This window comes from Phascolarctos cinereus, unplaced genomic scaffold (genome assembly GCF_003287225.1).
Source record: "Phascolarctos cinereus isolate Bilbo 61053 unplaced genomic scaffold, phaCin_HiC Scaffold_46;HRSCAF=570, whole genome shotgun sequence".
Lineage (NCBI taxonomy): Eukaryota > Metazoa > Chordata > Mammalia > Diprotodontia > Phascolarctidae > Phascolarctos > Phascolarctos cinereus.
This window is the reverse complement of record NW_027555813.1, coordinates 8002-69484: the sequence shown is the minus strand read 5'-3', so window position 1 is coordinate 69484 and position 61483 is coordinate 8002. Positions and strand designations below refer to the sequence as shown.

The window sequence follows — 61483 nt, the reverse complement described above, 5'->3', positions numbered from 1 at the left end:
ATTTCTTCATTATTTCAGCCTTTCTATGTTTTATCTAAAATCTATCCGCTTATCATTTCTTATGGCACAGTAGTATTCTATCATAATCATATATCACAGCTTGTTTGGCCATTCCCTAATTGATGAGCATCCACTCAATTTCCAGTTCTTTGAGAGCTGCTATAATTATTTTAGAACACATAGATTCTTTTCCTTTTTACCTTGAATCAGCTTCAGAAACAGATCGAAGAGTAGCATTCCTGGGACAAAGGTTATAAACACTTTTGTAACTCTTTGGGCATAATTTCAGGTTGCTGTATAAAATGGTTGGATCAGCTCACAGTTCCCCCAACAGTGAATGTATTCCAATTTTTCCACATTCCCTCCAACATTTGTTGCTTTCCCTTCCTATCATTTTACCAAATCTCATAAGCTTAAGGTGATATCTTAGAATTCCTTTAATTTGCATTTCTGTAATCAATGGTGATTTAGAGCATTTTTCCTATGACTATAGTTTTGATTTCTTCATCGAAAAACTACCTGTTCCTATCCTTTGACAATTTATCTATTGGGAGATGACTCATTTTCTCATAAATTGGACAAAGTTTTTACGTAGCGTATATGAAACATTTATCTGAGAAAGCATCTTTAAAAATTTTCCCCCAACTTTTTGTTTTCCTTCTGATCTTGGCCACATTGGTTTTATTTATACAAAACCTTTTTAATTTAATGTAAGTGACATTCATTTTACACCACACAATACTCTCTATTTCTTGTTTATTCATATGTTGCCCTCCACCCCGTCAGTCTGATAGGTAAAATTGGCCACATTCTTCTAATTTTGCTATGATATCAACCTATCCATGTACGTCACGCATACATTTTGAACTTATCTTATGTCAAAATTTAGATCCCCAGAGAAGATCACCATCAGTATGTCAATTTCATGACTGTATGCTTGCCAAGTTCTAGATAATGCATGATGGTCTTGTGCTTTCCCACTCACCAATGGAGTGAAAAAAGGCTATATGCTTGCTCCCATGCTTTTTAGCATGATTTTTTAAGCCATGCTCTCAAACACCTTCAATGAGGACAAACAGCATCAAAATCAGCTCCAGCACTGATGGTAAATTGTTCAACTTGAAAAGGCTACAAGTCAAGATTAAAGTGGAGGAAGTGTCAGTGCATGCTTTTCTGTTTGGAATGATTGTGCACTCAATGCAGCCTCTGAAGCTCAGGTGCTACAAAGAATGAATGTATTCTCTGCTATTTGTGCTCATTTTGGTCTAACCACACCAAAAAAACACAAATGTTCCAGCAATCAGCACCATGCCACCCATACATGGAACCTTGCTCACAGAAAAAGGAGAACTTTTGCATGAGGTGGATAAGTTCACTTACCTTGGCAATATACTTTGCAGGTTTGTACACATTGATAATGAGGTTGATGTATGCATTGTCCAAGCTAAATCAGTATTTGGGAGCCTTTAAAGGAAAGAGTGGGAGAGAAGAGATATTAGACTTCCTACCAAACAGAAGGTCTACAGAGCTGTTGCGCTGACCTCATTGTTGTATGCCTGAAACCTAGACAGCATAACAGCAGCATGCCAGGAAAATGAATTCCTTCCATTTGAACTGTCTTAGAAGATTCTGAAGATCACCTGGTGAGATAAGATACCACACACTCAGGTGCTTTTTTGACCTCAACTGTCAAGCATTCAAACTCTACTGCAGAAAGCACAGCTTAATGGATTGGCCCATTGTTCAAATGCCAAAGCTATACTTGCCAAAACGACTGTCTTCTGGGGAACTCACACAGGGCAAGTGCACATGGGGGTCAGAAAAAATGATGAAGATCTCTCTTAAGAATTTTGGAAATGGGGCAGTTAGGTGCCACAGAGGATAGAGCACCAGCCCTGGAGTCAGGAGCACCTGAGTTCAAAATCCGGCCTCAGAACAAACATGACATTTACCAGCTGTATGACCCTGGGTAACTCACTTACTTCCAACTGCCTGAAAATAAAAAAAAATGTTGGAATTGCACAGTACAGTTGCATGTCTCATCAGAGAAGGTGCTGTGCTCTAGGGGCAAAGCAAAATTGAAGAAGCTCAAAAGAAATGCAAGATATGCAAACTTAGAGAATCCACCCCATTTGTTCACATGTGGAGTATTTCTGCCCAACTTGGGAACAGATTCTTCAGCTTGTATTGGTCTGATCAACCACAATCAGATGCATAGAGATTTCATTTTTGTCCTCTTTGGAAACAAAGGACAACCACCAATGAATCTTGGCAAATTGGTCTTATTAAATTGGCCCAGTTTGTATCAGACTGCTCTTCAGTTTTCCCAATAATTTTGACCTATACGAAATTCTTCTCCCAAAACATTAAATTTTCCCATTTATCAAATACAGGTTTACTACAATCATTTGCTGCTGTATGCTGCATGTCTACTCTGTTCCACTGATCAGTTCATGTAATACACACTATGCTTTTCTGAGAGCATCCGGCTCAATATTTCTTATAGTACAATAGTATTCCATCACAAGCATACAGCATGACTGCTTCAGTTTTCCTCAATTGACTGACATTCCCAATTACCAGTTCGTTGCACACAAAGACAGCTGCTATAAATATTTTAGAACATCTAGGTTATTTTCCTTTTTCCCTAATCATCTTTGGAAATAGACCTAGTAGTGGTGTTGCTGGGTCAATTGGTATAAGCAGTTTAGTAACTCATTGAGCATAATTTGTGATTTCTCACCAAAATGATTCGATTAGTTCACAATTCCATCAACAATGGATATGTATCCCAAGAATTGTAAGAACACATTCACTTTCTAACTTCCTATTTTCACTGCTAAGTGTTTATTGTTATGCATAGTGCCACTGGAAGTAAACATTCAGAAAACTCATTCATCCACAAAATGCATAGAATTGCATCCAACCTTAGTACTTACAGAAAACTAGTTTTTTAAAAATCTTTTTTTAAGAGAGATTAAAAGGGTACCATCATTTCTGGTAACAGTTATTAAAGTTGTGACTCCAATTTGACAGTATTGCATTGCTATTCATAAAAGGAAAATTGGGACCACTAGGCAGTCTCTGATGAATCCTGAAATATCTATCTACTACAGAAAATTTGCAAGGAATATTAGTGGCTTTCCCATAAAGAGAAATGATTGGAGCCCAGTTCTTCAGGTTTCAGGAGCTGAGGCCCTGTATTTAATGACTTCATTTCCACTCACCAAATTTATTTGTAATTCACATTAAATAAAAAATTTCTTAAATTTTCTCTGAATGATCATGTGAGGAGTCACTCGCAATTAGTTGACCAGAAAATGAGCTTTTTACTTCTTGACTTCTGTCCAGTTTTCAACTTTAGTACTATAAATGCACAAATGAGGAACTTTAGTCAAAACTAGCAACTATAATGAACCATATGCAACACTTTTCTAGATGCTACATTATCTAGAACCAGTCCTGTGCTGTCAATGTTGCATAGAGAAAGCTGTGGTTGTCCTACTGGAGTTAAATGTCTAGTTTCCCCTTGATGTTGTTGAAGGAATTTGCTCCAATGGAATCAGCTGGCCTTGCTCCCACCACTACTGTGTTCATCCAAGGATAACAATGGTTGGGATGGAGGGCTGAGGTCTCCAATGGTCATATGTGAGATTGCATCTGGGACTTTCTCTGTGAAGGTATCTTTGCCAACACCAAAATGTTTGTGTTGAAGATATCCCAACACATGGTGAGGAATTGTGAGTCATGGTGGGGTCATGAATGTCATTCCTGAAACTTTTCATTTGGGGGTTAAAGTATAATTTCATGACTTGATTCATCTCAGGAGATGCATGAATTCTGCCTTTGCCCATAGTGCCTTAATTGCTGGATGTTAGAAGTATATGCTAATCCTGCTTAGGTTATAAAAAAATGCCAGGTGCTTTCTGATATTTCTTCTTGCCCAAAAGCTAAGGAAGATGTTCACCAAACCCTGATATTCACCACCAAAGCTGCACTGTTTAGAAGCCATGCCTAACATCTGATTGTATGTTTCAGTGGAAGAAAAGCAAACAAAGACTCTGGAAATGAAACAGTCAGACCAATCTGACTCTGGTGCTGCCAATAGCTTCTCTCTCTCTCTCTCTCAAAAAGCTCATCACCATTTGCCAGTACCAGAGTATCTGCCTCCATGAGCACACGTCATGAATTCTGTATTAGTGACCAGAAGTAGAGATTGTGTCTTTTCTGTAAGATTAGAGGAGCTGGATAGTCACTGTCCAAGGTGGTGATCATGATGACTACATTGAAAATCTTTTCTAAACTTTCCTGTTATGGACCTGAGGAGGCAGTCTCTGCTCACTGTTGAGTGCAAGAACCCAAGGTATTGCAATGAAGGGGCACCTGAGAGGAACATCTAGATCTTCCTTACTTTTAAAAAAGAATTTAAATCCTTTTTTAATAAATTAGTCTATCACCATTTACCCATTTGCCTTAATAACTTTTTGGCTATATTGGTCAGTCAGTCACTAGAAGTTCCTCATGTAATGTCAGTTTCATTCATGATTTAAGGTCCTAAAATCTCCCCAGGTTGATTAATGAAATTTCTTACATCACCTAATGGAGCAAAGTATAAACATTTCTTCACATTTCCTCACAAGTTATGAATGGGACACTCTTTAGTCTCTATATAAAGTCATGTTTATGCATTTGAGAGAAATAATTATTTCTCTCTTACATGTAATAAACATTTCTTTAAATAGAACCAAGGTTTTACCCTTGTACTTCCTCATTCACAAGTCACTCCCTGTGGCTTACTCAAGCACTCTTTGAAAGGCTGATACTGAGAGGAAAAACTCAGATCCATTCAAAAAGTAAAGTTAGCTGAATTGATGGATTGAAGCCTATTGTGTTTACTCAGACAAGTCTGGGAAAATGTGCATTCTCCCTTTTATCAGATGAGAATGTGGATCTAAAACACTCTCTTTGACCAAAACCACGTAATTAGAATCATATACCCACACCCTCAGTAGCATAGGTCCATGTCTCAGTACAATATTCATTCTCTCACTGCTAATCAATCAGAGTTGATTCCAACTCTGAAGAACACACATTTTTCCATGGTCATTGAATGGGTTTCATGAGGGATTTTTTTTTCAAAGAGAGATGGCCAAATGGACACCCTTTTATTAATAACATGCTAGCATTATTAATAAAATGATTAATTATTGAGAAATGATGCCTCTCAAAGTTTTTATACATTACACATAATGTATGTGAGAATTCTGTATGCATATAATACTGAGAAAATTAAAATTGAAAAGGACCTGTTGAGGTTTACAAGTGTAGGAGAGCTGGGACCCAAAATCACAACAGCCGGGTTCCTCAAATGAATTCAGCCCACGCCTTCTGTCAGCCAAAGACAATGTTTATTAAAACATTGGGGTGAGTGAGATTTAAAGAATCTGCCAGATTGGACAAACTCTTAAGGAATTTAAACACATGTATTGCTAATGCAACTGGGCCACATGTTAAGAATCTGTATCCCTTAAGGATGACAGATGGACCTTTTATACAGAGAGACTGTGGAGGGATTTAGGAGTGGCAAGTAGTCTGGGGGGACTGGAGGAGGAGTCTAAGGAGGATTTGATGGGAACAGCCAGTAGGCTGGGGTTTCTGTGAGGTAACAGAATGTCAGGGACCTGGACCATGTGACCAAGGGAGAATGGATTCCCAAAAGGATTAAGGGTGGGAAGAGGCTGGGGGTAGTGGGGACTGGCATAGGGAGGTAAGGCAATAGAGTGGAGGCTAGGTTAAAGGTAACAGAGAATTGGGAGATAATGAAAGACCACTTGTTAGAATTATAACCCTCAGAAGAATCAGACATTTGACTATGTGGGCAAGTCCAGGACTTTTCCTTTCTAGAATCCACATCCCAAAGACATGACCTTTATGTTTTAGTGGTTCAGATCCCACCCCATCAGATTTTGTATCGTTTTCTTATTGGTCTTATTTACAGCCTATTGATTTTGTTCTATAACTGACTTCTTGTTCTCTGTCTCTAAACGTAGTTTAGAATTCTAGTAACTTGTAATAAGTTAAGTTTAGAAATCCCGTTCTCCTGCTAACTACTGTTCTGTTCCTGCCTCAAGGAATTCTGCTAACCTTGGAAGATATGGTCTACCATAAGGGAGTTGGCCCTAATATATTTACAACCTTCAATCTTTCACTGATGTCTGGTTGCTATCCAAATAACTCTGGGCCATTATCTTGGGCCTTACAACTGGACTCAATCAGTAACCACTTCTTAGTCACCAAAAGGACTGGATGAGGGTTATTGCTAGCCTCCCAATTTCCAACCAGTTATGGCGTCACCCACACTTCAGATATATAACCAATTATGTTGAACTTAAGCACATGATGTCACCTATCCTGTTATGTCCTTTGTTGTGTAATTGCCAAAAATCTCTAAAAGGGGAGCTGTCCTTTTCTTTGGTGTTTTTGACTGGAGACTGAGACAGCCATTGAACCGTGTTATTCTCAGGTTGTTATTCTTCATAATACGATGTTATCTTGCTTAGAGAAATGTTCCTTAGGGCGGGGAGCGCCTGCGTCCCCAGCTGTGGTCTGATGCCAGGAGAGTGTGAAGAGAGAAAGAATCACGGGCCAGGTGAGAGCAGTGAAGAACAAACCCTATTTATTGATCTGAGGGCTCAGGCTTATATAGTACTCTATCAAGCAATAGTAACATTATTATTCATGAAAAGTACAAATCTAATTAAGTGATTTCCTTGCTTCCTTGTACCTTGTCTATTACATTCTTTCCTGCGTCCTGTCCTGTACCCCATCTGTTTCCTCCCTTCCTGCATCCTGTTCTCAAGAGACGGAGAGGGTGGGTGGTGAGCCGACATCCTGAGTTTCACAGCTGTCAGGCTTAGTACAATCTGCAGGTAAGACCCGGGCTGGCCTAAGCCCTCCAACTCCCCAAAGCCAGCCCTCTACACCTTAGTTTACCTTTTTTGTTAAATTTAACTCTCAAAAATATTTAATAATTATGACTTTTTTCTTAATGTTTAAAATGTCAGAGAAAATTACTCGTTATCTACATTACATGGAAATCATGGACTGAACACATCTCAGCAATATTGGAGACTTTCATTCATGAAGAAACAGAAGGTCAAATCAGCAACAAGCATTTATTAAGCACTTACTATGTACCAGGAATGGTGAAAAGAAGTTGAAGGTATTAGAACAGGCAAAGAAGAAACAAAGCTATCACTCTTTGCAGATAACATGATGATATACTTAGAGAATCCTGGAGAATCAGGCAAAAAACTACTCGAAATAATAAACAACTTTAGCAAAGTTGCTGGCTATAAAATAAACCCAAACAAATAATCAGCATTTCTATAGATTACCAACAAAGCCCAACAGCAGGAGATAGAAAGAGAAATTCCATTTAAACTTACCATAGACATTATAAAATGTTTAGGAGTCTACCTACCGAAGAAAACCCAGGAACTCTATGAACACAATTACAAAACACTTTTCACACAAATAAAATCAGATCTAAAAAACTGGAAAAATATTAGTTGCTCATGGGTAGGCAGAGCTAATATAATAAAAATGACGATCCTACATAAGCTAATTTACTTCTTCAGTGTCATACCAAACTAACAAAAAGTTATTTTATAGAGTTAGAAAAAATAATAACAAAATTCATTTGGAAGAACAAAAAGTCCAGAATATGAAGAGAACTAATGAAAAGAAATGTAGGGGAAGGTGGCCTAGCAATTCCAGATCTAAATTGTATTATAAAGCAGCAATCATCAAAACTACTTGCTCCTGACTAAGAAATAGAGTGCTGTATCAGTGGAATAGGTTAAATATACAAGACACAGTAGTCAATGGTATAGTAATCTGTTATTTGATAAACCCAAAGACCCCAGCTTCTGGGATAAGAACCCACTCTTTGAAAAAAACTGCTGAGAAAACTTGAAAAGAGTATGGCAGAAACTAGGCATAGACCAAAATCTCACACCATATACCAAAAAAAAGTCAAAATGGGCTCATGACTTAGATATAAAGGCTGACACTATAAGTAAACTGGGAGAACAAGGAATAGTTTACCTATCAGATGTATGGAGAACAAAAGAATTCATGACCAAACAGGAGATAAAGAACATTATGAAAAGCAAAATGGATACTTCTGGTTACACTAAATTGAAAAGTTTTTACACAAACAAAGCCAATGCAACTAAGATTAGAAGGAAGGTAGAAAATTGGGAAAGAATTTTTACAACCAGTCTCTGATAAGGGCCTCATTTCTAAAAAACATAGAGAATTAAGACAAATTTGTAATACAAGCCATTCCCCAACTCATAAATGGTCAAAGGATATGAACAGACAGTTCTCAGATGACAAAATTAAAGCCATCTATAGTCAAATGAAAAAAAGCTCTAAATAATTATGGATTGGAGAAATGCAAACGAAAACAGCTCTGAGGCACCACATCACACCTATCACATTGGCCAATATGAGAAAACAGGAAAATAATAAATGTTGGAGAATATGTGGGAAAATTGGAACACTAATACATTGTTAATGGAGTTCTGAAATGATCCAACCATTTTGGAGAAATTTGGAACTATGCCCAAAGGATAAAATTGTGCATACCCTTCGATAAAGCAATAGCAAGTCTGGCCTATATCCCAAAGAGATCTACATGTGGGAAAAGACCCACATGTACAAAAATATTCATGCACTCTTTTCATGGTGGCAAAGAATTGGAAGTTGAGAGATGCCCACCAATCGGGGAATGGTTGAGCAAGTTGTGGTATATGAATGTAATGGAATACTATTGTGCTATAAGAAATGATGAACAGGCTGACTTCAGAAAAACCTGGAAAGACTTGTATGGTCTCATGCTGAGTGAAGTGAGCAGAACCAAGAGAACTTTGTACACCATAAAAGCCACATTGTGCTGTGACTAATGTGATGAATTAACCCTTCTCAACATTACAAGGATCTAAGACATCTCCAGAGGCCTTGTGATGGAAAATGCTATCCACATCCAAAGAAAGAACACTATCATTTTTTTTTCTCTTCTGTTGAGTTTTGTTTCCTCTTTCTGATGGTCCTTCCCATTGGTTTTAATTTTTACTTGCAACTTCACTAATGTGAAAATATGTTTAATAGGAATGTAAAAAAAATGTGTATATCTTCTGGAGTATCTGAGACAGGTATAAGCTGAGCTGCAGACTGCAGAGACCTCCCTCACAGAGGAACCAAGTCTGCTGCCATCTACTGTACACAGTGAACTCAGCTGAGACATTTTTCTGTCTTATGTCCATTTTACATTAATTCTTCAACCATTGGGAAAAGGTAGTTCTCATCAGGGACTTTAGAATGCTGGCAAAAATACTAATTATTCTCCTGCCCTTGGGACTGTGGAATTTTGTATATTGGAAAGCCTGAACTGCTTCCATTTCTCTCTCTGTTTTTCTTCCCTGGTAGAGGCTTATATTTGCATTGTCCTGTCAAAGCAGATTAGGTTGCACAGTTAAATTTCTGTTCTTACCAGATGTATTTTTCGCCTCCCAAACCTAAAAACTTCACTGACCCTATATTATCTTCAATTTCTCTATCTTTCTATATCATTTCCCTTTCAATAACTCCAAGGAAAAGTGTATATACCTGATACCTTCCTTTAGGCATTTCTTAGCCCTTTGTAATTTGTTTTGTTGTTGTTGTTGTTGTTGTGTTGTTGTTGTTTTGTTTTTTTGTTTTGCTTAGGCAATCAGGCTAAGTGACATACTCAAGGTCACACAGCTAGTAAGTTTCAGTTGTCTGAGGCCAGATTTGAAGTCAGTCCCCTGACTCCAAGGCCAGAGTCACCTAGCTGCCCTTAATTTGTTTTCTGGCCTTTCACTCAGGTCATCTACCTCAGATCTCACTCTCTCCTGTTTTTCTGTCCATATGATTGCCAAAGTTTTCTGTCAAGACACAACCAAGGCATTTTTTTACTTCTATTTTGCCTGCTCATTCTGAGCAATTTTCTGGAAATATGAAATCTAATTCCTGTTTCAGTCAAAGAACAAGTAGTCTGATAATTCCTAAATTTTGTATCCTCAATCTGTTTTCCAGGTCAGATTTTTTAAAACATTATTTAATTTTCAAAATTTTACAATAAATTTATTGTTGTCTCATGGAACCACTGGCTTCTACATGTTCCATACTAATTTTAAAAGTGTTTAATGATTGTGCTAGGTTTTCTATCTCTTTCTCCAAACTGTTGATTCTCTTTCTAATTCTTTATCCATACTTTTCATCTCTTTTCCATGTTTCCATGTTTCCATTGGCTGTGCAATTTAAAAAAAAAACATGAAAAGAATGAACTAAAAATCCCCAATTAAATACTAAATTGGAAATCCTGAAAACTAAAGGTGAGATTAACGAAGTTGAGGGTAAAAAAAATCACTGAATTAATAAATGAAACAGGGGGTCAATTTTATGAAAAAAAATTAAAGTAGATAAACATTGGTTAATTTGCTTTGAAAGAGAGAGAGAAGAAAAAAACATTAGTATTAAAAACATTTTTGAGGACTTGTGTTCTACACTTAATTTTTGCCCTTCTTTTTCCAAGGTATTGAGTCTGTCTTGCATACCTCTGAATTCTTTTCCCAATTTTTCTTCTACCTCTCATACTTGACTTTTAAAATCCTTCTTGAGGAAGGTGTTTGGGGCTTGAGACCAGTTCATATTCCCCTTTGAGGTTTCAGATGTAGGTATAGTGACAATGCTGTCCTCTTCTGAATTTGTGCCTTGATCTTCTCTTTCCCAAAATAAGAATCTATGGTCATTTTCCATTTCTGCCTATTTCCTGGTTCAGGGTGTCTGCCTATTTCCCCACTTCAAAAAAAATGTTGAGTTCTCCTGCTGCAGTGAAGGGGGCACTTACACAAGCTTCTTTCCCTGCTCACCCAAGCCTTCCAGTTGATGTTTGGCTCCTGCTGGCCCAAGCCCTGCATAGGGATGTTTTGATGCTGATAGTGTCTGTCAGCCCGGTGCTTTGCCTTCTGGAATTGTGCTTCCCAAAGTTGTGTTGAGTTCCTGGTTGATTTTTCTGCTGGAGAACTCCATTGCCCATGATGGTTTTCCAAGCTTGTGTCTACTAGTCCCCCTGCCTGTATTGAGGCTGTCAGGGTGTCCTGATATTGGTTCTTCCCTGCTCCACCAACTTCTGTCTTAGGGTCTCCCCCTGGTATTTGAGATGGGGCTTGCCACTGGCTTGCTGGAAAGCCTCCAGACCTGTGCAGTCCACCTCCCCAGAGCAAAAAGGGCCTTTCTGATTAATCCCCAAGCTTCCTGGGGCAAGACTGATGTGCCTGTGTTTTTGCTGGCTCTGAGTTTTTCCTGTTTCAATATTTTCTAGGCTTTCACAGGTCACTAAAGGAGGATGAGAGACACTTACTTCTTATTCCATCATTTTGACTCCCAGAAGCAGAACTGGAACTCAAAACTTTAAAAAAGAAAAAAGTCAAAAATTGCTTTCACATTGTATTGAAGGAAAATAATTTTAAGATAAGATATGCTTGCATGATTTATATTTCAAAGATAAATATGATATTATTGAGCAAAAAACTAAAAAAAAAATCTGGGAAACCATTACCTTAAAAATCTTTTTACCCCTGCTTCTATTTTACCTTTATTTTAGCTGTGACAAAGTGATTTTTCTTAGTAATCAATACCTTGGAAACTCAGAGTTTCCTGTGCCCCTTTCTTTCAAAGGCCAGTCCTTTTTCAGAAGGACATTAAGATGTAATCTAAATGGGTCTATGTCTGTTCATTATGTTGCCTAGACAGGTCTGGGAGAATATTGATTTTTTCCCATTGTCAAGACAGGTGATGTGGAAATTGATGTCTCTTTGACTAGGATTAAGTGATCTGTGTCACATACTGAAAGACCCTCATTTTAATATGGCCCACCTCCTGAGTGAATTGGCATCCCTTGAGAACACCTACTCTTCAGTGGTCACATAAGGCTGTACCTCAAAAATCCAATTCAAGCCAGTAAAAGACTGGAGTAGAATATATTATGCTTCAGCTAAATTTAAAAAGCAAGGGTAGCAATTCTGATCTCAGACAAAGCAAAAGCAAAAATAGATCTTCATTTGTCTCTTTATTAGAGGTGATTCTGTTCCAAATTGGGGTTCATTTTGGGGGTGGCTGTTTACTCAAATTTTGGACTGGTATTTGAAGTTCAACAGCAATGGGTCTGAGCACCCAAGGGACTTTTCTCCTGAAGTCCCAGCCCTGAAGAGTGTGTGAGTCTTATCTCCCAAATCCCTGCTACTTATCTATTGGACTCTCTGTTTTTAGGTTGCAGTCCATTTTCTCTCTAAGCTAACTCTGGAGGTTAAGGCCACATGTGAAGGTCTTCTCTGAAGGTTATCCTCTGTAATTGGCTAGTCAAGGCAGAGTAAGTTGGCACATCATAACTAAGATTTTTGACATGTAAATTGTATTATGATCTGAATTGGTTGAAGGACCTTTAAAACAAACTAATCCAAAAAAACAAGTAAGACTATTACATTCATGTACACTTTGTCTCCTCAAGCTGTTTCTGTCTCTGTGTGTGTTTGTAAAATGTTTCATGATTGTAGGTAAAGATTTAAAATGCACCCAGAAAAAACTTCTAAGGACCTTCTAAGGTCTGCAATTACAGAAAGAACATTGGGAAAGAACTCCCACCTTAGGCTTTCACTGGGAGATGAAGACTCTTTTTTGAGGAGTCCCAATGCTGGCCAGATGGTACTAGAATAAAGTTAGATAATCAAAAAGCCTGGAGCGATTCTCCCAAAAGTTATTGGAAGAAAGTACCAGTTAATAGGTAGCTTTTATACTGATGAAATGTGATATCTCTGCAATTGTTTAGAACTGCAAAACTAAGGGTTTTTCTGTCTTTTAAGCATTAACTTTATAAAGCTGTTTTGAAGGGTGTGGAAGAAATACAACTCTCTTGAATTGTAAATTGTTAGGCATTAACTTCCTCCAGATTCTAACAGGGGGAAGAGAAGCAAGACAAAAAGTGGTATGCATATGTATTTTTTAATTTGGACTTAGTGTGAGCAATGGGTTTGAAACATTAGGAAAGGGGCAGAGCCCTGATGGTGGAGTGAAAGCAGTGACTTGCTTGAGCTCTCCTCCAAACCCCTCCAAATACTCATAAAAAATGACTCTAAACAAATTCTGAATCAGCAGAACCCACAAAAACACAGAGTGAAAAAATTTCCAGCCCAAGACAACCTGGATGATTGATCAGAAAGGTGTGTCATGCCTGGCTGGGAGCACAGCACAGGTCGGCCTGGGCTTGCAGGCCCCACCGAACCTGGAGCAGGCCTTGGAGGACTAAATCACAGGCAGCTGTGGAGGTTTCCAGACTCCTCAATCCACCAATGCCAAAGACAACTTAGAAGGTCAGTGGGAAAAGTCTGTTTCTGTTGGTGCTGAGAAAGGAAGGCGGGGTTTCAGCTCAGTTCCCCAAGAGCATAGCCCAGGGGGAGGGGTGGCACCTGCTTCCGGAGCTTCCAGCCCACAGACTGAGGGGGAATCCAGTGGCTGATCAGAGAGGGATTGCAGGGATTCTTTGCCAGTGCTGAGGCAGGAATCTCTTGCTTTGCCCGTGTTTGGATCTGGGCCACAGTTCTGGGTGGCAGTGCTGGCTTGGTGGAGCTTGAGTGGTTGTGGAGAGGTACCCCTCCTCACAGTTACAGGACAGAAAGGAGTACTTGTAGTCGCAGGCCAGGAAAGGAGTAAACACCTTGCCCCTTATCATACCACCTTGGAAGAACTGAAAATTTAAGGGCCCTACAAGTATTCTGAAAACAGCTGTACAAACCCAGAAGCTTGGGACAGTACATTCTCCACATTGGAAGCAGACTCTTACTTTAACAAAGCATTTAAAAATCAAGTAATTGCCCAGGATCATGAGCAAGCAGCCCAAAAAGAGTCAGACTATATTACCTTACTTTGGTGAAAAAGAAGATGAAAATATACAACTACAAGAAGACAACAATGTCAAAGCTCCTACATCCAAAGCCTACGAGAAAAATATGAATCAGTCCCAGGCCTTCGAAAAGATCAAAAGGGATCTTGAGAAGCAAGTAAGGGAAGTAGAGAAAAACTGAGAGTAATGCAAAAAATCATGAAAAACAAGTTCAATACTTGCTAAAGGAGACCCAAAAAAATACTGAAGAAAATAACACCTTAAAAAATAGCCTAACCCAAATGGCAAAAGGTCCAAAAAGCCAATGAGGAGAAAAATGCCCTAAAAAGAAAAATTGGCCAAATGGAAAAGGAAGTCCAAAAGCTCACTGAAGAAAATTCTTCCTTTAAAATTAGAATAGAGCAATTGGAACATAGTGACTTTATGAGAAATCAAGACACAGTAGAACAAATCCGAAAGAATGAAAAATTAGAAAACAATGTGAAATATCTCATTGGAAAAACAACTGACTTGGAAAATAGATCCAGGAGAGAGAATTTAAAAATTATTGGACTATCTGAAAGCCATGATCAAAAAAAGAGCCTAGACATCATCTTTCAAGAAATTATCAAGGAAAACTGCCCTGATATTGTAGAACCAGATGGCAAAATAGAAATTGAAAGAATCCACAGATCTCCTCCTGAAAGAGATCCCCAAAGGAAAACTCCTAGGAATATTATAGCCAAATTCCAGAGTTCCCAGGTCAAGAAGAAAATATTACCAGCTGCCAGAAGGAAACAGTTCAAGTACTGTGGAAACACAATCAGGATAACACAAGATTTAGCAGCTTCTACATTAAAGGACTGCAAGGCATGGAATTTCATATTCCAGAGGGCAAAGGAGATAGGATTACAACCAAGAATCACCTACCCAGCAAAACTGAATATAATGCTTCAGGGGAAAAAATGGCTATTGAGTGAAATAGACTACTTTCAAGCATTCTTGATGAAAAGACCACAGCTGAATAGAAAATTTGACTTTCAAATACAGGACTCAAGTGGAACATGAAGAGGTAAACAGGAAAGAGAAATCAAAAGAGACTTATTAAGTTTGAACTGTTTACATTCCTGCATGGAAAGATAATATTTATAATTCATGTGACCTTTGTCAGTATCAGGGTAGTTGGAGGAAAAAAAATTATATGTATGTATATGTAGAGAGATAGAGGGCACAGGGTGAGCTGAAGATTAAGGGGTCATATCTGGAGAATAAAATTAAGGGATGAGAGAGGGTTATACTTGAGAAGAAGAAGAGAGAAGTAGAATGGGGTAAATTATCTCACAAAAAAAAGAACAGAAAAGTCTCTTCCAGTGGAAGGGGAAACGGGGGAAGGTGACAGAGTGAGTGAATCTTATGCTCATAGGATTTGGCTTAAGGAGAGAATAACATACACATTCAATTGGGTATGGAAATGTGTCTTTCCCTACAGGAAAATAAGGGGAGAAGGGGACAAGAGAGCAGGGGATGACAGAGAGAGGGCAGATTGGGAAAGGGGTAATCTGAAGTAAATACTTCTGAGGAGGACAGGGTCAAAAGAAAGAATAGAATAAATGGGAGGCCAGGATAGGATTAAGGGAAATAGAGTTAGTTTTTCATAACATGTCTACTATGGAAATGTTTGGCATAACTGCACATGTACAACCTAGGCTGAGTTGCTTGCCTTTTCAATGAGGGTGGGTGGGGAGGGAGGAATACATAAAATTTGAAACCTAAACTTTTAAAAACATATGTTTAAAAGAAATGTTTTCACATGCTACTGGGAAATAAGAAATATAGGAAATGGGGTCCAGAAAGTCTATCTGCCCTACAGGAATATAGAAGGGAAAGGGATAAGAGAAGGGGAGAGAGATAGAAGACAGGACACACTAGGGAATGGATATTCAGAATGCATGACAAGTTGGACTAAAGGAGGGGGAGATGGTGAAAATTTGGAACTCAAAAACTTGTGGAAGTCAATGTTGAAAACTAAAAATAAATAAATTTGTATTAAAAGAAAAGAAAGATTAGGAAAGAGTAGAAAGATTAGGACAGGTAGGGAAAAAAATGGTTTAGGAACAAAGAGGGGTGGGGTTGTCCATAGAAAGTATATGTTCCTTAAGCTACTCCATCCTTGGATAGTTGTTCTGGTGCCTTTGTGCCAGCTTCTTATGGTTTAATCATGTTGAAGGGGGATAGGAATTTGATTTATTTTAAGTTAAAGGATAGAAAATGAAAATTTTTAGGTTGATTGGAAAACCAAGAGAGAAAGTTATAGAGGATTAGAAGGAATTATGTCTTTCTACCTTTCAGGATACACCTGTAGGAAGGCCTTATTAAATCTGACCTTACATAAATATTGACTGTGGTAAAGATATTAGTTATTGTGATTTATAGTAACTACATAAAATCTTAAGATGTTTCCCTGTACTGTTCTGCATGGGAAAACTGATTGCACCATGGCAGCATAGATTCAAATTCCTCAGATCTTTTTGCCTGGGACAAACCCTTTAGGATTAAGGGAAATATAGCATGACTACTATGGAAGTGTTTTGCATGACACAAGTATAAACTGTATCAAGTTGTTTGCCTTCTCATGATGAGGGTGGCGAGGAGGAAGGGAGAAAATTTGGAACCAAAGTTTTAAAAACAATTGTTAAAAAATTGTTTTCACATGCCACTGGGAAATATGCAGACAATGGTGTATAGAAATTTATCCTGCCCTAAGGAAAACAGAAGAGGAAAGAGATAAGAGAAGCAAGCTGGGAGAGATAGAAGGGAGGGCAGATTAGGGGAAGGGGTATTCAGAATGCACACTCTCTTGGGGTTGAGGGAGGGATGAGATGGGACGAAAATTTGGAACTCAAAATCTTGTGGAAGTGAATGTTGAAAACTAGAAATAAATAAATTAATGAACCTTTAAAAAAAAAAGGATGTAATCTAAATGAGTCTCTTCCTGGTCATTGTTGCCTAGAAAGATCTGGGAGGACGCTGACTCCTCCTTATTGTCTAAACAGGAGATATAGAAATTGATGTCTCTGACCAGAGTTAAGTGATCTTTCTCACATACTGAAAGACCCTCATCTTAATATGGCCCACCTCTCAGAGTTGATTTGCATAATTTGGGAATACCTACTCTGCAAAAGACATTTAAGGCTGTACACCAAAACTCCAATTCAAGCCAGTTCTCAACTTGCTCCTTTAGGGGGGCCCAATTTTGGACTGAACTCCCGTGCAATGCATGTTAAGCCGGCTTGAGAGACATTAAACTGTGGAGACATGTAAGCCAATTTTGTTTGTCTCTTTTTTAGAACTGATTTTCCATCAAATTGGGTTCTTTTAGGGGGGGTTCACACACCCTTGTCCAAATGTTCCACTTCAACCCTCCTCTTTTGTTTGCTTCATTTCCCCATGTCAGTTTACCTTAACCTGCGCAATTGATAATGAGGGTATATAGAAAAGTATGTCATAATCTCTGACCATATGCCAGGCTTTATAATAAACATGCTGACTCCCCTTGAATCCCTTTTACTAACCTGTCACATTAGAATAAAGAATAACCTTTGAGCATTATATCCAGCTCAAACATCTCAATCCCACGTTGCAGTAATACCTAAGAGGTCCATTTTTCATCTTGGAATTCATATCTTTAGCTGGGACAGTTGGAGAATAACCTGATATTTAGCACATAGCAAAAAATAAGAAAAAAATTTCCAGAGTAGTTGAGAGGCAAAGAAACATCTTGGACATCACCAAGAGCTCAGTGATTCACTAGGAAATACCTGAAAAAGATATCTTTGAAGACCTTGCTTTTGCAGGGTCTTGAGGACGTGCCTAAAGGGTTTTATCCATAAACTAGTGCTACAGAGAGAGTAAAGCTATTCTGACTTCACAGATAAGGGATCTGAGGCACACAAAGATATATCCAGTCAAGTCAAGAGGATCATTTATCAGTAAGAGGAAATATAATTTTGATATTATGAGAGGTCTGATTGAAAACAAACTTCAGATTCCCTCCAATTACATTGTCATGATACTCTGATATGTTTATTCATACACATGGGATGTATATGTATACATACAGATCTGCATACATAAACATTAGGAGGATCATATGTATAATGTGGACATATAAATATATATACATATATATTAAATGTAACTGCACATAAGTATGTTTTCCACATGCACAGTGCATACAAACTGCTTTGGAATGTAGACTAAATGTTCGATAATTCCTGATCTGCCTCATGTTTGAAAGCTACAGAGCAATTAGTCACCATAGGCAAAACACGTAAACCATTAAAAGAATACATCTTCTCTCTATACTCACAGGCAACAGAAACAGGAAAAAATGTCAGGGACACAAAGGACATCAGATGGATAGATAGATAGATAGATAGATAGATAGATAGATAGATAGATAGATGGATGGATGGATGGATGGGAGAGATGGTCACTGTGAATTGGAAAGAAACCAAAGACCTTGAAAATTTTTCAGCTTCATGCTTCAGCTGTTATTCTAAGTGGTCTTGATGTGGTTCTTGGGTGCTTATGCTTGGGTGCTTGTGTTTGGGTGCTTGTACTTGGACCCCAATTTCTCCCTAGCCTCAGAAACACTGTCCCTGACAGTTTCTCCCCAGCCCAAGGACTCTGTGCTTAGCAATTACTCATGAGTGGGCCCCAGCAAGACCTTTATCTCTCTTACTGGTGCTGTTTCAAACAGCACCTGAAGCATTTATTAGTTTAAACTGGCTTTGAACTGTGTCATACAGACATTCTTACCCACTACTATACTATCCTACTGCACTACCACGTTATCTACATCCTGGGCTCCATAAATGAGATGATAAAAGAAACCATTGACAAGTGTTATCACAGAAGAGAGGTGAATGATATCGTGGAAGTGAGGCTAACAATGTCATGGCATAGAACAAGTCATTTCAGGAGGGAGCAGAGGGGAAGTTTTTCCAAACTATGTCATTTAATGTGGAAGGCTAAATTTGAATACGTAAGAATTTGAATAATACCATTCTCCCTAACAGTGAGAAGAGAGAGAAGAGACAAGGGCACACTCCCTTGGAGTAGTACAGAGTGAGAAGAAAGAAGAAATTAAAGAGAGAAGAGACAGTATTAGGACACAGACCCTTGGGGTAATACAGAGTAAGAAGGCAGAAGGAATTAAAGGTTGATTTGGGGACAGTTGGAACACTCTAGGTGCATTTTTAAAAGATATGGTTAGTTCTTCTGCTTCCAGGAGCCAAGATGGCGGAGTAAAAAGGTAGTTGCTCTCACCCTCCCCATCAACCTCTGAAAACCCAGAAAATGTCACCCCCCAAAAAAAACCTGGAAGAACTGAACCAAGAGACAGACAGGGATCAGCAGAGCCAGAATCAGTCAAACAGGAACAAAAAAAAATTAAAAAGTAGATGAAAATGTAAAATACTTCCTGGGTGAAACAACTAACCTGGAAAATTGATCCAGGAGAGACAACTCAAAAATTATTGGACGACCTGAAAATCATGATGAAAAAAAGAGCCTGGACAGCATCTTTCAGGAAATCGTAAAGGAAAAGTGCCCTGAAGTCTTGGAACAAGAACGTAAAATACCCATAGAAAGAATCTACCGCTCACCGCCTGAAAGAGATCCCAAATTGAAAATGCCAAGAAATATAATAGCTAAATTCCAAAATTACCAGGTGAAAGAGAAAATACTGCCAGCAACCAGAAAAAAAGCAATTTAAATATCATGGAACCACAATCAGGATTACATAGGACCTTGCAGCTTCTACATTAAAAGACCATAGGACGTGGAACACGATATTCCATAAGGCAAAGGAGATTGAATTGTAGCCAAGGATCAACTACTCAGCAAAAATGAGAATGGTATTGAAGAACAGTGGTGATAATGGACATCCTTGTTTCACCCCTGATCTTATTGGAAATGCTTCTAGTTTGTCCTCATTACATATTATGCTTGCTGAAGGTTTTAGATAGATGCTATTTATTAGGAAGACTTCATTTATACCTATGCTTTCTATTGTTTTTAATAGGAATGGGTGTTGTATTTTGTCAAAAGCTTTTTCTGCATCTATGGAGATGATCATGTGGTTTCTGTTGGTTTTGGTGTTGATATTGCTCAATTATGCTGATAGTTTTCCTAATATTGAACCAGCCTATCTATACCCTATTATAGTAACACCAAACTTCTAAAGATAGAGCTATAAAATAATGATCTTTATTCCATATAATTAAGAAAGGCTAGAAATTCTTAGCTATTCTCTTTTGAGCATAGATAAGAAAGGTAGCAAATAGTTGTGCAGATATTATAGTAGTGAGCAGTTTGGTTTAACTGTAACAGGAAAGCTGACTACTCTGTCTTAGATGATCCCACCACATTTTTTTCATTTCCTGCCTTCAGCAGTCCAGGGTCTGACTTTCCAGAGGTTCCCTATGGCCTGGATGTGCCCCTGGTATATGCAGTGCAAAATTTAAATATAGGAAGGAGATTCCCCATTAAGGAAAGTTGTGCCAGATCTCTACTTACACTAACTCTACTCCCCTTAACACCACTAATTAATTCATTTTTACCCCAGTGAATTCATGATGGTCTAAATTTCTGTGGTCTAATTTTTTTCCTATATTTTCAGAGAGTTATTGTACTATTTATCAGTAAAAGGATTCTGCTTCGTGTCAAACCAGCCATCTCTTAGAAACTAACCCACCCAATTACTCTTCCACACCATTTAGAAGATTCTACTATATTCTCTTTGTAGTTTATCACAACCTCCCTCCCAACCTCCTTGTGCAAATTAAATAAATTTAGACCAATGCTCTTTGGGATTAACCATAAGTTTGCCGTATTGTTGTGCCACAATCCAGACCAATTGACCTAGTTGCCTGGAGTCAGATGACTTGGTTTCAAATTCTACCTTTGACGCTTTGACACTGTGATCTACAAAGAATCATTTAAATTCCCTTCCCTTCAGTTTTCTCTATGTGAGGGATTGGACTAGGTGCCCCCAGAGGTCTTTTTCATATCTAGAACTGGACCAGCCATTTAATGCTATTACCTCACGGCTTGTAGCAAGCATGTGAGCATCAGTGGACAACAGAAATTTTAAAGAAACAGAAATAAACTTTGGAATAGATTGCTCTAGGCAAAGGGGGAGAGGAGAGAGACAGTACAGGAAGTAATTATTCTCAGAAAACAAGGATGACTACAACATGATCACCAGGGAAGATTTTTTTGTGTGTAATTACTTTTACATGATGATTTTACATGATTTACAGGATAATGTTATTCTATATTTGGGGGGAATAGTGTGTTGTACATGGTAGATTTGCAGTTTTATGTGCAATCATCTTTTTTATTGTGCTGTTATGGAAATGCTGGTGATTTTCTGTGAATTGATGTGAAATATATTTTTAAAAAACAATCAATTCAGCTCAAATCCCAGTGTGGAGGCTCTACAGGGTCAGTCATCAGGAAAAAAAAAAATCACACAAGACTGAAGTTGCTCTCCTAGAGCTAGAGGATTTGTGTTGGTTTTCACATCAAGGGAGAAAGGAGTTGGCTTGTCCTCCTCCCTTCATTCTTGCTGTTTGTCCTTCATTCTCAAGGAGGACCATGGCATCAGAAGGTGATGTCATGACTTGCAAGTGAATTGGATTACAGTGGTGGAGGGCTGTCCAAAGTCACCAGTGACTCACTTTCTTCTCCAGAGCCACCTGAGTCCAGCAAGAAATAAATCAGGATGAGTAAAGATATCCCCCACATCCCTTCAATACAAGGAAAAACAGCTGCCACCTCCTTGGGGTTAGTCCTCTCCCTGATCTGCAAAGAGAAGGTCCTCCAGAACTGGTTCTAAAACCCTGGAGAGCATTTTATGACACTAAGAATATGCAACATTGATGATGCAAAAGACAGGGTCTGTCCTTTCCCATCACTCCAAGTATTCTTATTGCCAAGAAAATGCTTATTAGGCTTTTTTCTGTTACTGATATTTTTTGAGGCAGTCCACTCCAATTTCTGATTAAGGAAGAACTCTATGTCTCTTTTGTCCTAGATTTTGAATTGAATCTGCTCATTGGTACTTTTCCCCTCTCTATCTCTGCCCCTGTCTGTTGGCTCTTGTGTTTCCTTCTGGTGCCTTTGCTCGTTTTTAAAATTGGAATCCACCTGTTATTTACGTCTCCTGCCAATCATGTTCTGTCATGTCTATCTTCCACCTAGAGTAACTGAAGCATGAAATGGACAAGAGATGCAAAGAAAGGTTCCATTGTATCTCTAGGCATATACTGTTTCTAATATAGGCCCATAATGTACTGTGGGACAGTGACATAGGCACCCCAAGAAACCAACCCCACATTTCTTCTTCTACAGCATTTAGAAAGAGAGTTTTTACTATATTCTCTCTGCAGTTTATAATAACCTCCCCCTCAAATTACTTTGAACACATTATGCCCTTCTGGGGCATGAGTTTGTCTTCTACATTGTCATAGCATTTTGAACTGAACTTCCAAATGAAGACACCACTCTCCTTACTCAGAGGTCCCAAGTCTCCCATCACTATGTCCTCAGGAAATAGAGTATCTTTTCCCTGCTCTTATTTAATTTATCTTTCTTTTATACTGAGTAGGGAAAGGGGTGGGTCAGTGCTCTTATTCCATGGGGGAGAAGGGGTGAAGATGGGAAAATAAGGGTAAGGGTTTGCAAGGTCCATTAGGACCTTTCCATAAAAACAAAATATTTTCACATCAGCCATTGGGATTGTGAAATCTTGTATAATGCATAAAATATGAACTATATCTATTTTGTATGTCTTTTTTTCCTTCACTGGCACAGGACTTATATTTTCATTTTACAGTCCCTGCTTCATAATCTTTATAAAATAAAATAAAAATTCCATACATTATGGAGAACATAGTTAAATTTTACAAGTAGGTCCTTTCGTCTTTTTTTTTTTGAATTGTCATTGGGATATAGACCTGGCAGTGGTATTGTTGGATCAAAGGGTATCCTTATGTTGTGGCCAAGAAACAGAAATTGAGGTGATATGTATGAACTGGGGAATGGCTAAATAAGCTCTGATATAGGATTGTGATGGAATATTATTGTCCTATCAGAAGTAACAAGCAAGATGATTTCAGCAAAACCTGAAACACTCACTTGAACTGATACAAAGTAAAGTGACCAGAACCAGAAGAAAGTTGGACACAGTAACAGCTATATTGTTTGATGATCAGCTGTGATGGACTTCACTTTCTCAGAAACACGATGATCCCAGATATTTCCAAAGGACCAAGATGAATCATGGTATCCAACTTCAGAGTAAGATCTATGGTGTCTGAATGCAGATCAAAGCACACTATTTTAACTATTTTGGGTTTTTTTTTCTTTGTCCTAGTTTTTCCCTTTTGTTCTGATTCTTCTTTTGTAATATAACTAATGTGAAAATATATTTAACATGCTTCTACATGTTACAAAGGAGGGAGGGAGAAAAATTCAGAATTCAAAATCTTGTAGAATGTTGAAACAATCTTTACATGCAATTGGAAAACATAAAATTACATTAAGTGCAAAAATAATAATGTTCAATTTTAAAGCTCATCAATGTTTGTCAGTACCAGAATATCTACATCCAGGAACAGACATTTTGAATACTGAATGGGTGATCAGAAATGGAGTTTGGTAAACAAGACACCAAGCACAGTTCTTTTCATTAAGTTTCGATGAGCTGAATCCTCACTTTCCAAGATGTCGGCAATGATGACTGCATTGAAAATCTTTTCTAAACATTTCTGTTCTGGTGCCAATGGAGTCAACATTGCTGAGGAGGCAGTGACTAATTGCTATTGAGTATAAAAAGCTCAGGTGTCAGGGTAAGAAGGCACCTGAGAGGAGCAACTAGAATTTCCTTACTTTTAAAAATGAATTAAAATCTTTTTAATAATCCATTCAGCAGGGTTTACCCATTTGCTTTAAGAGTTTTGGGATTCTATTGGTTAGCCAGTCCCTACAACTTCCTCATGTAGAGTCAGTTCCTTTCATACTTCAAGCCTAAAAATCCTCTCAGGTTGATTAATGAAATTACTTACATCAGCTAAAGCTATAAACACTTTTTTTTAATACTGATTACAAGTTGTGAGTGGGACACTCTTTAGTCTCTTTGTAAAGGCATTTTTAATCTATGTAATGCATGTGATATGGCTGTATGCATATAATACTGGGAAGATTAAAATGGATCCTGTATCATTTTCTCATTTATCTTATTTACAATTAATTGATTATGCCCTATAACTGAGTACTTAGTTATGGTTCTATGTCTCTAACTTAGTTCAGAATTCAGCTGACCTGTAAGGGGTTAAGTTTTGAAATCCAGTTCTCTTGCTAATCAGTGTGTATTCTTGTCTGAAGGAATTCTGCTAACCCTGAGGGAATATGGTTTGCCATAAGGGAATTGGGCTAATATCTTTACACCACCAAACTATCCTTCAGGGCTATCTGGTTTGCTATCAAAGAAGTCTAGACCACTATCTTCTAACATGAAAGTAGACTCAAAATAACCACTTCTTAGTCATAAATGGGAAAGAAGGAGGGTTGGTGTTAGGCCCCACTCCAAATTTCCAAACAATCATGTTGTTCCCCACACTTCACCTATGTAAAAAAGTCATGTTGACCTCAAGCCCTTGATGTCACCTATCCTGTTCTGTTCTTTGTTCTGTACTTGCCAAAATCTATACAAGGAGAGCTGGGATCTCTGGCTGGAGACTGAGGTAGTTGTTGACCCATCTTGTTCTCAGGTTCCCAGCCTTGATAATAGAATGTATTCTTGCTTAGAGAAAGGTGCCTTAATTTACCTTCTTGTTAAATTTAACTCATAATACTATCAATATTTTTATATATACCTCATGGAATGTTAAAATGTCGGAAAATTTACTCATTATGTATATAACATGGAAATCAGAAATAGAACAAAGCTCAGCAATTTGGGAGAGCCAAATTCAAAAAGGAACAGAAGGTCAAATCAGCAACAAGTATTTATTTATTGAGCATAGTAAACTATGTGCCAAGCACAGCGCTAAGTACTGGGATATGAAGAAAGGCAAAAAATTGTACCTGTTTTTAAGGAGGTCACTCTTATTCAGAGAGACAACATTGAAATAATAATGCACTACCTATCTATACCTGTTCGTGTGTGTGTGTGTGTGTGTGTGTGTGTGTGTATGTATATATGCAGCAAAAAGGTGAATTAAAGAGGATGGTGAAAGTAGAAGGTGGGGAGTATTTTAGGTAAGATTTAAGGAGGTCAAGGGGCCAGGAGGCAGGGATGAGGAGGAGAAGAATTCCAGCCAGTGAAAATACACAGTGCAGACAGATGGAATCTGTTGTGAAAGGAACAGCAAGGAGATAAGTGTCATTGGATTGATGAGTATGTGGAAAGGACTAAGGTGGAATAAGACAGGAAGGAGTCATGCTAAAAAAGGATTTAAAAGCCAAATCAGAACTTATGTTTTATTCTGGATTCACCAGAACTTGGGAAAACTGTCAGATCTATGTTTTGGAAGGTGATATTAATAGCTGAGTTTGTGAACTGGAGTGAAGAGAGTACTAAGGCTGGGAGAACAACCATCAAGCTAGCATAATAGTCCAGGTATGAGTTGGTAAAGGCCTACCTCAGGGTGGTTGCAGTACCTTGAGGAGAGAAGGAAGAGTATACTAGATTTCTGATAAAAGTAGAATGGACAATACATAACTACCAATTGATTATGGGGTAGAGGTGGGACTGAGAGTGAGGCATTAAGAATGATAGCTAGGTACTGGAAAAGTTGCTTTCTCCTGGACAGAGAAAAAAACACAAGCCATAAATAGAAATTCACTATACCTGTTCCTGGATATAGGCATCTTTTACTTTGTGCATCATGAGCTCAGTCCACTTCTTGCCTCACTGACACTTCACCTCCTGGCAGGGGAAGTTTTTTATCAGGTCTCACATTCCTTTTCCTCACTGTGTCTTTTGCACAGTAATACACAGCTGTGTCCTCAGTCTCAAGGGAAGTCATTTGTAGATATAAGATGCTGTTGCCATTATCTCTGGAGATGGTGAATCGGCCTTTCACAGAGTCTGCATAGTATGTACTACTACTACTAATGCTTGCAACCCATTCCAGTCCCTTTCCTGAAGCCTGGCGGACCCAGCTCATCGTAGCTGCTGAAAGTAAATCCAGAAGCTTTGCAGGAGAGACTCAGAGATCCCCCAGGCTGTATCACATCTCCCCCAGACTCCACCAGCTCCACATCACACTGGACACCTGCAACACAGAGACATTACATTAAAGTCAATAGTCACATGAAGTCACCACTTCACATTGTCCCTTCCTCTCCATAAAACTACCTTGGAAAATGGTCAGAAGGAAAATCCAGTTCAGCCTAAATTTCATGGTGAGTTTCCAGGTTAGTCCTCTGAGGAAGGACACAGAGAGCTTGAGTTTGTCTCCCACAGGAGGTACAGGTACAGGTTTGGGGCTGCTTTTCATCCCAGTGGGGAGGGACCCAATTTGCATGTCTTGCTCTATTCAAAAAGAGGAAGAACACCTTCTTCCTCCCAGGGAGAAGTTTCTTTCCTGAACTTCGGAAAGTTCTCTTAGAACTAGTTCCAAAGGACTGGGGAATGTTGTTGACACTGAGACTCTCAGAACTGCTGGTTTTGACTCAGGGCCAATGACCCCCATCACTTCCATAACTCTGAATAGTTGGATTACATGTAGTAGGGTTTTCTGCGCTCCTAATAAATTTCTAATTTATCTTGGGCCCATTTCTGATTGTCAAATCTCCTCAAACATCTTCCATTTCCAATGACCAACAGACTGAATTTCTTTTGTGAATCAGTTTCTCCTAAGGGTCTCTTGGCACTCTACTGCTTCCTAACTCAACTTTTCATCTCCTTTTCCCTGGGATTACATTTCACCTCAATTATTTACCCATAGTTAACGTCATACTTACTCATTGACTTCATAGCAATGTGTCATATACCTTTTTTAAATCTTCTAGGTAGAGAAATTGAGTTATGAAAGTCCCAAATGAGAGATTTTCAAGTCTCCTCCAACAAATACCTTGTTCCTCAGAGAGACATAGCCTATTCAATGGGAGAGAGAAACTGTTATCCTCTGTAACACTGACCTAACCATCTGATTTGTGGAGTAAGTATGACCAAGATTTCTATGAAATGATCCTCATAGTTCAAGTACCATTCTCATCACCCAGAATATCTAGCTCTGCTGCCACCTGTTGAATATTTAATTGTATACACAGAAACATGTTTACATTCTCACTTCCACATTCTTTTTTTTTAAAGAAGGGATATTCATAATTTCAGGACCCATATCCTTTTAGAGTTCTATATCTAAAATCTTTCCAACATCATCCTTCTTTTATCTCAAGGATTCAGCTCAGTGGGAGAAAATAAGTAAATAAATAAAGAGCCAACAATCCCTCTCTTAAGCACCACTATATCTATGGAGATTTCATCATAAAGCGTGGAGTCTGGGTCATGTTTATTTTGTTTCTTTCCCCTGTTATTGTTATTCCATTTTAGGTAGCTCCTTCTTACTCTATTATTTACCAAATTGAGGATAATTTATAATACAACAAAGCTGTGAAGAGAGATCAATGACTATGGAAGAGAAAAGCGTAGAGTGGTACTCTTCAAGTGATGAGTCCATAAGTCATTGTTTCAGACATGCTAGTATAAGGGTATTAGATTCTTAAACTTTTCCCATTTCAGACATAAAATGATCACCCTATCTGTCCTATTCACAGATAGTAAAGGTCGCAAAACTTGGGAGTGTCTCATTCACTATTTCTAAAGAAAATTTAAATAAAGCTTTATATTTTTGACTCCCTTAGTTAACATGAACACTTTTGATAATCCTGAGAGTATTTAGGTGCTTGCTTATATGATGAAGGCAACTGATGCCATGCAAGCAAAGTCTAGATTAGCCATGCCCCTTGCCTTGATATAAAAAAAGCAATCTAGCCAGCTCTATTTTAAATGGAGGGAGAATCAGGTCTGCTTTCAGAAGTTGAGCTAAGGAGAAAAGCAGCCCCAGGCAATACAGTTGTATGAACTGGCCAGCAAACATACTGTTCCCAGAAAGTAACATTTTGACTATTATAAATACCCAGATTAACTACAAAAGGGATGTAAAAGAAGACACTATCTGCATAAAGAGAAAGAACTGATAAATAGATTATAGAATGATTTTACAAATATGCCTATTTGTGTCTAACAGGGTGGGAGGGAATAAAAAAAGTTATTTACATGATAACTTTTTAAAAGTTTATTTAAACTTATTTAAAGGGAATAGCATGCTGTGCATAATAGATTTTCAGTTTCATATGCAATCACTTTTTATTATACAGTATCATGGAAATGGTGTTTTATTCCATGAATTAAGAATGACATAAATGACATTTTTAAAGAGCACTATGGAAATTTCACAATAAGAGAAAGGAAGTCAGGGTGTTGAAGTGGCAGAGACTTGCATTGGCTTGGCCATGGGTGTTTCTTATATGTATCTTTTAACTAGCTTACTATGCATGGGCCCACTCTTCCAACTCACTCTGTGTATATTTGTTTGAAAGTGAGCCTCATATTGATAGTGGAAAGGTTCATGCTATAATTGTTTGGTTTCCTTTGAACTAGTTGTACCAAGTGGTTTCAGTCCTTGAGTGTGGACTCACAAATATCTGGGATTGTTGATCTCTTGATCTTCCAACCCGTAAACATGATGTAGAGGAGTAGACCAAGAGGGGAATGCTTCATTGGAAATCACACACTCTGGGGGAAAATTTTTTTTAGTATTTCCTTCAATAAGAATACAAAGAAATTTGTATCAAAATCTGATCATATATACTTAGTTATGTGACAAACAAAATGGATAAATCTCTTTCCTTTTCAATCCTCACTGATGAGGTGCTTGGGGGCCCATGTATAGGTGCTTGTACTTGGACCCTAATTTACCTCAGTGCGAAGCAGTATAATAAATTCTGGCTTAAGCATCAAATTAAGAGCCTCACATTTCATTTGAAATATTACCAGAATGAATTAAATTACCTTTTAGTTGTGTTCCAGTACCCAAAAAGTCGTCTCTTTTATGTAAGGCAGAAAAGATTAAGTGCTACTCAATCTGCCTCTCTTTGATCTGAGGGGAAAGGATTCACCCTTCTTTCCTCCTTATCTTTCTCTCTTCTATATTCACAACTTGGCCAAAGTTAGAATGTAAAGAGAGAGAGGGAGAAAGAACTTTTTTCCTAACAATTCTCCAAAAGTTTCAAAACCTTTTACTCTCAAACCCTCTTTTCACACTGTTCATGCAAATAGCTTATGCTTTTCTTTCTACCCATACTTCTCTCATTCCTACATGCTTAAACTTTCTTGCCTTCCTTCTACTTACTTATCCCTCTGATGGACTTTGATTAAATTCCCTTTAAAATGGTACATATCTTATTTCTTTCTAATTCTCACCTGACACTTCAAGGATTCTTCTCGACTTACCTTTCACCAATCATATAACCTAAATAATAAAGTATTTTTCTCTCTCCCATCCACTTGCTCCTCTGAGGCTGCTGTTACCAGGGAGGAAGTGAGGGAGAGAAAGAAAGGGCATTCCAGAGTCAGCTGCAGCCCTTGGAATGCTTCTTTCTACCTGGCTGCAAAAGTGTCAAATTACACACAGACACAAACACAGAACAGGTACATAATAATGACAAGGAGAATCCAAAAGCTCAGAGAGACTTGTCAGAAATCCCCTACACAAATCAGACAATATTTTTTCTTGTTCTCCAGATCTTATGGAGACCAGGCAAAAGTTTCCTGAAGATCTTGGAGACTGAGCTTTCTGCAGTTCTGTAAAACAATACCTAAGGGTGCATCTCTAGGTATAGAGGGAGATTGGCCCATCCTCTTCATCTATAAGCCTAAAAAAAAAAAAAAGGACTGGCTTCTGTACTCTACTGGCTTGCAACAGCATCCTGGTGAGGGAAAAAAAAACCCTCAAAAGTTCCCAACGAGGCATCCCACATCAAGAGGGAAATCCGCTAGAGCCTGTTGCAAGCTGGACCCAGCCCCAGCAAGCCTTCCTAGGTGCTTGAGGGGTGACCCAACTATAGGGCAAGAGGAAGGGTGAGGCTTACCTCAACTCAAAGAAGGCCTGAGACTTCAGACCAGGTCCACATTGGTTGCCATAAATGTTGCGGTATGAGAAGCTGTGACCCCTCAAAGGCTGGAGTGCACCATGGGTCGTCTGGAATGAATTCACAGACTCAAGCATTCTTTAAGTCAAGGTGGCAAAGATTTATTGTTATGCTTTTCAGTGTACAAGGATTCTTAAGCATCCCGCTGTCTTAAAGTGGTACAGTTAAAGTTTATATAGGATGAAATATAATATAACATATGACAAATATGTTACCTAGGTGATTCAGGGAGGGATTAGGGAGAGATTAAGGAGTGCTCAGTTCTTAAAAGAACATGCACTTCTTGTGCCTATTGTACAGGCATTTTACCAGAATTCAGTAGGAAAAGCCCACAAGGGGTGCCACATGGATCTGTGGTTTTAGGTCTGCTACCTCACTAAGTTAACTAGAGTTCAGGGGTAACTGAGAGTTGTCCACTCTGCCACCAAGCAATGTCTTGTTTGACAAGAGAGATGTAGGGAGTATACATATGTCTTAAGTCTAGAATAAAGTTAATGAGGAGCCCAGGATGTAGACAATGAGGTAGGGCAGTAGTACAGATAGCCAAGTGGGTAAGAATGTCTTTATGACCCATTGCAAAGCCAGTTCAAACAAATAATTCCTTCAGGTGTTGCTTATGACTGCACCAAGGAGAGAAATAAGGGTCTTGCTGGGGCCTACTCATGAGTAATTGCCATGTACAGTGTCCTTCAGCTGGGGAGAAACTGTCAGGGATAGTATTTCTGAGGCTAGCAAGAAATTTGGGTCCAAGTACAAGCACCAAAACATAAGCACCCTGTTACTCACAAACTCTCAAATGTTTCCAAAAGAACAATAATGAATGAGAAGAAAAAGCAGTTTCAGCTAGCAACACCATCTAAGCACCAAGAATTCTAACAAGGCAGCAAACCAATGAATTAACAGCAGAGAAGGTTTATTATCCTGAATCCCTAATATGTTCATTCAAAATCTCCTCTCATACAAGCTCCTAAACCCTTGTAGGGGTGGCACAACTTGACCCATAGCTTACGAGAGAACTAAATTCTTTCTAATCCACACTGTGCAGCATAGGTGGAGGTATAGAAAATCAGGTTTTTGCTCTCCTTGGAGTGGCAGTATGGCAGTATTCTGGGCTGCAGCAGCTCTTAGCTAAAAAAAAGTAAGGAACAGAAGGTACTGGAGTAGGAAGTCAGAATGTGTATGACTCCACCAGATCTGAAGGAAAAGGTCCTGGAATCCACCTGAAGCCATTTTGTCCTTTCGGAAGTCACATGGGGGTAGACTGAAGCCACTGAAATGTGAATCCACCTACCACAGAAAGAGGCTGACACAGATTTCAGGTCCAGACATCAGGGAATTTACCATCAAAGTGGAAGGAGTTAGAAGGTATGGGACAGGTGAATATAATGAAAAAAGATTGACATTTCCAAAGGTCTCAAGAAGAAGAAAATACTGTTAGAGGCCTTCAGGACAATCAAATAAACCAACAAGGAAGATATTAATAACTTAAGAAAAGAGCCACTTGAACACCTAAACAATTCCAAACAAAGAATAAGTATTGCAACACAAAGAAAAATTAATCAATACATGAACCAGTAGAAGGTTCTGCGGATTCTCAAGCACTCTTGGGAAGTGACAACATGAAAGCTCAGAATAATGTTTCCTAATGATGCAAGAAATACTGCCAGAAAGAAATGTGAGCTGTGAAAGTTGGGGGCATATATGTGTCACAGTGGATAGAGCACTGACCCTGGAATCAGGAGGACCTGAATTCAAATCAGGCCTTAGACATTTGATATTTACGAGCTATGTGACCCTGTGTAAGTCACTTAACTCCATTGCTGAAAGAGAAAGAAAAAGAGTAAGAGAGAGAGCCTTGTAAAGTTGAATTTATATTCTGCGTAACAGATGTAATTGACAGCATTGAAAAAATGAAGTAAATGGTGGAAAATCTCATCAAAGATAAAAACAAAGAATAAGTGATTGGGAATATAAGTATACAAAAGACAAGAATAGTCTGGAAGGAGAAGAGTAAAAATTAGCAACATTAAAAAAGAACATCTCTATATAAGCAAAATATATTGCTCTCTAAGGATACAGAAAAGACAACTTAAGGATTATAGTTCACCTAGAAAAACATGGAAAATCCAAAGTTTAAAAATGATACATGGAGTCAAGATGGCAGAGTAAAGGCAGGGACTCACCTGAACCCTCGCCGAAATCCCTCCAAATATCTTTAAATAATGATTCTAAACAAATTCTAGACCAGCAAAATCCACCAAAACACAGACTGAAACCATTTTACAACCCAAGAAATCTGAGAAGGTCAGCAAGAGAGGTCTGTGCACCAGGGCGAAAGAGGAGCACAGTCCAGTGCAGGCCGTACCAGTGCTGACTGAGCCTCAGGAACTTTGCAGCAGGCCTCAGGAGAACTAAATCAATGGCAGCAGTGGCGGTTTGCAGACCCCTTAGCCCACACATACCGATGCTGGTATTTAGACAATTACATTATATAATGCTGGACAGTGTAGGTCAGCCGGAAAGACTGTAACACCCAGGTGAAAGTAGAGAATACTCCAATGCAGGCCATGCCAGCACAACCCCAGCCACAGCAAAGTAGGAGCACACCTTGGGAGCCACTCAATCAGCAATGACAGCAGCTGCTCCCGCAGTTCTCAACCCAAATACAGTAAGGAGGTCGTACAACTGGTCAAAAGGAGATTACAGGGTCTCTTTGCCAGCCCTGAGGAAGTCCTGGGTGGCAGTCCTGGGGCAAGGAGGAGCACTAGCACACCAGAGCTTACAGTTACAGTGGAGTTCCAGGGAAATAAAGACTACTTGTCATCACTCACATATGAGAGCAAAGGCTATGAGAGTAGCATACATCTGTCCTTAAATCATACCCCCTTGGAAGAACCAAAAATTTGCAAAATATCAGGCATTTAAGAAGAAGCTCCTTATTCGATAAAAACTGCAAAAAATTGTAAATAAAGTAGATATCCATTAATTAGACAGTTGCTTAATACACTGTGGAGCATGAACATAATAGAATACTACTGTGCAATTAAAAATTATGTGTATGAGGAATATATCTAATAATAATGGTAATTATAAGTATTATTTTTATATTAACTAACATTTATATAGAAAAGTAAGGACCTGTTACACTACCTAATCGTGGTATATTAATATGCTGGAAAGCTATTGATGTGCAAGAATTGATGAAACAAACAGGTTCAGAGAAAACTGGGAAAACATCTATGAACTGCTCAGAGTGCAGTAGCACTAGGAGAACAAGTTATAGAATGACAGCAACACTATGCGAAAAAATAATTTTGAAAAAATTTAGAATTAGGTCAATACAATACATAAAACATGAATCCAGAGGACTGAAGATGAAACACACCTGTCATGTCATACAGAGAAATGATGAACTTAAAAATAAAAGGACCCACACTTTTTGGTAAGGATTAAGTGGGAATTTTTTTCCTTAAAATAAACGTTCAAGAGTGAAATACTGGGGGATCAAACAACACATCATGGTAACTGCGTAGTATTTCTCACTGCCATCATTCTTGATAACTGAAACTCACCCTAGCCTGTTCCCCAAAGCATGGCAGAACCAGGGCACCCAGTAGTCACTGAGGGTGAATCTTTACCGAAATCTTTTCAGCTTTACAGAAGAGGAGCAAGAGACACCCCAGCCTGCCTCACATCTCTGATGAACTCCACCAGGTTAACATTACACTGAATGCCTACAAAGAAAGAGAGATTACATTTAAAGACAACAGTCACATAACACCAAGACAACAGTGTCTGTCCATGTCCAAAATTCTACCTTGGAAAACGATCAGAAAAAATCCAATTCAGGAAGAGAAGGAAAGATTTGCATAAAATGATGAAGAGCAAAGTGAGCAGGACCAAGAGTTTCTACACAGCAAAAGCAATACTGTTTTAAGAACAATTTTGAGCAACTAAGTAATTTGGCTATTATGAATATACAAATTAAAAATAAAGGACCTAGGAAGAAAGATGCTAACTGTATCCAGAGAAGGAACTGATGAACAGAAGTACATATAGAGAATAATTATATGTATATATATATATATATATATATATATATATATATATATATATCCATGTTTGCATCTAATGGTAGCCATCCATCTCTAGGGTTGGGGAGGTGGGGGGGAGAGAAATTTACATGATAATATTATTGTATATTTGGAGAGAATGGCAAGTTGTACATGGTAGCTTTGTAATTTCCTGTCCAATCAACTTTCTCATGGTACTGTGTTATAGAAATATTTATTTCGTTCTGTGAATTAAAAATATTTTTTTAATCCAATTCAGGAGGTAGCTAGTTGGTATAATGGACAAAGGACAGCACATAGGTCATGAGGATCTGAGTTCAAATCCAGCCTCAGACACTTGACATTTAACTAGCTGTGTGACCCTAGGCAAGTCACTTAACCCCGATAGCATCATCAGAAAAAAATCCAATTCAGCCAAAATCACAGTGTGGAATTTCCACAAGGTCAGTCTTCAGGGTAAACGAGAAGCCACACAAGACTGAAGCTCCTCTCCTAGAGCTATAGATTCTGGGCTGGTTTTCATACCAAGGGAGAAAGAAGTCTGAATGTTGTCCTCTCTTCAACAAGAGAAAGAACAGCTGCCACATCATTGGGCAGCTCTCTCTGAAATGCAAAGAGAAAGATCCTGCAGAACTGGTTCTAAAGCCCTGGAGAACATTTTATGACACTAAGAATATACAATACTAGTATATATCAGTCTGCGCGCCGTCTTGGGGAGACAGGTAGGGAGGGAAGGGGAGAAAACTTAAACCTCAAAAGCTTGTGGAAGTCATTGTTGATCATTCAAAAAGACCTAATAATTAAAAAAAAGAAAATAATAATGTACAATATAGATGATGAGAAAGACAGTGTCTGTCCTTCCTGCCAAGATACGAGGAGACACCTGGTTTTTCCAGAGCTAAGGCCCAGCAAGCAGGCTGTGCCCTGAGCTTCCTTTGAAAACAATCCTTTGTGCTCACCCTCGGGATGATCTCAGCCATACCCAAATCCCAGAATTGTTATATACATCAGGTGGCCTCTGAGTATGGACAAGCACCTTTAGTACCCATGTTGCAGTCATGAAGCCCTGCTTTGAATCAAACTTGTCATATTATTACTTTTACCCTTCCTTTTCAGTGTCAGAGCTCACTACTTAGATATTGGTATAAATATTGAGATCTCTGAACATTGCCTCAAGTCCTACACTAGGGATGGAGCTCCAGTACATGTGTTCTTGCTTGAAAGACAGTTTCCTCAGTTTGAAATTGGCTTCTGTTTGATTCCCGGCTCTCCCATCTCTAACTTGCTTTATGTGATGTCTGCCATGCACATACTAGAGACCAGCTCTGGCCAGGTTGACATTATGTGCCACTCCAATTGTTTTCATACCAAGAGAATGCTTATAAGGCTTCTCTGCTTCTGATATTTTCTGAGTCAATCTCCTCCTATTTCTGATTGATTTTGAACTGAATCTGCTCATGGGTTACTTTTTTCTCAGTATCTCTGCCCCTGTCCCTTGCCTCTGTGATACATTCCAGGGCCCTTGCTTATTTTTAGAATTGTAATAGATAGATGGATAGATAGATAGATAGATAGATAGATAGATAGATAGATAGATAGATATGTATGTATATATACATGTGTGTGTGTATATATGTATATATACAAACACGTTCATACATACATATATAATACATGCATATATATGTATATATACATATATATGTATATAAGAAAACTTAGAAGGAAGCAAAGATGGACAGCTGTGAACAAAAATGCATAGTATGTAGCCTTTCTCAAAGTGGAAATTTATTGCTGTATATTATGCATTATCTCATGTTTTGCAGCGCACATGGCAATGTGTTTTAGTTTTTCTTTTCTTATTTTGTATTATGTTTTTTATATTTAACTTTATACTGTTTCTTTTTCTTTACTATTGTGTATTTGTTTTAATATTTGTTCAAAGTAATTTAATTTTTAAAAAATACTTGGGATCTGCCTGTTATTTACCTCTAGGGCTAATCCTGTTCTCTCATATCCCTCTTCCAGCTAGAGGAATTAAGGCATGAAAGGGACAGGAGATATTCTCTAGCCTTCATCATCTGTTCTAATAGAAGCTCATTGTGTATGGTGGAGCAGTGACACAGTTCTCTAGGGACATTGTCAGGGGTAGAGCATTTTGGACTGAGTTTCCAAATGAAGGCACCTGTCACCTTACTCAGAGCTCCCAAGTCTGCTGTCACTAAGTCCTCAGGATATAAAGTATCTTTTCCCTGCTCTTTTCGACTTTCTCTTTTTACTCTACTGAGCAGGAAGGTCAGTACTTTATTCCATGGGGGATAGGGGGTGAAGGTAGGAAAGTAAGGGTAGGGGTTTATGAGGTCCATTAGGAACTTTCCAAAAAATAAATTAGTTTTGTATAAGGCATAGGGATTGTGAAATCTAGAATAATTCATAGAATCTGAATTGTGTCAATTTTGTATGTTGTTTTTTCTTCCTTCACTGGCACAGGACTTGTATTTTCATTTTACTGTCACTGCTTCATTACTTTAGAAAGAAATTAGAATTCAATGGATTATGTAGAATGTAGTTAAATTTTACTAACGTATCCTTTTCCCTTTTTTAGTCTCTTTGGGATATAGACCTAACAGTAGTATTGCTGGATGAAAGGGTATCATTTTGTGGTGGCGAAGAACTGGAAATTGAGGGGATGCCCATCAATTGAGGAATGGCTGAACAAACTGTGATATATGATTCTGATGGAAAATTATTGTGCTCTAAAAAATGACAAGCAGGATGATTTCAGAAAAGCCTAGAAAGACTTGCATGAAATGATATAAAGTGAATTGAGCAGAACCAGGAGAACAATGGATACAATGACTTGGCTATTCTCAGCAATAGCATAATCGAGTATAATCCTAAAGGACTCATGATGAAGAATGCTATCCATCTCCAGAGAAAGAACTGATATTGACTGAATTCAGACTGAAACATGCCAATTTCTCACTTTCTTTAATTTTTTTATTCAAGTCTTCTTGTACAAAATCACTAACGTTGAAATGTTTTACATGATTGTACTCACATGTATAATCTATAGCGGATTACTTACTGTTTCAAGGATGGAGAACAGTAGGATAAAATTTGGAACTCAAAACTTTTTTTAAAAAGTTCAAAAATTGCTTTAACATGTAATTTCGGAAAAAGAAACCCTATGAAAATAAAAAGAATATAGTTAAATTGTCATAAAGGTGGAAAATTTCTGTTCGTCCTATTCAGACAGTATGCTTTCAGGTCTCTGTGACCTAAATCTCCTCAAAAAATGCTTTTCAATTTCTCTAAAGATGATTATGTCAATAATTGATCAAAGTTCTTCTGGACATCGATCTGTTTGCCTTCTAAGTCATCCTGACTGCCTAGCTCCTCTTTTCATTGTTGTTTGTTTGAAAATCTAAGGACTGCATAATTCTCTTTAGGAAGATCAACATACACAGCTGATGTCATAGAAAGTTAGAGACCATATATTTTCTTCTTCATCCATCATCATGATGGTAACAATAATAATAACTACCTTTCATATTGCTTTTTAAGTTCTGCAAAGAGCTTTAGAGATATTATCACATTTTATCCTATCAACCCTGGGAGATGCTATTCAGTGTTAGAAATCGCTTAAAGGATTTTCCAGGGTGAGAAACACATACAATACATATTCACTGTAAGGTCCACCTTTCCTCTTTTCTGAATCTCAAAATCCCTTGGGATTATTTTCCAACCATTTCAACCATTTTACTTTTACTGTACTTTCTGCAGAAAAGGCAAAAATTCTCAAGAAGTCTAAATACTGTTAATATGCATTTCATTCATTATCCCTCCTATTTCTTCTATGATTAGAGAATACTCAAAATCCTGCCCCCTGTTCTTCAACCTTTTCTTTTTTGTAATTTTTTCTATTTATTTTTTTGTTTTTTAAATTTGTGTGGATTTTAAACTTAAATACAAAAAACAAAGAAGAGCTTTCTGTACACAGCTGAATAAAAAAGGGGATTCAGTATAAAACAATGAATTTCCATTTAACTGTTCACTTTTTAAAAAAACTGTAACACTACATAGCATTTTCAAAGCTACCCTGATTTTCTGTACTTCTTTCTAAATTTTATTTTGTTCTCTGAAGTGCACTTTTTTTCTCCCTCCCTTCCTATCTCACCTTATAGATGGCTACCATTACACACAAATATGTTTGTGTGTGTGTTGTATATGTATTTGTATATATCTACATGTATTTATGTATATGTATGTAAAACCATACTAAACAATCTTCTATTTATCAGTTTTTCTATGGGTAGAGATAGTATATTCCTTTATAGGTCCTTTGTAGTTCATTTGAGTATTTATAATACTCCAAATGACTTAGTCATTCAAAGTTAGAATACTTTTGCTGTTGTTGTGTACAATGTTCTTCTGGTTCTGCTTATTTCACTCTTCATTATTTCTTCATTATTTCAGCCTTTCTATGTTTTATCTAAAATCTATCCACTTATCATTTCTTATGGCACAGTATTATTCCATCATAATCAAATATCACAACTTGTTTGGCCATTCCCCAATTGATGAGCATCCACTGAATTTCCAGTCCTTTGAGAGCTGCTATAATTATTTTAGAACACATAGATTCTTTTCCTTTTTACCTTAAATTAGCTTGGGAAACAGATTTAATAGTAGTATTCCAGGGACAGAGATTATAAACAGTTTTCTAACTCTTTGGACATAATTCCAGGTGACTCGATAAAATGGTTGGATCAGTTCACAGTTCCACCAACAGTGAATGTGTTCCAATTATTCCATATCCCCTCCAACATTTTATCTATCTGATAGGTTTAAGGTATATCTTAAAGTTGGTTTAATGATGATTTAGAGCATTTTTCATATGACTATAGTTTTGATTTCTTCATTGAAAAAGTGCCTGTTCATATCCTTTCACAATTTATATATTGGGAGATGACTCATATTCTTATAAATTAGACAAAGGATTTACTTAGCATATATGAAACATTTATCTGAGAAAGCATCTTTAAAATTTTTCCCCCAATTTTTTGTTTTCCTTCTGATCTTGGCCACATTGGTTTTATTTGTACAAAACCTTTTTGATTTGATGTAATTGATATTCATTTTATGCCACACAATGCCCTCTATTTCTTCTTTATTCATAAGGTGCCTTCCACCCCATAAGTCTAATAGGTAAAATGGGCCATATTCTTCTAATTTGGATAATTTCAACCTATCTATCTAGGTCCTGCATACATTTTGAACTTACCTTATGTCAAAGTTTAGATCCCAAGGGAAGATCATCATAAGTATATCAATTTCATGAGAGTATGCCTGCCAAGTTCTAGATAATGGACCATGGTCTTCTGATCTCCCATTCACCAATGTAGTGGAAAAAAGCTGTGTCCTTGCTCCCATGCTTTTTAGCATGATTTTTTCAGCCATGCTGTCAAACACCTTCAATGAGGACATATAAGCATCAAAATCAGCTCCAGCACTGATGGTAAATTGTTCAACTTGAAAAGCTTACAAGCCAAGACCAAAGTAGAGGAAGTGTCAATGCATGATTTTCTGTTTGCAGATGACTGTGCACTCAATGCAGCCTCTGAAGCTGAGGTACAGCAAAGAATGGATCTGTTCTCTGCTGTTTGTGCTCATTTTGGTCTAACAACACCAACAATGCTCAGATGTTCCAGCAAGCACCACCATGCCATCCATACATGGAACACTGGTCACAGCAAATGGAGTTTTGCATGAGGTGGATAAGTTCACTTACCTTGGCAGAATACTTTCCAGGATGTACACATTGATAATGGTTGATGTATGCATTGCCAGAGCTAGTTCAGTACTTGGGAGCCTTCAAAGGAAAGAGTGTAAGACAAGAGATATAAGACTTACTACCAAACACAAGGACTAGACAGCTGTTGGGCTAACCCCATTGTTGTATGCCTGTGAAATGTATACAATATACCAGCACCATGCCAGAAAACAGAAATTGCTTCCATTTGTACTGTCTTAAGAAGATTCTGAAGATCACCTGGTAACATAAGATAGCACACACTCAGGTGTTTTTTGAGCTGAACTGCCAAGCATTCAAACTCTACTGCAGAGAGCACAGCTTCAGTGGACTGGCCACATCATTCAAATGCCAAACGTGTGCTTGCCAAAAAGACTGTTTATGGGGAACTCACACAGAGCAAGTGCTCATATCGGGGTCAGAAAAAATGATGAAGATCTCTTATGAATTTTGGAAATGGGGCAGCTAGGTGGCACAGGGGATAGAGCACCAGCCCTGGAGTCAGGAGCACCTGAGTTCAAATTCGCCTCAGACCAAACATGACATTTACTAGCTGTGTGACCCTGGGCAACTCACTTAATCCAAACTGTCTGAAAACAATAAAAAAATTGAGAATGTTGGAATTGATTATGTGACACTGGCACAGGACAGTGCATGTTCTCATCAGAGAAGGTGCTGTGCCCTAGGGTCAAAGCAAAATTGAAAGCTCAAAAGAAATGCAAGATGGCAAATTTAGAGAATCCACCCCAAATGTTCACAGGTGGACTATTTGTGTCCAACTTGTGGTAGAGCATTCTGAGCTTGTATTGGTCTGATCAACCACAGTCAATGCACTGTAACTTGACTCTAACATAGTGATGTCATTTTGGTCCTCTTTGAAAACAAAGGACAACCACTAACCAATCTTGGTAAATGGTATGACATTGGTCTTATTACATTGGCCCAGTTTGTGTCACACTGCTCTTCACCTTCCCAACAATTTTGACCAATAAGAAATTCTTATGCCAAAAGCTTAAATTTTCACATTTATCAACTACAGGTTTACTAGTCATTTGCTGCATGTCTACACTGTTCCACTGATCAGTTCATGTAATTCTTTCTATGCATATGTGAGAGCATCCTGCTCAATGTTTCTTATAGTACAATAGCTTTCCGTCACAATCACACAGCACAACTGTTCATCCATTTCCCCAATTGACTGACATTTCCACAATTACCAGTTCTTTGCCACCACAAAGATAGCTGCTATAAATATTTTAGAACATCTAGGTTATTTTCCTTTTTCCCTAATCATCTTTGGAAATAGACCTAGCAGTGGTATTGCTTGGTCAAAGGGTATAGGCAGTTTAATAACTCGGTGAGCATAACTCAAGTTAGCTCTCCAAAATGATCACAATTCCACCAATACTGAATATGTGTCCCAAGAACTGTAAGAATACATTCCGTTTCTAACTTCTTATTTTCACTGCTAAGTCTTTACTGTTGTGCATAGTGCCACCAGAAGTAAACATTCAAAAAACTCACTTATCCCCAAAATGCATAGAACTGCATGCTACCTTACAACATACAGAAAACTGGTTTTTAAAAAAAAATTTAAAGAGAGGTTAAAAGGGTACCATCATTTCTGGTAACAGTTATTAAATTTGTGACTCAATTTGACAGTATTACATTGCTATTCCATAGAAGAAGAACTGGGACCACTAGGACAGTCTCTGATCAATCCTGAAATATCTATATGCGACAGAAAATTTCAAGGCAAATATTAGTGGCTTTCCCATTTATCTTTATAAGAGAAATGATTGGAGCCCAGTTCTTCAGGTTTCAGGAACTGAGGCCCATAGTTTAATGACTTCATTCCCACTCACCAAATTTATTTGTAATTCACATTAAATAAAGAGTTTCTTAAATATTCTCTGAATGATCATGTGAGGAGCCAATTAGTTGACCAGAAAATGAGCTTTTTACTTCTTGACTTCTGTCCAGTTTCCCACTTTAGTACTCTAAATGTACAAATGAGGAGCTTTAGTCACAGCCACTAACAACTATAATGAACCATATGCAACACTTTTCTAGATGCTACATTATCTAGAAGCAGTCCTGTGCTGTCAGTGTTTGCATAAAGAAAACTGTGGTGTTCCTACTGGAATTGAATGTCCAGTTTCTCCTTCATATTGTTGAAGAAATTTGCTCCAGTGGAATCAGCTGGCCTTGCTTCCACCACTACTTATGTTCACCCAAGGATAAAAATGGTTGGAATGGAGGGCTGAAGTCCCCTGTGGTAATATGTGAGATTGCATCTGGGACTTTCTCTGTGAAGGTATCTTTGCCAACACCAAACTGCTGGAGAAAGGCAAAATGTTTGTGTTGAAGATATCCCACCATGTGGTGAGGAATTGTGAGTCATGGTGGTATCATGAATATCATTCCTGAAACTTTTCATTACGGGGTTAGAGTATAATTCCGTGATTTGATTCATCTCAGGAGATGCATGAATTCTGCCTTTGCCCCAAGTGCCTTAAATGCTGATGATAGAAGTATATAGTAATGCAGCTTAGGTTATAAATAAATGCCATGTGCTTTCTGATATTTGTTGTTGCCCAACAGTTAAAGAAGATGTTCATCAAACCCTGATCCCCAAACCAAAGCTGCCCTGTTTAGAAGCCATGCATAACAGCTGACTGTATATTGCAGCAGAAGATCAATAAACAAAGAGTGGAATTGAAATAGTCAGACCAATCTGAGTCTGGTGCTGCCAATAACTTCTCTCTCTCTCTCTCTCTCTCTCTCTCTCTCTCTCTCTCTCTCTCTCTCTCTCTCTCTCTCTCTCTCTCTCAAAAAGCTTGTCAACATTTGCCAGTACCAGAGTATCTGCCTCCATGAACACACATTATGAATTCTGTATTAGTGACCAGAAGTAGAGATTGTGTCTTTTCATTAAGGTTAGAGGAACTGGATATTCACTGTCTGAGATGATGATCGTGATAACTACATTGAAAATCTTTTCTAAACTTTCATGTTATGGAGCTGAGGAGCAGTCACTGCTCAATGTTGAGTACAGGAACCCAAGGCACTGTGAGAAGGGGGCACCTGAGTGGAACATCTAGATCTTCCTTAGTTTTAAAAAATAATTTGAATCCTTTTTAATAAGTTATTCCAGCAAGGTTTATCCACTTGCCTTAATAGTTTTTTGGCTATATTGGTCAGTCAATCACTAGAAGTTCCCCATGCAATGTCATTTTCATTCATGATTCAAGGTCCTAAAATCTCCTCAGTTGGATTAATGAAATTTCTCACATCAAATAAAGGAGCAAAGTATAAACATTTCTTTACATTTCCTTACAAGATAGGAATGGGACACTCATTAGTCTCTATGTAAAGTCATGTTTATGCATTTGAGAAAAATAATTATTTCTCTCTTACATTTAATAACTGTTTCTTTAAATAAGACCAAGGTTTTGCCCTTCTTCTTCCTCATCCAGAAGTCACTCCCCGTGGGTTACTCAGGTAGCCCTTGAAGGGCTGATACTGAGAGGAAGAACTCAGATCTGTTCAAAAGGTAAAGTTCAGTGAATTAATGGATTGAAGCCCATTGTGATTTACTCAGACAAGTCTGGGAAAATGTGGATTCTCCCTTTTGTCAGATGAGGACATGGATCCAAATAATTCTCTTTGACCAAAACCAAGTGATTGGAATCATATACCCCACACCCTCAGTAGCATAGGTCCATGTCTCAGTATAAAATTCGTTCTCTTCTTGTTGACCAATCAGAGTTGATTTCAACTCTCAAAAACACACATTTTTCCATGTGGAATGGGTTCATGAGGGTTTTTTTTTCAAAGACATATGGCCAAATGGCCATCCTTTTATCAATAACATGCTAGCATTATTAATACAATGATTAATTATTGAGGAGCTACACCTCTCCAACTTTTTATATGTCACACATAATGTATGTGAGATTTCCATATGCATATAATACTGAGAAAATTAATATTAAAATGGATCTATTGAGCTTTAGAGGTGTAGGAGAGCTGGGACCCCAAAAATCACAGCACCCAGGTCCTGCTGAAATGAATTCAAAAGAAGCCTTCTTGCAGTGAAAGACAAGGTTTATTAGAACATTGGAGTGGGTGAGATTTAAAGAATCTGCCAGATTGGACAGACTCTTGAGGAATCTAAGCATATGTATTGCTAATGCTACTGGGCCAAATGTTAAGAATCTGAGTCCCTTAAGGAGGAAGGATAGAACTTTTACACAGAAAGACTTTGGGCGGGATTTAGTTGCGGCCAAGTAGTCTGGGGTGCCTGGAGGAGGAGTCTAAGGAGGATTTGATGGGAGTGGCCAGTAAGGTGGGGATACTGTGAGGTAACAAAATGCCAGGGACCTGGACCATATGACCAAGGGAGAACCGTGTTGTTCCCCACCCTTCACCTATATAAAAAATCATGCTGACCTCAAGCCCCTGATGTCACCAATCCTGTTCTGTTTTTTGTCCTGTATTTGACAAAATCTATACAAGGGGAGCTGTTTTTTGCTTGTGATCTTTGGCTGGGGACTAAGGCAGTTATTGACCCATCTTGTTCTCAGGTTACCAGCCTTGATAATAGAATGTTATCTTGCTTAGAAAAAAGGTGCCATAATTTACTTTTTGTTGAATTTAATTCACACAACACTCAATAATTTGTTATACCTCATGTCAATATGTGAAAATGTCAGAGAATTTACTCATTCTGTATATAACATGGAAAATACAAATACGACAAATCTCAGCAATATGGGAGAGCCTCATTGAAAAGGAAAACAGAAGGTCAAATCAGCAAGAAGAATTTTTCTATTCAGCATAGTAAACTATGTGCAAAGCACAGTGCTAAGCACTAGGGATATTAAGAAAGGCAAAAAATTGTCCTGTTTTTAAGGAAGTCAGTCTCATTCAGAGAGACATGAAAATAATACTGCACCATCAACCTATCCCCCTCTATGTGTGTGTGTGTGTGTGAGTGTGTGTGTATGCAGCTTAAAGATACTGGAATTAGAGAGGACGGGGAAAATAGAAGGTGGGGAGTATTTTAGGTAAGATTTAAGGAGGTCAAGGGGGCCAGGAGGCAGGGATGAGGAGGAGAAGAATTCCAGCCAGTGAAAATACACAGTAGAGGGATGGAATCTGTTGTGAAAGGAACAGCAAGGGGATCAGTGCCATTGGATTGATGAGTATGTGGAAAGGACTAAGGTAGAATAAGACAGGAAGGAGCCAGGCCACAAAAGGATTGAAAAGCCAAATCAGAACTTTTATTTTATCCTGGAGTCACCAGAATTGGGGAATATGGTCAGGTCTATGTCTTAGGAAGGTGATATTAATAGCTGAGTTTAGTGGACTGGAGTGAAGAGAGTACTAAGACTGGGAGAACAAGAATCAGGCTAGCACAAGAGTCCAGGGGTGAATTGGTAAAGGCCTACCTCAAGGTGGTTGAAGTAACTTGAGGAGAGAAAGGAGAGTATACTACATTTGTAATAAAAGTAGAATGGACAGTACCTGAATACCAATTGATTTGAGGGTAGAGGTGGGACTGAGAGTGAGTCGCTAAGAATGATGGCTAGGTACTGGAAAAGTTGCTTTCTCCTGGGATAGAAGAAAAAACGCCACAAGCCATAAATAAAAATTCACTCTACACGTGTTGCTGGATCTAGGTATCTTTTACTCTGTGTACCATGAGCTCAGTCCACTTCTTGCCTCGCTGTAACCTCACCTCCAGGCAGGGGAAGTTTTTATCAGGTCTCACATTCCTTTTCCTCACTGTGTCTCTTGCACAGTAATACACAGCTGTGTCCTCAGTCTCAAGGGAAATCATTTGTAGGTATAAGATGCTGTTGCCATTATCTCTGGAGATGGTGAATCGGCCTTTCACAGAGTCTGCATAGTATGTACTACCACTACTACCACTAATGCTTGCAACCCATTCCAGTCCCTTTCCTGAAGCCTGGCGGACCCAGCTCATCCTGTAACTGCTGAAAGTAAATCCAGAACCTTTGCAGGAGAGACTCAGAGATCCCCCAGGCTGTATCACATCTCCCCCAGACTCCACCAGCTCCACATCACACTGGACACCTGCAACACAGAGACATTACATTAAAGTCAATCATCACATGAAGTCACCACTTCACATTGTCCCTTCCTCTCCATAAAGCTACCTTGGAAAATAGTCAGAAGGAAAATCCAGTTCAACGTAAATTTCATGGTGAGTTTCCAGTAAGTCCTCTGCAGGAAGGACACAAGAGCTTGAGTTTGTCTCCCAGAGGAGGTACAGGTACAGGTTTGGGGCTGCTTTTCATCCCAGTAGGGAGGGAACCAATTTGCATGTCTTGCTCTATTCAAAAAGAGGAAGAACATCTTCTTCCTCCCAGGGAGAAGTTCCTTTCCTGAACTTCTGACACTTCTCTTAGAGCTAGTTCCAAAGGACTAGGGAATGTTGTTGACACTGAAAGTTTCAGAACTGATGGTTTTGACTCAGTGTCAACCCCACATCACTTCAATAACTCTAAACTGTTAGATCATGAGTAGTAGGCTTTTCTGCACTCCCAATAAATTTCTAATCGACCTTAGGCCAATTTCTAAATGTCAAACCTCCTGAAAGATCTTCCATTTCCAATGGCTAATAGATTGAACCTCTTTTATGAGTCACTTTCTTCTCAGGGTCTCTTTTCCTGATCTTTGGCCCTCTACTGCTTCCTAAGTCAACTTTTTCTCTCCTTTTCCCTAGGATTACATTTCACCTAAATTATTTACCCATAGTTTCAGTTATACTCACTCATTGCCTTAATAGGAATAGATCATATACCTTTCTTAAATCTTTTAGGTGGACAAACTGAGTTATGAAAGTCACAGTTCACAACAAGATTTGCAAGTCTCCTCCTACAAATATCTTGTTCCGCTGAGAGACAGCCTATTTCAAGGGAGATAGAAAGTGTTATCCTCTGTGACATTGACACAATAATTTGATTTATGGAGCAAGTATGGCTCAGATTTCTATAAGATGATCCTCATAGTTCAAGTACCATTTCCATCACCCAGAATATCTAGCTCTGCTGCCATCTGCTGAATACTTAATTGTATGCTCAGAAACATGTTTCGATTCTCACTTTCACATTCTTTTGTTAAAGAAGAGATATTTGTAATTTCAGGGCCCTTATCCCTTTAGAGTTCTATATCTAGAATCTTTCCAAAATCATCTTTCTTTTTTCTCAATGACTCAACTTAGTTGGGGAAAAAAAAAGCCAACAATCCCTCTCTTAATCACCATCATATCTATGGAGTCTTCATCACAAAGCAAGGAGTCTGAGCCATGTTCATTTGGTTTCTTTCCCCTGTTATTGTTATTACATTTTGGGTGGCTCCTTCTTACTCTGTTATTTACTAAATTAAGGATAATTTATAATACAACACAGCTGTGAACAGAGTTCAATGACTATAGAAGAGAAAAGCATAGATTGGTACTCTTCAAGTGATGACTCCATAAGTCATTGTTTCAGACATCCTTGTATAAGGGTCTTAGATTTTTAAACTTTTCCCATTTCAGAAATAAACTGATCACCCTATGTGTCCTATTCACAGATAGTAAAGGTTGCAAAACTTGGGAGTCTCTAATTCAGTCTTTCTAAAGCAAATTTAAATAAAACTTTATATTTTTAACTCCCTTAGTTAACATGAACACTTTTGATCAACCTCAGAGTATTTAGGGTGCTTGCTTATATGATGAAGGCAACTAAGGCCATGCAATCAAAGTCTACATTAGCCATTCCCTTTGCCTTCATATATAAAAAAAAGCATTCTAGCCAGCTCTATTTTAAATTGATGGAGAGTCAGCTCTGCTCTCAGAAGTTAAGCTAAGGAGAAAAGAATCCCCAGTGAATAAAATTGTAAGAACTGGCCAGCAAAGATACTGTTCCCAGAAAAAGTAACATTTTGACACCTATAAATACCCAGATTAACTACAAAAGGCATGTAAAACAAAATACTATCTGCATAAAGAGAGAGAACTGATTAATAGATTGTAGAATGATTTTACAAATATACATGTTTCAGTCTCATAGCCATCTCTAGCGTAGGGGGGGAATAAAAAAAGGTATGTACATGACAACTTTTTAAAAGTTTATTTAAACTTATTTAAAGGGAATAGCAAGCTGTACATAATAGATTTTCAGTTTCATATGCAATCACTTTTTATTATACTATATTATGGAAGTGGTTGTTTTATTCTATAAACTAAAATAAAATAAATTTTAAAACTTTTTTAACGGGCAATATGGAAATTCCACAATAAGGGAAAGGAAGCCAGGGCCTCAAAGTGGCAGAAACTTGAGTGCACTTGGCCACATGTATTACTTACGTGGATCTTTTAAGTAGCAGACTATGCATGGGCCCACTCTTCCCATTGACTCAGTGTATATTTGTGGAAAAGTGTGCCTCATATTTATACTTCAAAGGTTCACACTCTAATTGTTTTCTTTGCTTCGACTAGTTGTGTGAAGTGGTTTGAGTTCTTGAGTGTGGACTCACAAATGCCTGGAGTTCTTGACCTCTTCATCATCTAACCTGTAAACATGATGTAGAGGAGTAGACCAAGAGGGAATACTACATTAGAAACCACACCTTCTGGGGGGAAAAGCTTTTTTAGATTTCCTTCAGTAAGAATATAAATAAATTTGTATCAAAATCTGATTATATATTCTTAGTCATGTGACGAACAAAACAGAGAAGTCTCTTTCCTCTCCAATCCTCACAACCTCTGAAATGTTTCCAAAAGAACAATAATGAATGAGAAGAAAAAGCAGTTTCAGCTAGCAACACCATCTAAGCACCAAGAATTCTAACAAGGCAGCAAACCAATGAATTAACAGCAGAGAAAGCCTATTATACCTAATCCCTAACATGTTCACTCAAAATTCCCAATCACACCAGCTGCTACACCCTTGCAGGGGTGGCACAACTTCACCCACGGCTTACGAAAGAACTAAATTCTTTCTAATCCACACTGTGCAGCAGAGGTGGAGGTATAGAAAATCAGATTTTTGCTCTCCATGGAGTAGCAGTATGGCAGAATGCTGTGCTGCAGCAGGTGTTAGCTAGAAAAACTAAGAAACAGAAGGCACTGGAGGAGGAAGTCAGAATGTGTACGACTCCACCAAATCTGAAGGAAAAGGTCCTGGCATTGATCTGAAGCCATTTTTTCCTTTTAGAAGTCACACAGGCTGACGCTGGGACACCCCTCAAATGTGAATCCACCTACTACGGGAAGAGTTTGGGTAGATTTCAGGTCCAGATATCAGGGAATCTACATCAAAGTGGAAGGAGTTAGAAGGCATGGAATAGGTGAATATAATGAAAAAAGACTGACATTTTCAAAGATCTCAATAAGAAGAAAATCCAGTTAGAGACCTTGAAGAAAATCAAATGAACTGATAAGGAAGATATTAATAACATAAGAAAAAAGACCCTTGAACACTAAAATAATTCCAAAGAAAAAAATAAATATTGCAATACAAAGAAAAACTAATCAATACCTGAACCAAGAGAAGGCTTTTTGGATTCCCAAGGTCGCTTGGGAAGCGACAGCATGGAGTCACAGCAGAATGTTTCCTCATGTTGCAAGAAATAGTGCAGGAAAGAAATGACAGCAGTGAAAGTTGAGGGCAGCTAAGTGGTACAGTGGATAGAGTACTCACCCTTGAGTCAGGAGGAGCTGAATTCAAATCAGTCCTTAGACAATTGACATTTATGAACTGTGTGTCCCTTGATAAGTCACTTAACTTCGTTACCGAGAGAGAGAGAGAGAAAGAGAGGGAGTGAGTTGTAAAAGTTGAATTTATCTCCTGCATAACATTAATAATTGGGTGCATTGAAAGAATTAAATAAATGGAGGAAAATCTCACCAAAGCAAAAAGAAAGAATAAGTGATTGGGAATATAAATATGCAAAAGACAAGAACAGTCTGGAAGGAGAAGAGTAACAATAAGTAACTTAAAAAAACACATACCTATATAAGTAAAATATATTACTAAGGATACAAAAAAAAAGACAAATTAAGGATTATAGGTCACCTGGAAAAACATGGCAAGTCCAAAAGCTTAAAAGTCCAGACATGGAGTCAAGATGGCTGAGTAAAGGCAGAGATTCACCTGAACTCTTCCTGAAATCCTTCCAAATATCTTTAAATAATGATTCTAAACAAATTCTAGACCCGCAGAATCCACCAAAAGGGCAGACTGAAACGATTCTACAATCCAAGAAAAGTGAGAAGGTCAGCAAGAGAGGTCTGGGCACCAGGGTGAGAGAGGAGCACAGTCCAGTGAAGGCCATACCAGTGCAGACAGGGCCTCAGCAACCAGGAGCAGGACTGAGGGCAGCTCAATCAGTGGCAGCAGTGGTGGTTTGCAGACCTCTTAGCCCCCAGATACCAATGCTGGTATTTAGACAATTCCAGTTTATAGTGCTGGACAATTTAGGTCAGCAGGAGAGTCTGTAGCAACCAGGTGAAAGTGGAGCATATACCAATGCAGGCCATGCCAGCATAGCCCCACCCACAACAAAGCAGGAGCACACCTTGAGAACCACTGAATCAGCAATGGTAGCAGCTGCTCCCAGAGTTCTCACCCCAAAGACAGTAAGGGGGTCAAACAACTGGTCAAATGGAGATTACAGGGTCTCTTTGCAAGCCCTGAGGAAGGACTCTGTTGCTTTGCCCATACTCAGATCAGGGTCACAGTCCTGGGTGGCAGTCCTGGGGCAAGGAGGAGCACTAGCACATGAGAGCTTACAGTCACAGTGGAGTTCCAGGGACGTAAAGAGTACTTGTGGTCCCTCACAGATCGAAGCATAGGCCAGGAGAGTAGTAAACATCTCTCCTTAGATCATACCACCTTGAAAAGAACCAAAAATTTACAAAATGTCAAGCATTAAAGAAGAAACTCCTTATCTGATTAAAACTGAAAAAATTGGAAATACAATAGATATCCATTAATTAGACAATTGCTTAAGAAATTGTGGAACATGAACATAATAGAATATTGCTATGAAATAAGACATTATGTGTGTAAGGAGTATATATATATAATATACATATATATACATATATATGTATATATATAAATATATAAGAATAATGTAATTTTAATTGTTATTATTACATTAGCTAACATTTATTTAGGAAAGTAAGGACTGGTTCAGTAAATAAATCATGGTATATTAATATACTGGAATATTGTTCTTGCACAAGAATTGATGAAATGGAAAGGTTCAGAGAAAACTGGGAAAACATCTATGAACTGCTCAGAGAGGAGTAGCACTAGAACAATCTATACAATGACAACACCACTATACAGAAAAATAATTTTTTAAACAATTTAGATTTAGATCAATACAATACATACAACATGAATCCAGAGGATTGAAGATGAAACATACCTCTCATCTGTAGAGGGCCGGCTTTGGGGAGTTGGAGGGCTTAGGCCAGCCCGGGTCTTACCTGCAGCTTGTACTAAGCCTGACAGCTGTGAAACTCCGTATGTGGGCTCACCAACCCCCTGTTCCGTCTCTTGAGAACAGGATGCAGGAAGGGGGGAAAACGGATGGGGTACGGGACAGGACGCAGGAAAGAATGTAATAGACAAGGTACAAGGAAGTAAGGAAATCACCTAATTAGATTTGTACTTTTCATGAATAACAATGTTACTGTTGCTTGATTCAGTACTCTATAAGCCTGAGCCCTCAGGTCAATAAACAGAGTTTGTTCTTCACTGCTCTCACCTGGCCCGTGATTCTTTCTCTCTTCACACTCTGCCGGCATCAGACCACAGCTGGGGATGCAGGCGCTCCCGGCACTCATCTCAGACAGAGAAATGGTGAACTTAAAAAGAAGAAGAAAGGACATTCACTTTTTGGTAAGGCCTAAGTGGGAATTATTTTCCTAAAATTGAACACTCAAGAATGAAATACTTGGGGATGAAAGAACACATCATGGTAACTGCATAGTATTTCTCACCAGCATTATTCTTAATAACTGAGACCCACCCTACCCCTTCACTGAAGCACAGCAGACCCAGTGCATCCAGTAGTCACTGAGGGTGAAACTTTACAGGAATCTTTACAGCTTTAGAGGAGAGGAGCAAGAGACACACCTGGCTCTTTCACACCTCTGACAAACACCACCAGGTGAACATCACACTGAATACATAGAATGACAGAGAGATTGCATTTAAATACAACAGTCACATCACACCAAAACAACAGTGTCTCTGTATATCAAAAATTCTCCTTGGAAAATGATCAGAATAACTTCCAAATCAGAAAGGCAAGGAAAGATTTGCATAAAATAATGAAGAGCAAAGTGAGCAGAACCAAGAGTTTGTACACAGTAAAAGCAATATTGTTTTAAGAATAATTGTGAGCAACTAAGTAATTTTGACTATTATAAATACACAAATTAAAAATAAAGGACATAGGAAGACACTAACTGTACCCAAAGAATGAATTGACGAATATAAGTACGTATAGAATAATTTATATATATATATATATATATATATATATATATATATATATATATATATATATATGTATGTATCTATATAGATATTTGCATCTAATGGTAGCCATCCATTTCTAGGATTTAGGGGGGGGGGGAGAGAAATTTACATGATAATATTTTTGTATATTTGGAAGGAATGGCAAGTTGCACATGGTAGCTTTGAGGGTCATGTCCAATAATTTTTTTTTATGGTACTGTGTTATAGAAATGTTTGTTTTGTTCTACGAATTAAATAAAATTTTTTTAGTGCAATTCAGAGGGTAGCAAGGTGGTGGAATGGACAAAGCACAGTTCAAGTCCGGCCTCAGACACTTGACATTTAACTTGCTGTGTGACCCTGGGCAAGTCACTTAACCCCGACTGTGTGATGAAAACAAAAATCCATTTCAGCCCAAATCCCACTGTGGAGGCTCCACAGGGTCAGTCTTCAGGGTAAAGGAGAAGCCACGCAAGACTGAAGTTCCTCTCCTAGAGCTAGAGATTCTGGGCTGGTTTTCATACCAAGGGAGAAAGATGTCTGCATGTTGTCCTCCCTCAACAAGAGAAAGAACAGCTGCCACATCCTTGGTTTAGTCCTCTCTGAAATGCAAAGAGAAAGATCCTCTAGAAATGTTTCTAAAGCTGGAGAACATTTTATGACACTAAGAATATACAATATAGCTATATCAGTCTGTGCACCTCTTGGACAGAGGTGGGAAGGGAAGGGGAGAAAAATTAAAACTCAAAAGCTTGTGGAAGTGATTTGATCATTCAAAATGAAATAATAATTAAAAAAGAAAATTAATATACAATATTGATGATGAGAAGACAGTGTTGTCCTTCCTGCCAAGATACAAGGAGACACTTGTTTTCCAGAGCTAAGGCCCAAGCAGGCTGTGCCCTGAGCTTCCTTTGAAAACAATCCTTTCTGCTCACCTCGGGATGATCTCAGCCATAGCAAAGTCCCAGAATTGTTACACACCAGCATCAGGTGGTCTCTGAGTATGGACAAGCACCTTTAGTACCCATGTTGCAGTCATGAAGCCCTGCTTTGAATCAAACTTGTCACATTATTGCTTTTACCCTTCCTTGTCAATGTTACAGCTCACTACTTAGCCATAGGTATAAATATTGAGATCTCCCCACATTGCCTCGAGTCCTAAAAGAGAGATGGAGCTCCAGTACATGTGTTCTTGCTTGCAAGAAATTTTCCTCACTTTGAAATTAGCTTCTGCCTGATTTCTTAATCTCCTATTTCTAAACTGTTTTTTTGATGCCTGTCATACACATATTAGAGACCAGCTCTGCCAGGTTGACATTACCTGTCACTCCAATTGTTTTCATACAAAGAGAATGCTTATAAAGCTTCTCTGTTTCTGATATTTTCTGAGTCAATCTCCTTCTATGTCTGATTGATTTTGAACTGAATCTGCTCATGGGTTACTTTTTTCTCAGTATCTCTGTCCCTGACCCTTGGCTCCCTGTAGAGGGCCGGCTTTAAGGATCCTATCTGGGTTTAATATCCAGGACAAAGCTTGACCTTTGCCTAGGCTTAGCCCACAGGACTCAATCATTAGGAAGCAGGGCTCTCCAAATCTCTCCCTGCAAGGGAGGTTCCAGAGACATTCTCTCATTCTCTGAATCTTATATTTACATATCACCCCTCTATGCAGGTGGCGTCTAGGCATCAGGTAAAAGTCTTGGAGTTTTACATCCCAATCTAGGAACTCTAATTATGAGAAAATAGGTATTGTCCCTTATCCGCAGATGTTTGACGAATGTCTCACAGGGATGACTCTTTGTAGCTGGGCTAGATTTTCTCTATATATCCTGTACCATCAGATGAATAAACTGAGTCAGTCTTACTGATCGGCCTGGCCCACATCTCACATTTATTTCCCAACCTCCCTTTGGTGTACTATTTCTTTGCTGGCTACATTTGGCACCCAGAACAGTGACCACATTGGAAGTCCCAGGAAGGTGCCTCCCTTGTATTCCAGAGAAAAGAAAACCCTTTGCAGGTATTAAGCTGTGGAATAAGGTCCTTGGCAGCAGGACCCTGTGGATTTACAGTAAAGGGAGTGATGGTCATTACAAAATCTCCTGTAGCATTTCAAGGGTCAAAAGGGGAAACCACCAGGCTTAGTGGGAGATTAAAAATAAATTAGAAGAAAAGATTAGAAGAAAAGATTAGAAGCAGGCTCTAATAGAGCATAAGAAAAATAAGGAAAAGGAGCTAGAGCACAAGAAATAGTGCTGCTTTAGAACGGCCTGCATACATACTTTTGGTTTGAAGAGGCACCGTTAGAATGAGAAGTATGGGTCAAGTACAAAGTGCGAAAAGAGATTGAGATTATTACCTAAGATTACTAAAGAAAATAGTGAAAGAAAGGTTTAGTTATTCCAAACAGTCAGCTACAGGAATTTTTAGAATGTGTAGAAAAATGCTGCCCATGGTTTCCACAAGAAGGAACAATTGATTTAGAGAAATGGGAGATTGTAGGCAAGCAAATGAGTGAATACTACAGAGAAGAGGGCCCTGGTGCATTCTCGATTGCTACCTTTTTAATTTGTAATGTATTAAAAATATGTCTTATTCCCCTGGAGAAAGTACTAGTAGCTGAGAAAGTGATTCGGGTAGATAAGGGGGCAGGAACAGATGAGGAAGAAGAAATGCATAAGGTCTTTGAGGAACAGTTGAGCATGTTGAGGAGGAAGAGGAAGATGCAAGAGATGTGCATTCCCCTGAGCAACAGAAAGATGTGCATTCTCCTAAACAACAGAAAAATGTGTATTCACCTTCTGTTAAACAACAGCCTGGGAGAAAATTAAAATGCAAGGGCTTGTTAGAAGAGGCCATACAAAGGGCAGAAAGCAGAGGGGAAGAAGTGCCCATGGACTTAAAATCAGCTATTCCAAAGGCCTGATGTTCCCAGTATATGAAGGAGAGGATCCCAGTAATCCAGGACAGATGATTAGGGAACATAGGACTTTTGAATTCAAAGTTTTAAAAGAATTAAAACAAGCTTCAGTACAATATGGGCCAAATAGTCCCTATGTTCAAATTATTAGATTCAATAGCTAATTCAACCATGGCCCCGTATGATTGGTATTCACTAGCAAAAACATGTCTGGAGCCAGGAGATTATCTCATATGGAAATCAGAATTTATGGAGCAATGAGAAGAGAAGGTGGGATATAATACAAGAACAATGGTCCCTCTTTCTTTGGAACACCTCACTGCACTGCAGCAACAGCTAAATTATCCGCTCATAGCATATGAACAAAGTATGAAGGCTGCATGGGCGGCATGGTTAAAGGTTCCCGGGAAGCAAGATAGGTGAGCATCATATACTCAGATAAAGCAAGGCCCCCAAGAAACTTTCCCAGATTTTGTAGCCTGACTTATGTAAGCCATACAAAGGCACATTTATGATTCAAAAGCAGCCAAAATATTCCTTGAAAAATTGGTCAGTGAAAATACTAATGCTGATTGTAAAAAAGCCTTACAAGGCGGGAAGCCTAATATGAATATTAGAGAAATGATTCAGAGATGTGAGAATTTAGGGAGCATGCCATTTCAGGTACAAGCTATGGCAGTGACCCAAGCAGAAGTGCTAGTGGCTGCCTTTCCTAACAATCAGAAGGACCCATGAAAATTAAAATGCTTTAATACATGAAAGGCCAGCCATATGAAAAAGGATTGCAGGGATCTTAGGAAGGCATTATATCAGCCCCCCAGTACTCCTTGTCCTAAGTGTCAAAGGGGAAATCATTGGGCATCACAATGGAGATCTACTTCAGATGTTAATGGGCAGCCTTTAAACCCCAGAGGGGCTCACTTGGCCCCAGCAAACAATTGGAGCAGCACTTTCACTGATTCAAATAGTCCCTGCTCCACACCCACAAGACTCACAATACTAGACCTTATTCATGCCACCCCAGGTAGTGGTGGATTAGATTTAAGTTCCAGTCTTGATAAAGACATCAGGGGTGAAGTTATATGCATTCCCACTGGAGTACATGGTCCATTACCCCCAGGGATGGTGGGTTTAATATTAGGTCATAGTTCCCAGACACTTAGGGGACTCGTGGTCATCCCTGGAGTGGTGGATTCTGATTACACTGGAGAAATTGAGGTTATGGTATATGCTTTTCCTTGTTGTCATTTTTTCATTCAAAAAGGGGAAAGAATAGCACAAATGATTGTAATGGACTATAAAAAACTGGGAAAGACGACAGAAAAAATAAGGGGGACAGAAGATTTGGTAGTACAGGACTGTTTTGGCATAGAACTATCACAGATGCCAGACCAACTCTAAAAATGGAGGTACAAGGAAAGGGATTTGAAGGGTTAATAGACACAGGAGCTGATAAGTCAGTTATCACTTTATGGGCCTGGCCTAGAGAATGGCCACTAGATCAAGGAAATGTGATGTTACAGGGAATAGGAGAAATAGCCACTCTGTACAAAACATGGCATGGCTCACTTGGAAAGTGGAGGGGCAAGGAAAATTTAGACCATGTGTATTGCCACACCTTCCATGCTGCCTCTGGGGAAGAGATTTATTGAAACACATGAATGTTACTATAAGTAGCAAAAATTTTTAGTAGGGGTCACAGCCAAAGAGAAAAGAACAGTACAGGTTCCTAAAATAACTTGGAAAGAAGGGCCCCCCATATGGGTGGACCAGTGGCTCCTTAATTTAGAAAAAATCAGGGCTCTTCAAGATATAATAACCAGACAATTGGCAGCAGGTCACATAGAATTTTCTAGAAGTCCATGGAATTCTCCTCTATTTGCTGTTAAGAAAAAATCAGGTAAATGGAGAATGTTAACAGATCTCAGACAAATCAATGCCCGCATGATAACTATGGCAGCCAGGCTGCCTTCTCCAATTGCAATCCTGGCAGACTGGCCTTTGTGGGTAATTGACTTAAAAGATTGTTTTTATACTATACCCTTAGAGCAGAAGATTGTAAATATTTTGCATTCTCATTACCATCAGAAAACCTGAAGCAGCCTCACCAAAGATATCAGTGGAAGGTGCTTCCTCAAGGGATGAAAAATAGCCCCACCATGTGTCAGCAATATGTAGCAGAACCACAAAAAGAACAATTAGCCAGTATTATGGGGGACATGTTTAAAGCTCTTACAGAGCATGGTTTAGAGATAACACCTGAAAAGATTCAAAAAGCACCTCCTTATTCATACTTAGGACAAATAGGAGGAATGAAAGAAATTCAGCCTCAGAAGATATATATTAGACAAGATAAACTAAAACATTAAATGATTTTCAAAAACTCCTAGGAGACATTAATTGGATGAGATCTTATTTAAAAATAGGAACTCATGAATTACAGGATCTATATGATATTCTTAGAGGTGATCCTGACCCTACCTCTCCTAGAACACTTACCACCAAAGCAAAACAGCAATTAGAAAAAATATGGAAATCAATAGAAACTGCAATGGTTTATCACATAGAATCTGGTATGCCTTTAGAAGTTACAATATTAGATACCCCAGATATACATTTTGGATGTATATATCAGAAAGAGAAGTTACTGGAGTGAGTTTTTGGCCTTCACAGCCAAAATATACCCTTCAAACATATCCTTCTATGGTAGCAGATTTGGCTAAGAAAGCCTGAAATGCCCTAGTATTATACATCAACCTTATGATAAAAAACAAATAGAAGAATTGCTCAGTCAAGACCATTCTTGGCAGGTGCTTCTTACTATTTTTCAAGGGGAAATAGACAATACATATCAATACCCAATTTTACAATTGCTAGGAACATCAGTGGATTATTAATATGATAGTACAAAAGAATCCCATAGTGGAGCGCTCTGTGCCTTTACGACACTTCCCCTAATCACATTTCAACATATTTTATTCCCTCATGAGAGATATGTGCAGCACACACCATTTGATTCTACCCAACAAAATGAAATTTATGCTATAATGTTATTACTAAAAGATATTCTGGTCGTCTTAATATATTTTCAGACAGTAAATATGCAGTAGGAATGGTTAATAATAAGAAACTGCTCAAATTAAAGTGTCATCTAATTATAATATATTGCAACTTTTTGATGTTACAAAAAACTATTCTGCAATGAACTTCCCCAGTATATTGTACACATGGTTCACATGAGCTTCCAGGACCTGTCACATGGGAATCAGATAGCTGACAACCTTACTAGACAAACCTTGTTAATGTTGTCTGTTGAGGAAGCTAAGGAATCACATAATAAATTTCATCAGTCTCCCTTCCATGTTAAGGACACAATTTGGTATTACTAGAGAGCAGGCTGGTCAGATAATATAATCCTGTTGTAAATGTCTTCCTTACACCCCACACACATAAAATTGGCTGTTAATCCATGTGGATTACATTCAGGAGAAATTTGGCAAATGGATGTTACTCATTACAGCAGTTTTGCAAAGTTACAATTTATTCATGTAACAGTTGATACTTTCTCTTCCTTCACTATGGCTATTGCACAAACAGGAGAAGCTTCTTTGCTTTTCCATTTCTGGTGTGCCTTCAGTTTTAAAAACTGATAGTGGCCCTGCTTATGTTTCTCATGCATTTCCTACGTTCTGTCTTATGTTTCATATACACCACATTACCGGGATTCCTTATAATCCTACTAGTCAAGCAATTGTGGAAAGGAAAAATAGATCTCTTAAAACATTTCTTCAAAAGCAAAAAGGGGGAGAAGCCAGGGGTAGACCACGAAGACAATTGGCTCAAGCAGTATATGCTTTAAATTTTCTTACTCCTGATAGAGAGGCTGTACCCCAGCTGAAACTTTAGATTACATAAGGGAAGTAGTAATGAGGAATAAAAGACTCAAAAAAGAGTCAAGTGGAAGGACCCAAACACCAATCATTGGTTTGGGAGATAAATTATTCACTTGGGGACGAGGGTATGCTTCTTCCAGATGGTGCAGAAGGACCAATATGGATCCCTGAAATTAACATCACAATCTGTATCAGAGATGACCCACAGGTTCCAGAAACTTCAAATGTGAAGGAAGAAAAAGGACAAAAGAACAAGAAAGCAGCACCCAAGGTGATAAGCAAAGTCGGCAGGAGGGCTGCTGCAACTTATAATGCTGTTATAAACAATGAGTATTGAAGGAAGGACTTTGCAGCTTTGTTCATACATTAATGACCCCCCATGGCCAAAACCACTCACGTGGAATGACCCAGTTATTGACATTATGCCTGCAGAAATTTTTGGACAAAGGGATTGAAAGTTAAAATTTAGAAAGTATGATGTTTTAAGATACAATTTTAAAGGCAAAACAGGCACACCCCCAATATGTTTTGGGATTGATGTACAGATTACTGTGTTAAATTAGAAACTGTTACTCATTCTGTTCAATTAGTTCCTCAGGGAATATATCTATGTTTGATATAGAAACTATTGGATCTGTGAAAGGGACAGCTCATTTTTCTCCCTGGCCAGATTGTTTTAATATATCTGTATTATCAGTATGACATTGATTTCCACTTTGGGTAAAATGTCATATACAATATGCATAGTGCCACTGGAAGTAAACATTCAAAAAAACTCACTCATCCACAAAATGCATAGAAATGCATCCAACCTTAGTACTTACTGAAAACTAGTTTTTAAAAAGAATCTGTTTTTAAAAGAGAGATTAAAAGGGTACCATCATTTCTAGTAACAATTATTAAAGTTGTGACTCAATTTGACAGTATTGCATTGCTATTCCTTAAAATGAAAACTGGGACCACTAAGGCAGTCTCTGATCAAGCCTGAAATATCTATCTGCTACAGAAAATTTGCAAGGCGAATATTAGTGGCTTTCCCATTTCTCTTTATAAAGAGAAATGATTGGAGCCCAGTTCTTCAGGTTTCAGGAGCTGAGGCCCGTGATTTAATGACTTCATTTCCACTCACCAAATTTATTTGTAATTCACATTAAATAAAAAATTTCTTAAATTTTCTCTGAATGATCATGTGAGGAGTCACTCAGCAATTAGTTGACCAGAAAATGAGCTTTTTACTTGACTTCTGTCCAGTTTTCAACTTTAGTACTATAAATGTACAAATGACGAACTTTAGTCAAAACCACTAGCAACTATAATGAACCATATGCAACACTTTTCTAGGTGCTACATTATCTAGAACCAGTCCTGTGCTGTCAGTGTTTGCATAGAGAAAGCTGTGGTGTTCCTAGTGGAGTTAAATGTCTGGTTTCCCCTTGATATTGTTGAAGGAATTTGCTCCAATGGAATCAGCTGGCCTTGCTCCCACCACTACTTGTGTTCATCCAAGGATAACAATAGTTGGGATGGAGGGCTGAGGTCTCCAATGGTCATATGTGAGATTGCTTCTGGGACTTTCTCTGTGAAGGTCTCTTTGCCAACACCAAAATGTTTGTGTTGAAGATATCCCACCATATGGTGAGGAATTGTGAGTCATGATGTGGTCATGAATGTCATTCTGGAAACTATTCATTTGGGGGTTAGAGTATAATTTCATGCCTTGATTCATCTCAGGAGATGCATGAATTCTGCCTTTGCCCCAAATGCCTTAAATACTGGATGGTAAAAGTATATAGTAATTCTGCTTAGGTTATAAATAAATGCCAGGTGCTTTCTGATATTTCTTCTTGCCCAAAAGCTAAGGAAGATGTTCACTAAACCCTGATATTCACCACCAAAGCTGCCCTGTTCAGAAGCCATGCCTAACATCTCATTGTATGTTTCAGTGGAAGAAAAGCAAACAAAG

At 38.4% G+C, this 61483-nt stretch overlaps 3 pseudogenes across 1 annotated transcript; all 3 read right to left on the bottom strand.

The window, feature by feature from the left end:
• Nucleotides 1–3510: 3510 nt before the first annotated feature.
• LOC110204000 (glycogenin-1-like) lies at nt 3511–25925 on the bottom strand (annotated as a pseudogene).
• On the bottom strand, nt 25870–26583 carry LOC110204002 (immunoglobulin heavy variable 3-23-like; annotated as a pseudogene). Its single transcript, XR_002323151.2, has 2 exons — nt 26400–26583; nt 25870–26316 (listed from the first exon to the last, which is right to left on the bottom strand). The product of XR_002323151.2 is annotated as an immunoglobulin heavy variable 3-23-like (transcript).
• Nucleotides 26584–60934: 34351 nt separating this feature from the next.
• Nucleotides 60935–61483, bottom strand: part of LOC110204004 (glycogenin-1 pseudogene) — a 793-nt pseudogene continuing 244 nt past the window's right edge.